This window comes from Lutra lutra, chromosome 18, assembly GCF_902655055.1.
Source record: "Lutra lutra chromosome 18, mLutLut1.2, whole genome shotgun sequence".
NCBI classification, from domain to species: domain Eukaryota; kingdom Metazoa; phylum Chordata; class Mammalia; order Carnivora; family Mustelidae; genus Lutra; species Lutra lutra.
The window spans coordinates 483,915-539,039 of NC_062295.1; the positions used below are offsets into that span (position 1 = coordinate 483,915).

Below are 55,125 nucleotides of genomic sequence, written 5' to 3' on the forward strand. Positions count from 1 at the left end.
GGCTTATAGATGGGGCCAGCAGCACTCAGGACCTGGTGGGACTAGGTTTGAAGCCCGCCCCCCACCCCCGTGCCTCAGTTTCCTCAAGTGTGAAACGGGATTACACCAGCACTCCCAGAAGAGCGGGGGAACAGGGGTCACCTCTGCTTGGCCCATAGTGGCACCATATCTCTCACAGCCCTGCACTGGGCCCAGCCTCAGGACCTCGGCTCAGAGCAGCTTAGACTGTGACCCCCTAGCCACACACCTGTCTGTCTTCTGGTCTCCTGAGCCTCCCCAACCCGCTGGCAGGCTGCCCCTCACGGCCTGCTCTGTGAGATGGACCCACCCAGAAACGCTGCTCGCTCCTGCCGGCCCTCACTGCTTGGGCAGATCCTGGTGCCTTCGGGGCTGCAGGAGGACCCCGGGATCTGCCTTGTCCCTGGACAGCCTTTTTTTTTTTTTTTAAGATTTTATTTATTTATTTGAGAGACAGAGAATACAAGCAGGCAGAGAGGCAGGCAGAGAGAGATAGAGGGAAGCAGTCTCCCCGCTGAGCAGGGAGCCCGATGCGGGGCTCGATGCAGGGCTCAATCCCAGGACCCTGCGATCACGACCTGAGCCGAAGGCAGAGGCTCAACCCACTGAGCCACCCAGGCGCCCGACGGCCTGCTTTTCATGACGGCTGGGGGTGCGCCTGTGCCCTGCGTCCTCATGATGGACCTCGAAGGACAGTCCATCTGCCACCTGCCAGGGGCCAGAGCCTTCGTGCTGCAGGATGTGGCTATGATAGCCCTGGGCTCATGGTGGTCAGCAACCTCGTCCGTGGGGCTGTCCACGCACTTCAGCACACTGCCCAAGCCCCCCAGGGCCACTGGGTCGTGGTGGGCGCCTTCCCAGCCCCCAGGGGGCTGGCTGTGGAGGCTGCCGGCCACCTTCTGGTGAAAGACTCCATGCCGGGGGCCATGCACTGTGTCCCGCTGAGCCCTGCCTTGCAGCCACGGGCCCCAGTCTCCACGTTGAGGCTGGAGGGTCCCCACTGGGTGGGCCCGGGGCCCGATAGGGGCTGCACCATGAGCAAGGAGTTCAGGGATGTGCGGCTGGTGGGCAGTGCCCGCCAGCCCCTGGGCTCCCTGGGGGCTCTGACAGGGCATGCCTTTGGCAACCCTGGAGGTGTGTGCACTGATGTGGATGGCAGTGTGACCCTGTTCCCTAAGGTCAGTGCCCATCTGCCTGGTGTCCGAGGGACTGAGGCACTGTGGTTTGTATGCCCCAGGGCCAGCTGGTGTGGGGGCATGGCGCCCTCAAGGTGTACCAGTACTGCTCGAGGCTGGCCTGACCTGTGGGCTCCCATCTGAGCCTGGTGCACCCCCCAGGGCCCCAGGGCCACTGTGGGAGAGACACTGGGGGTTGGCTGCGCCCCCAGGACTGCTGGCCACCCCTCCCTGAACTGGAGCTCCTGCTGCCCCAGGTCCCAGCTGCCTTCTGCCTTCATCCTGGAGTTGGTTCAGACATCATTGGCAGCCACCAACGAGCTGCCCCTCAGCCTCCAAAGCTGGGCCCTCTGCACACCCCAGGTTAGGGTGCCCGAGCACTCACGGCCCCCCTGTCCACTCAGGCCATGGCCCTGCTGGTCCAGGGCCCAGAAGGCCCGAGCTTTGGGCCCAGCCGCTGAAGCCTGAAGACCTTATGCTGGGCCGGCTGCCAGCATTCCCCCAGGCAGCCAGTCTGGCCAGGTGCCCCGGTCCCAGCGTCCTAATCAGGCAGAAGCAGGCAGGGCGGGGGTAGCTGGGCTGGGCTGGGCAGAAGCAGGGCAGGGCAGGGGAGCGGCCCATCACTGTCCCCCATCTTCAGAGGCACCCCAGGTGCCAAGCCTCTTGCAGCTTCTCTGGGCCTACCTGAGGTAAGGTAAGGTAGGCAATGCAGAAGAGGGGCAGCCCCAGAGGCACCCTGGGGTGGCACATGGCTGGTCTGGTAGCCTCCACACCCCTGGTCCACTTCTCCAGGGTGAGACCCTCTCTCAGGCTGAACCTGCGTTTTCTCCTCTGCAAACCAGGAGCAAAGGGCTCCCAGCTCATGGGTGGAGCATGCTGGGAAGGTTCCAGGTGGTGGTTAAGCCAGGAGAGCCTCCCTTTGAGGAGGGACTCCTGTTACTTCGGATCCATGGGCAAACGGGACCCCAAAGTGTGGGGACGTGAGGGTGGGACTCTGCGTTGGGGGCCCAGACAGGATCCTAGTTCCAGTGCGAGGTCTCAGTGAGAAGGGGACAATGCCTGGTCTGGCCTGTCACCAGGACATTGCCTCTGACAAGGTCCCCTGCATATGAACCAGCCCCTGTGGGTGGCGGTATCTCAGTGGTCAGCGTAAGGAGGCACGAACACTGCACGTTCAATGAGTGCTGTTTGTTGCTCCTGGTCACGGGGATATTGTTTCCTGGAGCAGGAGGGACTAGGGACCCCTCTGACGACCAAACCAGATGACTGCAGCCTCTGGGCTGACCCACGGGGATCCAGCCTTCCTAGCTCACTGGGCCCTGGGGGGACCTGGGGGCGTCCCTTTGCAGAGACTGTTGTTGGAGGTGGCCGGTCTGGAGCTGGGGAGGCAGCTCCTCTGGAACCCTACACAGGGCTTGAGGGTCCTTTCACCCTGGGAGGGTGGTGGCAAGGTGAGATCAGGGACCCTCAAAGCCAGGTCCACCAGGTCCCTCAGATGAGGAAATGGGGGATGGGGGAGGTTTGGCAGCTAAGAGAAGGTGGGGGACTGGAAGGCGGGAGTGTTGGGGACACTACAGGGGGACTGGAGGAGGTACAAGAGTGCTGCGGAGGACAAGGACACTGAGGAGGGCAAGGACACTGACGGTGCAGGACAAGGACAGTGCGGGGGAAGGGGGCGCTGGAAGAGACAAGGACACTGGGGGGCAAGGATGCTGGAGGGGACAGTGGGGGGCAAGGACAGTCCTGGTGGGGGACAGGGACGCTGGTGGGGCACAAGGACACAGGGGGTGGGGGACAGGGACACTGAGGGGCAAGGACCTGCTGGGCGGAGGGACAAGGACGCTGCGCGCACCGGGCAGACGCCTGAGACTGGAACGTTGCGTTCCCGGAACGCTCGGGCGGGGTCCGCGGGCTGCTCGGGCGCCTTTGGGGAACGGACCGTCGCGCGGCAACGCCGGGAGCCGGCGGAAATGGGGGTCGGGTCCCGCGGCGCGGCAGCGGCGGGGCTGGGGGCGGCTAGCGCCGCTGTCCGTCCCGGCCCGCCCGACGCGGTCCGCCACCCCGTCCCGACCCCGCCGCCCGAGGGCGCGGCCCTGGCGAGCAGCCGGTGAGCACTGCGGGGCGCGGGCCGGCGTCCGTGCGGGCGCCCTTGGGGCGCCGCCCCCGCCCCCCACCCCCGGTCCCGGAGCCTCCGTTTCCTCCTCCGGGCCCCGGGGTCGGGGTGTCGGGGTGCGGACCGCGGCTGGCCCGCGGCGGACCGGGAAGGGAGGTCAGCGGGGCACGAGCCCGGGGCGGGGAGTTCGCGCCCCCGGGGGCGGGGGGGAGCCGAAGCCGCGACCGCGCTCCCGGGTCCGCGGGACCAGCCGCAGGCGACTCGGGTGCGGGCGGGGTCGGGTGAGCGGGGCAGCGACCGGGGGGGGCCGCTCCGGGCGGGGGGGCCCGGTCTGCGGTGCCCGCGGGTCTGCGGTGCCCGCGGGTCTGCGGTGCCCGCGGAGCTCGGCCTCCCTGCCCAGCGCCTGGAGCCCCGGGGGCCCGGAGCGGGGCTGCCCGCCGCGGAGACCGTCTGGGAGGGCCCCGGCGCCCCTGACACACCCGGCCTTCCCAGCCTGCGCCGTGGCTTCGGATCGCGGCGCTCCACGCGGGCTGGTGCGCGAGCCCCGCCCCCTCCCCCTCCGTCCCCGGCTCGCTCCCTCCCGCGCGCCCCGCTCCTCCCGCCCCCCGCACCCCGCTATCGATCGCGCGCGCTTTCTTCTCTTCCTGGGCGTCGGGTCGGAGCCGCGTCGGAGCCGCCGTCTCTGTGATCCGGCTCTGGAGGCTGCGGCGGGGGCGAGCCGGATCGCCCCCCCGCCCCGCCGAGAGAGCGGCAGCTCCTGGGCTCCTCCGCCTCCGCAGGCACAGGACGGCCGCGGCCGCTTCTTCTCGGGGTGGACTTTGTAGATGAAGCGCTGGGCGCACAAAGAGAGGCGCGGCCAGGGCGGCCTGGCTCAGTGGGTTTTCCGAGGTGAACGCGCCGCGGCTCCGGCAGGTGCAGCCCCCCCCCCCGCGCGCACCTGCTCGCTCTCGGGCTGTTCTTCTTTCCCTGCCGTAGCCGGGGGCCGCTTGCCTCGGCTGCTGGGAAAGGGGCCCCAGGTGGGCTGAGCTGCTGTGTGTCCGGCTGGAGGGGCGGTGTGCCGCCCAGTCCCTCGGTGGTCCGCGAGCCCGGAGCCCCAGGTCCCTGGCAGCAGAATGGCCGGTCTGTCTCACCTTGCCCCTGCCGCGAGGGTTGCTTAGGAAAGTGGGCCCCGGTGACGGCCACAGCAGCTTGGCCCGGCGGCTGTGGGGCTCCCGGCTTGCCCTCTCCAGTCTCCTGGCGGGAGGGACGTTTCGGAGGCACCGCTTCAGCTGGAATCCCCAGCTGTGAGAGGCCTCCACCTCCCGGCCCCCCTTCTGGTCTCTCCGCAGGAAGGGAGAGCAGCTGGACCCCTGACCTCTTTTTTTTTTTTAAAGATTTTATTTATTTATTTGACAGACAGAGGTCACAAGCAGGCAGAGGCAGGCAGAGAGAGAGGAAGGGAAGCAGGCTCCCAGCTGAGCAGAGAGCCCGATGCGGGGCTGGATCCCAGGACCTTGAGATCATGGACCTGAGCCGAAGGCAGAGGCTCAACCCACTGAGCCACCCAGGCGCCCCAGACCAGTGACCTCTTAAGCCTGGGGCCTTTGTGTCTGTGTAAGGCCCCTCCCAGAGCCCCCCCCAACCGACAGGACATTAGTGACATGTCCCACCATCACAACGTGTGTGTCCCTGCAGGCCTGGGGAGCAGTGGGGCCTGGAGGTCTCAGGTACCATACAAGGCTTGCGTCTCTCCCTCAGGACCTGTGGGCTCCAGCTTGGGGGTTTTAGCTCAAGGTGGCTGCTGCATCCTTTGTGCCAACAAGGTGGGGACAGCCGTGTCTGAGAAAGCGTGCTCAGGTCTCGGCTGAAGGAGGGCTTGCTGCCCACCATCTAGAGGGGCTTGTCTTGGTGCTTGCTGAGGAACCTGCATGTGAACTGACCTCTGGGCGGGGCGGGGCGCAGGGTCCCACAGAAATCAGGGGCCGGTCTTGCTGCTGAGAGGCCACGTGAAAGTTGTGAGAGGTGGGGAAGGTTCACGGCCCTCAGCCTGAGAGAAGGCAGTGGGGAGCTTGTCGTCCTCCAGGGTCGCTGTGTTTAGACAGCTGCCCAGCTCCAGTGTGACGAGAGAAGTTGGGCCCCTGCTGGGAACCCAGCCCGGAAATGGCGCATGGGCACCGCCCAAGGCTGGGGGGTCCACGCGAGCCCCGAGACTCCTGCGGGGGCTCACCGGACGGGGGGGTGGGCATGGGGCGCAGGCACATCTCCCGGTATGTTCTGGGGCTCCTGCATAGCGTCCACGGTGACCAGCAGCGTGCTTGCGTCTGGTTTCCCTCAGCCCAGCAGTGATCCCCTTGGGCTTCGGTCGTTCCCCTCGCTAGCTTAGTAAGGAAATCGAGGTTCCGCAGACTTCACGTGCCCTGCTCTAATTGTTAACGAGACCGTGTGTGTCTCCCCGTGCTACACGTAACAAGCTCTCACCGGTTTCCTTGGAAACAAGAACAAAGCCCTCACGTTCAGCCCCACACCCCCTCCTGAGTGGTCCTGGGGGTCAGGCCTGTCTCCTCGCCCTGTTCTAGGGGGAAGTGTTGGCCAGCCTGGGGTGGGGGTAGGGGCCGTGGCCCCATGAGATGTGCCACTGGGGTCCCACCAGCCTCTGTGATCAAACCCAAGGCTGGGTGCTGGAGACTCCGTGAGGGCCCAACCCATGGGCCCCATGGCCCTGGGCCGTGGAGGCGGCGGGCAGTGCCCCTGGACCGAGCCTCTCCCCTCTCTTGCAGCCCGCCCGGCATGGTGCTCAAGGCCTTCTTCCCCACGTGCTGCGCCTCGGCCGACAGCGGCCTGCTGGTAGGACGGTGGGTCCCGGAGCAGAGCAGCGCCGTGGTCCTGGCCGTGCTGCACTTTCCCTTCATCCCCATCCAGGTGAAGGAGCTGCTGGCCCAGGGGCGGCAGGCCGGCCGCGTGGGGCTGGCCGTGCTGGGCGCCTGGTGCCACCGCCGCCAGGAGGCTGAGGAGCGCCTGGGACCCTTCCTGGACGGCCTGGGCGCCATCTTCTCCCACGAGCCCTGGCTGCAGCTGTGCCGGGAGCGGACCAGCGGGCTCTGGAGCTGCAAGGCCACCTGCCAGCAGGACCAGGTCATGCTCGTGTTCTACGACCAGCGTCAGGTGCTGCTGTCCCAGCTGCACCCGCCCGCCGCGCTGCCCGACCGCCAGGCTGGGGACGCCGCGGCCAGCGCCGAGGGCTTGGCTGCCGTCTTCGACACGGTGGCGCGCAGTGAGGCGCTCTTCCGGAGCGACCGCTTTGACGAGGGCCCCGTGCGGCTGAGCCACTGGCAGTCGGAGGGCGTGGAGGCGAGCATCCTCGCGGAGCTGGCAAAGCGGGCCTCGGGGCCCGTCTGCCGGCTGCTGGCCTGCCTGCTGTCACTCATCTCAGCCGCCAGCGCCTGCCGGTACGTGCCCCTGGGGCCGGGGCGGGAGGAGGCCGGCCGCTGAGCACGAGGCCCACCACTCAGGGTGCGGAGCGGTGGAGGCCCAGACGCGCCCTGCCGAGTCTCCTGCTTCCGTCTCCTGTTCCCTCCCCCGATATCCACGGGGACGTCTGGGGGGCGGTTGCTCCCCGGGCACAGCAGACTCCCTTGGCCGCCTCCGCGTTTACATGGGACCCACCGGGTAGCCATCCAGTGTGGACTCCAGGTGGCTCAGTCCCCTGCGGGGGAATGAGACCGTGAACCAGACCAACGGCTGGTGTCCGCGCGGCCCGGTGCCTGGGAGCGGTCCTCCTAAAGGCACACAGGTCCCTCCTGCTTCCCTGGCCCTGGTGGGCCCGTGTCCCCTGGAATACTGGCTGCAGCCCCGGCCCCGGGGGTAGCCCTTGAGGGCCCAGGGAACGCTGGGGCGGCACCGGCTGTTCCGGCCTCAGGGCCCCTCTCTCTGTGAGAAGCCGGCTCCCCAATGGTGCCCCTACTTAGGTCCTGCGGTTCCGGCTGTCCAGTTTGGGGACTGGCCTCGCCTGCTGACCCAGGGCTGCAGAGCACTCTGGCCTGTCTTGGCAGAGCCCCTGGGCAGCTATGTGTGGACGGTGCCTTGGGTTGAGGGCTGCAGGGAACCTGGACATGAACGGTGGGTTTGGGATCGTCACAATCCCCTGGAATGAGTTACAGGAAAGTGAGTGTCAGCCGAGGGGCAGTTTGGGGGCCGGTCCTTAGCTGTTACCACCTTCCAAGGACTCGAGAAAGGTGGCTCCGACCCTGATCGGCTCATCAGCTCGAGCCGTGGGGAGAGCACAGCGGCAGTCATGCGTGGCATGGCCGTTACTGTGCAGGAGAGAAGCCCCCTGGCCCTCTAGGGCAGCCCCGGGATGCTATTGGGCCCGGCTGCCCTGGGCTGCTCTGAGCCTTGGGGACCCTGCCGTGCCGGTGGAGGTTGGGGGCTCGGTGCAGACAGTGCAGGGCTGCCTTCCACTTGACTGGCGTTCGGGACGGCTGTGCGGACCGTGTCTCCTTCCTGGAGCTGGCTTGGAGCTGCTCGAAGGCTTCCTCCTTCCTCCCGAGCGTCTGAGCGCCTGGCCGGGTGGCAGCTCTGCACTGGGCCCGGGCCCTGCAGGGTCCTGCCTGCGGCAGCAAGGCTCTTGCAGGCACATGGAACTGGCAGCCAAGAGGCCTTCCTTACCTTTGCCTGCACACACCTCCTCTCAGTGCCGGGACGTGTGCAGAAGCGCCTTGGTGCTTCCTTCGCCTCGGGAGACACCAGTCCCATGGGGCAGCCCGGTCGGCCCGCAGACGCCGACGAGGGTCGCCCATCCAGCAGGGCAAGGCACCGGCTGGCGGGACAGTGTGTTCTCTCCTCTCCTGGGGCGAGGCCTTAGCTCGTGACTTCAGGGGCGCCTCGGGCCACTGCTTGCGTTGCCCCGTCCCCATGGTGTCCCTGTCCCGCTGAGCTCAGGAGCGTGGCCGTCGTGTTCGAGGCCTCCAGGGTCTTGAGGTGGGCCTGGGGAGGGGTACTGGCACCAGCTGAGGGGCCCCTGCTCCCTGGCAGGCAGGGGAACCGCTGCATGGCCCCAACGGCCACCTTTCTTGGCCCGTCGCAGGGTGTTCAAGCTGCGGCCGCTGTCCTTCATCTGGAGCAAGCTGTCTGTGTGTGGGCAGCTCGGGCACCGGCTGGAGCAGCTCGAGCTCGTCTTCAGCACCCAGAAGGCCGAGAAGCCCGCCCAGCTGATGAGGTGCAGGGCCTGCCTCCTTTTGTTGTGGCCAACGGCGCCTTCCCAACGCCCTCACACCGTGCTCACCCACGGCCCCCTCCGGCCAGGCCCCTCCGGCCAGGCCCCTCACCACCCACTCCCATCGGCCCCTTCCTTCCAGGAAGGCCAACGTGCTTGTCTCTGTGCTTCTCGATGTGGCCCTCGGCCTTGCGCTGCTGTCCTGGCTTCATGGGAAGGACCGCATCGGGCAGCTGGCGGAGGCCCTCGTCCCTGTGGCTGATGTGAGTTGTTTGGGTGGAGCCTGGTCCCGACCGGAGCACCTGTGTCCCAGGGGTGGGGGTAGGGTGGGGCCCTTCCTGGGGGCAGCAGAAGCCCCTCAGCTGGCCAGAGCTGCATGCCCCTTTCCCTCTGGTGGGCCAGAGGAGCAGCCCTCATCCCTGACCCCAGACAGGTCCTCAGGGCTGCACAGCCTTGGCTTACTGGGTGCCCGCCTGCCCCCACTGGGTCACGTCTTAGCTCCTGGCCTCTACCTTCCATTCCTGAAGGTGGTCATGTCTGGCGGGGGAGCCCACCCGCCTCCATCAGGCCCAGTGCCCCTGGCTCCTGGCTCTTCAGGGAACTGGCTCTGGGCTTGGCTGTCAGCACAGCAAGCTGCACAGAAACCTCCCATGGGTCCGGCGCTGTCCGTGCCATCAGGCTGCTCCCACTGCTGACTCTGCAGTCCCCACGCTGAGTGCCAGCAGCTCGCCTGCAGGGCTCTCCCCCCACCCCCCGGTGATCCTTCCCCTGGTTTCCAGGATTTCCAGCCTGTTGCTCTTCCCTGCCGGGGCCAAGCCTTTGGCTTCTCTGCCTCCCTTCCTCAGAGCCTTAAGGCCTGTCGCTTCAGTTGCGAGCTTGTCTTCCCACTTGGGCCAGTCCCTCTGGCCCCTGGGCCTCCCCCAGTGGCATCCTGGCCCCGGCATGCTCGAGGGGCCGAGGCCTGGCTGGGTGGTCTCACGCTTGCTGCCTCTGGCGCGGCCATCAGCATCCAACTGCAGATGTGCCCTGGTCCTGCTCGTGGACAGGACCCCTCACAGGCCGAGAGCCCCCATCCTTCTTGGGGAGACCTGGTCCAAGAGGAGGGAGGGCCTGGAGGCCAGGAAGGGGCTTAGCTGCTGTACTTTGCTAACCCACGTTCTGCCTTTTGGCCGGCTTTGTCTTCGATCTCTTTTTTGCAGAACTGTGCAGAGATATAAATATTTAATTTAAAAACGAAAGTCTTTTCCTGCTGCTCAGCTCCTATCCTTTAAATATTAGATAAGCTCTATTTATAGAGAATGTTCTGTTCCTCTCCTCACTGCCGAGGCCCGCACGGTGGGCAGTGGGGGACGGCAGGCGTCTGACTGTGGGGCAGGGCTGTCATGGCCACCGCCTCAGCATTGCTGACGAGGCTGGGGCCTCGGGGCCTGTGTGCTGGGACTGGCACAGTGCCCGGCCACCGGTCTTCATCCCTGTGTAGCCAGGATGCTGCTCATCTCCCCTGCTTGCTTTCGAGAGCCCCCGTGCCGTCTCTGGCCCTCCCTGGACGCTGCTCCTGACTCAGACCCCATCTGCGCTTCCCTCTACGAAGCCCTCCAGCTCTCCCCCTGCTCCATGGGCCCCTGATGGCTCGACACCCTCAGGGTCACCTGGGGTCACCCACCCAGCTCAGGCCCTCGGTGGTGCCATGCCAGGTGGTGGGATGTGGTCCTCAGCCGAGGGGCACTGGGTAGACCCATAAGCTCCCTCTATAAGATTCATGGTGAGCTGGGGTCTGTCCCACCTCTGGGCATGTGGGACCCAGCACGCCTGTGGGTCCAGTGGTGAGAGGATTGAGGTGGAGGAAAGGTGATGCCCTTCAGGGCCCTTGTGGCCTGAGGACCGGGGCAGACTGTCAGCCTCGTGGGCTCTGTCTCTTAGGCCCAGGTCCCAGAGCCTCCATGAAGAGAGGTTCCTTGGCCAGATGAGTGTAGGAGACTTTGTGTGCTCAGCACATTAGGAGACACCTGGGGTGGGGGGAGCCCAGACTCCCTGGGCTGGCTGTGCTGGGGCCCAGGCTGTGGGCTTCCTGTCCCTCCTGTGTCTCTGCAGCATGTGGCTGAGGCGCTCCGGCACCTGCTGCAGTGGCTGATGGGAGCACCCGCCGGGCTGAAGATGAACCGGGCGCTGGACCAGGTGCTGGGCCGCTTCTTCCTGTACCACCTGCACCTATGGATCAGTGAGTGCCGTCCGCACCGTTCCCTCCATCCTTGCTCTGCCGGCTGGCTGCTCACATTTCTGGAAGTGAGGGACTGGGGGGGGCCAGGACCTCCCCCCGCTGCTCCCTCAGGGCCAACCCTCTCCCTCCAGGCTATGTCCACCTCCTTTCCCCCTTCATCGAGCACATCCTGTGGCATGTGGGCCTCTCGGCCTGCCTGGGGCTGACGGTCGCCCTGTCTACCCTGTCCGACATCATTGCCTTGCTCACCTTCCACATCTACTGCTTCTATGTCTACGGGGCCAGGTGGGTGAGCGTGCCCCCGTGCGGCCGGTCCATGGCGGCTCCCAACCCTGAGTGCGCAGGTGGCCTCGTGCGGGCGCGGGGGGAGGTGCAGCCCCTGACGCGCCTGTGGCCCACAGGCTGTACTGCCTGAAGATCTGCGGCCTGTCCTCGCTCTGGCGCCTCTTCCGGGGGAAGAAGTGGAACGTTCTGCGCCAACGCGTGGACTCGTGCTCCTATGACCTTGACCAGGTGCGCGGCCGGAGGGCAGGGGAGATGGCACCGCAGCCCCAGGGAGCCTGTGGGACCCACGGGTGACTGTCCCCGTGCTCCTGTCCACCTGCTCCCTCTCCGTGAGCCCGGCCAGGACGGCTGCGCAGCTTGTGATGTGGCAGCTCGGCGGCCAGAGGGCTGAGCCTGGGGAGCGGGAGTGGTCTGCGGGGGGCCAGGTGCGCGTGGAGCCCTCACAGTGGAGGACCTTGCCCCAGGTGGGAGGCAGGCCCCAGTGTGAGGAGGGTGCTGGGCAGCTCCTGGCCCATGGGGTGTGGACGTGACCTATGCACGGGACCCGGCTCTGACTTTTCCCCTAGCGTGCGCAGACCCGGTCTGCGGGGTGGACCCCGCGTGCTGCCCTGGGAGGCACGCCCTTCCTGCCGGCGGGTCACGGCCCTCCCGCCTTTGGTGCACAGGCTGAACCCTGCTGGCGGTTCTGTCTCCCGAGTGTCTCCCGTGCCGGAGACAGCTGTCGTGCGCGGGTGTCCCTGAGTGTTTCGCGAAGCCCAGGGGTCTTGCTGGCAGACAGCCCGCTTCTGCCTGGTTGCAGGGGGGTGTGGTGGGGGCGGCTGTGGAGGTGTGGCCCGGCGTGGACTCCCGCCGGTGCTGACGCAGTGCCACCGTCCCTGCAGCTGTTCATCGGGACTCTGCTGTTCACCGTGCTGCTCTTCCTGCTGCCCACCACAGCCCTGTACTACCTGGTGTTCACCTTGGTGAGCCGAGAGGCGGCGCGGCGGGCATTGTGCGTGGCCCTGGCCAATCTGGCCCATGGCCCTCGGCCACAGTGCTTGGAGTGCCGGCCCAGCAGCCATGGACAGGCCACCCACCCCTACCCCAGATGGGGCGTGGCTGTTCCAGACTCTCTGGGCGCTGTGTGCTGGGCCCTAGAGCAGACGGGGGTCCTACCCTGGGGGGATGCCGCCCACTGCTCTGGGACACACAGCTGGGTGCACAGGGGACAGGACCCAAGGGGCCAGTGGCATGTTTCCCGGGGGTCAGCTTCCCCTGCCCGCTGCTCCCCTGCCCCCTCACAGCTGGGCCTCAGCGTTGGGGTGGGAGCTGTGCCCTCCCGGGATGAGCTCTGGGCCCTCCCCAGGGGATTGAGCCCCTGCTCCCCCTCCGCTGTGGCCCAGGACCCTCTGGGCTGCAGCGCTCCCGGGCGTGTGGCTGAGCGCCGTCTGTCGCTGCAGCTCCGGCTGCTGGTGGTGGCCATGCAGGGCCTGATCCATCTGCTTGTGGACCTCGTCAACTCCCTGCCGCTCTACTCGCTTGGCCTCCGGCTCTGCCGGCCCTACAGGCTCGCGGGTAGGTCTGTGTGTGGGGTGCGCGCAGGTGCCCCCGCGGGCCCTGCCTGGAAGCCGCGGTGTGCAGGGCACGGGGCCCGGGGGTGGGCAGAGACCGCCAGGTGTCCCCTGGGCCGGCTGCCTGCAGTGAGCTGGAGGGTCCAGAGGAGACAGAGGCAGCCCTTCCTGTCTCACCTGCTTCTGTGATGCGCGTGGACCTTTACCCCTGACACCTGTCTGCAGTGGTGTAGGTGGTACCTAAATGTGGCTCCAAGAAGTGTGCCTGTGAACTTGTGTGGGACTGGGTGTGTGGCTGGTGCCCCTCAGCCTTGGAGGGGACAGGCCAGCCCGGAGGGTGCTAGAGAGCAGCTTCGCACCCCCACCCCACACCACTGCACCGGGACAGCGCCCCCCATCACTGCCCCTGGCCGTCCCCCTCTGCAGGTGGCTGCCCCTGTTTTCATGCTGACACCAACCACTAAGTCGGCCAGATGCCCCTGAGGGAAGGTCATCCCCACTGCAGGGGGTGGGGGTGCTGACCTAACTGGTCCCAGCATTGTGAGTCAGTCCATCCCCGCTCAGGGGTTTTGAACACATCAGAGGATGCAGGGGTTCTTGGTACAGATCCCACCAGCAGCTGTTCTGCAGGCCCCGTACTGAGCAGCACGCCCAGCCCCCACGCCAGAGCTCCCGGCAGCTGCTTCCAGCCCTTGGAGAGCCAGGGGACTTGAACCTGCGGGTTCCGTGTGCTTTGGACCAAGTCTGCCTGCTGGTGCTCTTACATTGCCTTTGCAGGCCACCTCCCCTGCAGACCCCCAGATGGCCCATGCCAGGGACCCCAGCCTCTGTCCTCACTAGGAAATGCCAGGAGCGGGCAGGCAGAGAGCCCGGGACCCAGCCCCTCCCCCACCCAGCCCAAAGCCCACGGTCAGAGCAGAGTCGTTTCAGCTTCACGGCCGAGTCCACAGACGCTCCCGCCTCCTCCCGACTTTGCCTTGGGGGCTCTTCATGAATTGATAATTAGCTCCGGCTTCTCTCTTCAAGAACTTTCTGCCTCGGAAATTCCCAGGCTTGGGAGCCCCAGCTGCAGGCCAGGAGCACAGTCAACTCCGCTGACCCAGAGTTCGGCATTAGGATGCCAGCCGGGCAGCCGCGCCCCGCCGAGTACCCCGTCCATTCTGGGGGAAGAGCCCCGTCCCCCCTCGCAGAGCAGTGCAGCCTGCGTCCCCAAGGCCCAACCGACTCTTCCCCACCTCCCAGACACGCAGCTTCTGTCTCTGTGAAGTCTGTGGAGACTTTGATCCTGGCCCAGAGACAGCTCAGAGAGGCAGCGGGAAGTGGGGGAGGCGTGGGGGAGGCGAGCCCGGGGTGCGGCCTCCTGAGCACAGCTCGGACACCTGGCCTCTGTCGCCACAGCCCCGGTGTCCAGCCCTGCCTCTGCAGGCACACGGGGCGGGAGGCCTGGGAGGCTGTCCGCCGAGGGCCCCGTGTGCCTCACAGGCACCTTGCCGTCCTCGCAGCGGGCGTGAAGTTCCGAGTCCTGGAGCACGAGGCCGGCAGGCCCCTCCGCCTCCTGATGCAGGTGAGGCCCCTGCACGCCTCTTACCGGGGCCCACGGATGGACCCTCTCCCGGCCCCGGTGATGTTGCCTGTGTTCTGGGACAGCTAGGATCCAGTCCCTCCGTGCTGCCCTGGGGGAGGGCTACACGGGCGCGCCAGAGCTGACGGGTGGGGCCCCAAGGGGCACCCCCAAGACCTCTGGGCACCGTGACCCCTCCGGCCGGAACCTCCCTCAGCTGGACCCGGACAGGATCCTCTGTGTTGTGTCCAAAGCCTTCAGCCAGCCCGGGCTCTTGCCCTGAGCCCCACAGGCTCTCATTCCAGGAGGTAGAGCATAGGCTTGACCAAGGTCTCAGGACACACTCTTGCTCTGAGAAAGTCCTTCTGGGCTGTGGGAGTGCGAGGGCGGGTCCCTGGGTGACTCACTGGGGGCTGCTGGGGTTGGCTGGGGGACCACATCTCTGGGAGAGAGGAGATGCCAAGGCAGCTGGGGCCCTGCGTGTTTTCCTCGGGGTGCGGCGTGCTCTCGGGCTCTGCCGTGTGGCCCCTGGGTGGCTTGTCCTGCAGCCTGCCGGGAGGAGAGCACGCCAGAGCTTGGCCCCAGCGCTCCCTCTCCAACTGCTTAGCCTGCCCCTGGGGACCCACCGCAGACAGCCCAGGGACCCCCAGTGAGGGACCACTAGGACCAGCAAGCTGGAGCCTCAGGGATTTGGGGGGCGTAGCCCAGCTGACCACTGTCCTTGTGCTTCCAGATAAACCCCCTGCCCTACGGTCGTGTGGTGCAAGCCTACCGCCTGCCCAGCTGCGGCTGCCACCCCACGCACTCCTGGGGCTCCCTGTGCCGCAAGCTGTTCTTCGGGGAGCTCATCTACCCCTGGAGGCAGAGAGGGGACAAGCAGGACTGAGAGGCCCTGGTGGCCGGTGGCCGGCCTGCCCAGCACCACCATGCGGCCTCACTCCGCCCTCGTTCTCACCTGGTCTTGGCCGTCTCTGCCCCACGTTGTTCGAGGCTGTGTCTCCTCCTGCTCTGAGGTGGTGGATAGGGGCAGCTGGCCAGGCCATCTGGCCTGTAATCCGTCACTAGGGTGTCTGCCTCGGGACCCGCCTCCTGACCTCTTCTGATGCCACTGGCCACCCGGTACCCACCAGCCCCCCGAGGCCTGCCCAGCAGTCCCCCCACCCCCGATCACACCCAGAGCCCCCACTTCCGCCCACCATGCCCACTCCCAGTGGGGAGAGCTGGCGGGTCTCCCTGGTGCTCCCAGCAGCCCCACCCTGCCATGGGGTGGAGGGACCCCTCCCCGGACGCACTCAGCAGTTCCTGAGGCTAACCCCCAAGCATCTCCTTGCTTGGGGCTGTACTTCTGTGTCCCTGGCCGGAGCCAGCAGCCTCAGTGACCCAGGGCCCCCTGGGAAGCTGGCTGGGCAGCAGCGTGCCCAGCCTGGAGCACATGGGGTTTGCCTGATGCCCCCTGGGGAGACTGCTTTGCAGCGGAAGCTGCCCCCAGGGCCTTCAGGCCTCCCTGTGTGAAGCCAGGCCACATGGGGTGCCCGGAACTGCGTCACTGAAGACCGAGCACCCGTCCACCTTGCTGCCCCGCGCCCATGCAGGAAGAGGCCCCAAATCCTCCGTCTCCCTCACTGGCTTCCCGCAGAAGCAGGCAGCTCCTGGGTGGACGTGTCTGTGGCCTCCCACATGCAGAGGGGGCGTCCTAGCGTTCAGGCTGCGGCTGCCTGCTGGCCAGCGTGGAGTCCAGCTGTGGGCATGAGCCCCAGCATGCCCAGGGCAGGAGGCCTGCATGGCCAGATGGCGTCATACGTGTTGAGTCCTCTTGGAGCGGGAAATGTTTGTGCTGTAGCGTGCGCTCTCCGGCTGCGGGCTGCAGTGGGGAGCCCGTGGAGGCGGCCCGGCGTCTCATCTCGTGGGCCAGGTCCTAGCTCAGCCTTTCTCTGCAGTGACAATAAAGCCTCCCACCTGTTTGGAGTGCGCCCTCTGCCTTCCTGCCGCTGTGTGGGCGGTGGGTCTGAGGAGGCCCCACACCTCCGTCCTAACCTTGGTGGGGGTGTGTTGAAGCTCCTTTTCCTGGGGTCATGGGACAGCCGGCCCCGTTGTTCGTCTAGAGGCGTCTGCGGTGCCCTTTTCTTGTTTGCTGCTGAGCCGGGAGGGACTGGACACCCCGTCCCCTGGAGCGGGCCTCCCTGCAAGTCTGACCCCTTGAATGTGTCCCGGCATGCGTGGATGGAGCCAGGGCCGCTTGCCGTCAGGTTTTGGCCTTGCCCTGGTCGGGGGACAGGGCCGAGGGCAGGGGCATAGGTTCCCCTATGCCAGCTGCCCTGGCTCCGGTGACTCTGTCCCCCGAAACCTGTGGGCTCCATGAAGGGCAGAGGCACTGCCTGCCTGACTTCCCCCTTGTGCAGCTGCAGGGACCCTCGGGTGCCCACCTGTGCGCCTGACGTCCTGGCTTTGTAGGGAAGGGCTGGGGTCCAGAGAGGTCAGCCTCTGCTCAAGGGCCAGCAGCGGCCGGATGGGGAGCCGTGTAGTGTCCCTGTGGCTTCCAGTGCCTCTGGTGTGAGGCAGGGAGGGGAGGGGTCAGAGGGGATTCAAGGAGTGCAGGGACCCCGGCAGGGGACCAGAAGTCCCTGAGGAGAATGTGCCCAGGCCTGCCCCCAGGCCCCTGGAGCCTGCTGAGAGCGGCCTCCACTGCCTGTCTTTCTGGGGCTGCCTCCCCCGTCAGCAGATGTCACCCCTCCGCTTGGGGCTCTGCACAGCCCACGGGGCAGTAGTGGCTGTGTCCCAGGCCTTGCGTGGCAGCTGTCACCCTCCATGCTGGTCCGCCATTCCGTCTCCTGAGGGCAACACCAGTCACTCTTGCCACAAGAGACATTATCGGCACCTCCCAGGCCACTCTCAGCTTCCCAGGAATAACCTTCCTTGGTGGGCCCTCTTGTCCCCAGCCCAGGTCTCTGACTGCCTCTGCTATGCTGGCCTGGGCAGGGCCCTGAGGCTGGACCTCAGGTCGCCACAAGAAGTAGACGTTTCCTTTGCAGTTGGGGCCGCCACTTCTCACTCAGGTTCTCACGGCTGCTGGAAGAGAGCAGCCTCAAAAATGTCACAGGAGACGAGCTCAGAGAGGGATGGGGACTAGTCGAAGGCCACACAGCAGGCAGGTCTGAGCCCCACCACGCACTCCCCACCAGCCACCCCGCCCCCGTGTTTGAAAGGTTTCTACTTTGACACGTTTCAGACGCACGGGAGCCGCGCACGGCCCTGACCCACATTCCCCTTTGTTCTCATTTTGCCACATTTGCTTTTTTATATTTCTGCTCTATTTTTTCTCTAAACCGTTTGATCATTAGTTACCCCGAATTCTACCCCTCACATGCCCACTGCATCCCGCAAGGCTGAAGGACAGACCAAGCAGCCACGGCACGGTGCAGGGAACTGGGTTAGGGTGCATGGGGCCCCTTGCCGTGTGCCCCAGTGACCTCCACAGAGCCTCCCGCCAGGTGGCCCATCCTGGCCACAGCCTGGTGCCAGTGTCCCAGCCTGCCTGCCTTGCACAACGCGGATGTGGAAGATACAGCCAGTCACTCGATAGGCTGTGCCTCTGCGGAGCTCATCCGAGGACTCTCACCAGGAGATTCAGCACCTGTGCTCTTGCCATAAAGAGCACGTCAGTGCCACGATGTCCTTCCGAGGGCGTCACCCTGAGAGGCTTGAGGCGTCCTGCTGTCCATCCTGGTGACGTGCACCTGATCACCAGGTTCTCCCCTTTATTTTATTAAGATTTTGTTTATTTGACAGATCACAAGTAGGCAGAGAGGCAGGCAGAGAGGGGGGAAGCAGGCACCCCACCGAGCAGAGAGCTGGGTGTGGGGCTCGATCCCACGACCCTGGGACCATGACCCGAGCCGAAGGCAGACTCAACCCACTGAGCCACCAGGCGCCCCAGCCACTAACGCTTTCATGAGTAATTTATACAGAGGTATCTGGGACCATGTGCCTGTCTGCCCATCCCCACCCTCTGTGCACGGGCTGTGGCATCTACCACTGGTCCTTGCTGGGCGCACACAGGTTTCTGGCTCCCTCCGCCCCTGGTTGTTGGGACCGGGCCTTTCCCTGGCATCTGTCTTGAGCTTTGTCACAGAGCTTTTCGGGCCAAGTTCTGTTTGCTCCAAGGGGTAAAGCCTGGACCCTTCTTGGAGAGCAGGGCTTGGGGTCCAGCGTAGAGGGCAGTGGCTATCCTGGGGGGAGAGCAGAGACCACTTCAGACCACTTCCTTTGTTCCCCGCTCCCTGCCTGGACAGGAGCCAGGTCTGTAGGCCTAGCCCCCGTCCTTTCCCAGAGCCAACAGGTGTGGCGGATTCTTGACTAGACACTCCCTCAGTCTCCTGGGCAGGGGGCACCCAGAATTACCCTTGACGACCTGCTATGTGGGCACCTCAGCAGGGCTGACCCAGGGCTTGCCGGCAGAGGGTGCTCTGTGTTGCTTCATTGTTAGCCTGAGGTCCCTCAGAGGCGGGGAGGCTGTCCTGTCCCTTCCTCAGTCCCCAGGGCCGGGCCGGGCCGGGCACTTACTGAGTCCCGGAATGGCTTTGCAGAAGCACACACATCAATGTGGGAGGCCATCTCCTCTGCCCACAAGGCCTCCTGGAGCCCAGGGAGGGGCACCCCTCCGGCCATCCCCCATCCCACCGACTGGGGCCTGCAGCCCCAGACCCTGTGGGTTCCTGCAGTACTTCTCCGGTCTGAGCAGGGAGGGGAGAGGTCAGGGGGGATTCGAGCAGTGCATGGACCCCGCAGAGGACCAGAAGCCCCTGAGGAGAGTGCGCCCACGCCTGTCCCCAGGATCACACCCCTGCACAGCCCCCAACCTACAAAGCAGGGCTGGTCGCACCCTCTTCACAGGCTGTGTTGGGAAAGGCTCAGTCAGAAAACACACGTGCTGAGCCCGACTCCTCTCTTTGTCCTGGATGATGGGAGAGCAGGCAGCGGGGCCTAAGGCTGTTGGAGTCCCTTCAGGGGAAGCCCTGAGAGGAGTGAAGAAGATGTGTCTCATTTAAGTTCTCTGGAAAGGGGATGATAACTTCTCACCCGTCACCCCCTGCAGGCAGCCTCAGAAACCAAGAAGGAAATTACTCACCTCACAGTGCTTCTGATCCCTGGACCAGGGTCCGGGTCCTTCAGAGCAGGGAGCAAGCAATGCTGGGGCAGAGCCACAGTGATCTCCGTGGGAGAGGTCCAGCCCCATCACCGCAAGGGCCTTCCCTGACCTAACAGGTTGAGGTGCAGGGGTGGGCGGGTGGAAGCGAAGCACGGCCTGTCAGTACCCGGTCCCTGGCCCCTCTGGGGGTTTGGCCCCCTGCCTCCCAACAGGACCCTGACCGACGGCTGTTTCTGTAACATTGTGTGTTGTGGGTGGCTGTGCCCTCTCTGTAAACGCTGGAGGTTGTGTCTGCTGTGACTCAGCATCTGGGGAATGATGATTCCCCAGGAGGACGCGGCCTGAGCAAAGGTACAAGCAGGAATATCAGGGCCTCTCTGTGGATTATGCGTGAGCCAAGTGGCCCTGCCCATCCCTGGCCAGCCTCTGCCCTCCCACGTCCCGGCTCCATGCTTCCCTGGAGGACCAGGAGGACACGAGGAGAGCCCCTCTCTGAAGGCAGGTAAGCGAGGCCCAGGTGCTGCTCACCTAGCCGAGGAACCAACTCATCGGGAAGCTCCCCAGGCACCTGGCTGAAATGAACTGGCCCCGTGCATGTGGGCAGCTTCCCAGCAGAGGCTGTTTGCAGCTTGGGGGGTGGGGTCCCTCAGTGTGGTGCCTCTCGTGCTGGGGTCTGCTCTCTGAAAGCCACCTGCTGCTGGAGCCGTGGCCCAGGTTCGGTGACCCCTTGCGAAGAAAGTTCTTGCAACCTAACTTGTTCCTTACCTGCTGGGAAGACATGCCGGCTGGGCTGTCCTCAGTGCTGCACACTGGGTCTGGTGGTTGTGACACGCTGCCTCCACACAGGCCTGCTCTGTAGGGAGTCCTGCCTCTCTGTGGCCTCTTTGCCCACATAGCACTGGCACCTGGCCTGGTAAGGGCTATGCAGGGCTCAGGTTGGACACCTAATTCTTTTCACTTGTTTTTAACAGCTTTATTTTTATTTTTAAAAAGATTTAATTAATTTTTTATTTATTTGACACAGAGAGAGAGCACAAGCAAGGGTGGCAGAGGGAGAGGAAGAAGCAGTCCCCGATGGGGGCTCAACCCCAGGACCCTGGGATCATGACCTGAGCCAAAGGTAGTTGCTTAACCAACTAAGCCACCCAGGTGCCCCTATTAACAGCTTTATTGAGGCATATTTTACGTATTATAAAATTCACCCATTTTGTGTACACAGTTCAGTGATTTTTGTTTTATGGTGAAAAGAAAGTGTTTTTATCGTAGCTTGGGGACAGAACCGTGGGCAGAGCAGAGAGAGCTGCCGAGTCGATCATTTTTAGTAACTTTCCCGATCAGTATGACCGTCACCACTTCGCATCACCCCAGAAAGAAACCCGTGTCAAATACGCAGTCACTGACCATGTCCGCCTTCCCCGGGGCCCTGCAACCACTAATTTGCTTTATGGATTTGCCTGTTCTGGGGGCTTCACCCAAGTGGAACGTGGCGCGGACCAGCACGTCTTCCTTTTTGCGGGACCGCGCCCACTGTGCGTTCGCCCACCGGTCTTTGACCTCTCGCCGCGGTGAAGGGTGATGCCGGGACGACTCGGGTCAGAGAGTGTGCGGGACGAGAGCCCCGTCTCCCCCGCAGCCGAGCGCCCGCGCCGGCCGGCATTCTCACCCCGAACCCCCCCAGTCGCTCGTTACCGGGCGTCCTACGTTCGCACGTCCTCGTCGGACAGACGCGAACGGGAGAAAGTCCGCCGGTGCGTGCGGAGAGCGCCCCTCCGGACCTCTCCGACGCGCCCCGCGTTGCTCGGGACCTGAACCCCCGCGAACACGAGCGGATCCCTGCGGGAGCGTGGACACCGAGACCCGGCCCGGGCCCAGCGCGCGGCGGCGTGCGCGGCGGCTTCCCGCGTCCGTGCGAGCGCGAGCCGGCGGGTGCAGGCGCCCCGTCCCGGAGCTCGCACCCGGCGGACCAGGCTACGCGCGGGCTCCGGCAGGGCTGCTCCCCGCGGGCGGCCGGTGCTGCCAGCCGCACGGAGGAGTCGCCGTCCGGAGGGGCCGAGGGCGCCCTCGGCCGTGTGCGCGGCTCTTCACGCATCGCTGCCCGCCACGAACGACCGTCCATTCCTCCTGGGAACCACCGCGGAGCCGCCGCTCCCGGGACCCCCGCCCCGCCTGCCCTGACCAGGGGGACCACGGGCCGCTGCCACGAGCCCCTGGGGGAAGAGCCGTGCAGCCCTCCGTCCCGAGCGCCGCCGACACCGAGCACGGTGGGCCTTGGCGACCACGCGCCGCAAGCTAGGGTCCCGGGCCGGGCGGCTGCCCGCGCTCGCTCGGACTCTCGCTCCCGGGACCGCTCCGAGCATCGCGCCGGCGGCCCCGCCCCCGCCGGGAGCGGAAGTCCCGCCCCGGGCCTCTCCGAGCGCGGATTGGCCGGCCCCAGCCCGCCACGCCCGGTCCCCGCCCCACCGCGGGGAGGGCGGCTCCAGAGAGCGCAGTTCCAGGCGCCTCGCCACCCTCGCGGGGGTCTCTGCGGGAGCAGCGGCAGCTGCTTGCTAGGGGCCTTCGTCCTCCGGGACCCAGCCGCGTCACCTCCCTGGCGGGACAGTGAGGCCGGGCACAGCCACCACCCGCTCCCGCCCGCGGGAAGGGGGCGTATGCAAACAACCCGAAGTCCCAAGCTCCTGATTGGTGAGCGTGTGGGGAGAGGGGCGGGAAACACGGGGAGAGGGGCGGGCTTAGAGGGGCCATGATCGACGTGTCGGCGGACCAGTGGCTCCGGGAGGATCGGCAGCGGTGGCCAATGGCGACGGGGAGCGGGCGGGCAAGGGCCGAGCTGTTGCGGGGGTCAGAGGGCAGGGTTGCTTGTGACTCTGGGTGCCATGCGGGGAGCGCCGGGGATGGCAGAGGTGCTGGCGGACGTGCCGGCGGACCAGCGGCTCCGGGAAGCCCGGAGGCGAGTGGCCAATGGCTACGGCGACTAGGCGAGGCGGCCAAAATCTCCTCCCAACCAAAGCGGAGTGGGGCGTGGTGGGGGCGGGCAGTCGTGACGGACGGGCATACGGACCAATGGCCACGGGAAAGCGGCGGCGGGCGACCAATGGCGACGGCATGGAGGCGGGGCGACCGGGGGCTTAACGGTGGAGTGTGGGAAACGGCGAGGGGGGGGGCGGACGGTCGTGACGGACGTGTGCACGGACCAATGGGCCTGCGCGGCCGGGGGGCAGCCAATGGCGGCGTTCGGGCCGGGGGCGGGGCGGCGGGGCTGCGCGGCGCCGTGCGGGAAGCGGCGGGGCGGCGGCAGCGGTGCTGAGGTGAGGCTGGCGGCGGCGGCGGGCAGTGGCGGCGGCGGGGGCGGGCGGCGCGGGCTGGAGGGCGGCGCGGGCGGGGCCTGGCCCTCGCCGCCGGCCCGGGCCTCGCCGGCCGACCCCGCTCACGCGCGCCCCGGCCCCGCAGGTCGATCCGAGGCCTCCTCCCCGCCCTGCTCCCGCGGCCGGCGCGGCGGGCATGCGGGCGCGGCCCGCGCGCGCATGAGAGGATGGGGACGCAGGGCAGCCCGGTCAAGAGCTACGACTACCTGCTCAAGTTCCTGCTGGTGGGCGACAGCGACGTGGGCAAGGGCGAGATCCTGGAGAGCCTGCAGGACGGCGCGGCCGAGTCCCCGTACGCCTACAGCAACGGTAAGGCCGCGGCGCGGGGTCGCCGCCCTCCCTGCCGCCGGCGCGCGTCTGCGGGGCGCGTGCCCCCCAGCCGGGGTTGTCCGGCGGGGGCCGGAGCCCGGGGCGGGGCGGGGCGGCTGGGCCCCGAGCTCGCAGTCCGCGTGCCCGGGCCGGGTCAGCCGGGGGCCTTTACCGAGACGATCGGCTCCACAGTGGGCCCCGGGGTCCAGCAACGCAGCGCCGCGTGGGCACCCGCCATCCCAGCCCCGGAGGGTGCGTGAGAGTGGGGGTGTTGCGGAGCCCGGGGAGGATGTCCCCGAGGGCCAGCGTCCAGCGGTGGCGGCCCCAGCGCGGACGGCCGGCATTAGGGGCAGGCCGAGTGGAGAAGCTGGGACAGGTGTGCCAGGTGTGGCCGGGGCTTTCCCGTGACCCCGTGGTGTCTGGGCGCAGACGGGGTTCCTCCGAGCCAGGCTGTCCCTCGGGACGTGACCCGGTGCTCGGTGGAAGGAGACGCCCACCCTTCCGTTCGTGGTATCGTTAAAGCCGCAGCTAATGCAGTCCCGGCGCTCAGCTCGCCACTTTACATCTTTCCCTTAAAATAACAGCTGGGGTGCGCGGGAATCAGTGTGGTCAGTACTGCCCTGTGATGGGGCCCTGTGTCCCGCCGCGTGGAGGGTGCTTCGAGGGGGTCCAGGAAATCTGCAGAGAGCATGACAGCAGCTCAGTGTTCGCAGGGACCTTCATCTAATTTTACTTCTTCGGGCCTTTGTTCCCCACACTCTTTGTTACTTTGTTTCTTGGATTCTTGTCAGTCCTGTCTGACTGCTCCCAGCATCTGCAGTTGGCTGAGTTGTTGCTTATTAAAGGCAGCTGACTGTGTGGACGGGCTTCTCCGACCCTTTCATTTTAGGGCTGGTCCAGGTTGTTGGTCACCTGCACTGGCGAGACGCCCTTCCTGCTGGAGCAGCTTCGGCCGTAGGCAGCTGTGCTGGATTTACACGGGCCGCCTCCTGAGCCCTGAGCTCTCAGCCCCACCTTAGAGGAGACGGCAAGAAGTGGGGGGGGGCAGGATTTTTAGGGGAGGGGGAGCCTCCACTGCGTCCTCAACAGGCCCCTTCATCCGTTACTGCCACCTCAGTGGATGCTGGGCAGTGACGGTCAGAGGTGTGTATCCTGCCTCAGACAGTGAGTGATTGAGCTGCTTTTCCAGTGCTGGCATCGCTTCCTGGAGCCCTCGTCCTGGGTGGCTGGTGGCATGGGTTTAGAAGAGCCTGGGCAGGCCAGACCTTGTCTGGGGCAGCGGTGGTTTCCTGGAACGTTGCTACGCGCTTCTGAGGGTCAGGTGGGCCAGTGGGGTGCAGCGAACTCTCAGGGAACACAGAGCCCCTGGAGAGATGGGGCCGACCCCCTGTGCTTTCTCTTGGGTGGTGATGTTTGCCACGGTTCCTGTGACACATTGACTGAGCTGGGGCCGGTAGTGAGGAAAACTCACTAAGTGGTGACCTGCCTGAGGCAGCGGAGCTGTCAGTCACAGTGAGCTGGTCCAGCGCGATGGCCATCTGCCAGAGGTGGTGAGTGGAGGTGCACTCACGGGTCCCTGTCATCACCCCGGCATCGAGCGGAAAGGGCAGAGTGCCACCCTGGGTCTAGGCTCCTTGAGGTTAAGATGTGCGCGGCATGTGCGTATGGTCGGGGATGAGCTCGCTGACCCAGCGGCCAGGGCTCTCTACCGGGGGAAGCCGGCAGCTGTGTGAGCACTTGCTTCTGTCCCTCTGGAGGCTTCCTGAGGGAGAGTCTTGAGGGCTTTGGAAGCTCTGGGGCAGCTGGTTCTCAGGATTCCCCATCGCGTGAGTTGTAAATTTCTGATTCTCTGACGAAGGATATACTTACAGTTCTCCTTCCTCTTCGTTGTGACAAGCCCTCAGCACGTTTCCGGGCTTGTTTTCTGCCTGGCCTTCCAGGGGTCTCACAGGAGCAGATGACCCTCGGCAGGGAAATCCCCACTTGGGGAAGGACATGCAATCGAACTCTTCTCCTCGGGCCGGCCTGCTTACTCACCTGTGGCCGAGGCTCGTCTAGCTCGTTCTTTAGACAGGTCCGTTGGCACGCATCGTCTTCCCTGCTCTGCAAACACACGAGTCATTGAACGGCCTTTTCTCTGCCCAACACCGGAGCAGTGACAGCCGCTTGTGACAGTGTGCCCACACCCGGGGGAGCCTGCAGCAGGCCCTGGGTGTCTGGTAACACTAGTGTGCGCTGTGTTCACAGGTCTCTGTAGATCTGGAAGCCTTCCTTTTGGGAGGTTTGAGTTTTCTCTTTTCGGGATACACGGCAGTGGTTCAGAGGAGGCCCCTGCTCTCCTGGGGACCAGGACACTGTGCACGGAGGTTCCGCCTGGGCCATCCATGGGGGTGTCGGGGAGTCCTGGTTGTGAAAGCTGGCAGCAAGGAGGTGCCCGTGCTTTGTGAGGAGCTGGTACCCCGGAGGGCATCCCTAGGTCACCCGCCCTGGGGTGGTGGGCAGTGTGTCTGTGCTGGCCCCAAGGCAGCATGCTGGGTACTCCTGGATAGTCCCAGGAGCCCAGGAAGTGTCCTGCTACGGTGCACAGGCCTGTTCCCACTTTTTTGGGGGTAGTGAACATTTAAGGCAGTGACACGCTGAGCACCTTGGTTCCCACAGACCTTCACGTTGAGGAGAATATGCCGTGGTTGATAGGCCTGCGTCCCAGAAGACTCCAGAGTGAACGCGAGTCCATTTCTCCCTATCTGCTCTTCTGGGGTCCATGTGGGTGGGAGCTGCTGAGTGTACTCTGAGCCCAGCGTCTGAGGGGTGGGGAAGGTAGGAGGAGTGTGGTGTTTGTGACAGGTATGGACAAAACCAGGCGAGCAGGATGTCTCTGTGAGTGTCTGGGGCCTGCTGGCTGTTGATGTTTGTAGGACCAAACAGCGCCTGCCGTGCCCGCGTGGGACCGGTCCAGAGCGTGGCTTCAGCCCACTTCAGCAACCCGATGGCTGGGCCGTTGGTCACCATGTCCCCCCGTGGTTTTTCACGGGACGGTTCTGGCCAGCTGGAAGTTGGTTTCTATCCTCAGTGCCAACCCAAGGAGAAACTGCCTCTCTAGATGCCCCACTGAGCTGTTTTCCTGAGTCAGGACGGCGTCCGGACAGTACGCCTGTGGCGTCTCGCCTGCTTTTTTGTCCCCAGTGTTGGCGTGAGGTGTGCGCCCCCGAGGTAGTAACGGGTGTGTGTCCCAGAGGAGCGAGCAGCCTGTGTGCAGCGTCACTGTGTTGGCAGAAACCTGGTGTTGGTCGCTGGGTCACTGGACAACCCTTTGTCGTCCCTTTTCTTCCTCTGTGTGTGGTTGGTGCTTGTCTTTGGACTCTGGCCATTTTTCTGGACGATTTCCTGGGACTCTGTCTTTCTTCTGTCAGATGCCAGGTTCCAAAGAGGGATACCGGCCTAGAGTACGACGTGAGCCCGGCAGGGTCACGGTACTGGGCTCCCCCAGTGCTCTTGCCGTCCTCTAGTCCTCTGCCATTCCGTGACGGAGGCACTGTCAGTGCCGCGTTTGGCACATGAGGAGCCGAGGCTCGGATGAGCTGAGAGTGCAGCTGCTGTGGGCAGCACACGGCCCGACGCCCATCGTCTCCCCAGACACTGGTTGCAGGACCCCTTCCCCTGGGCCTTGGCAGCTGGTCACTGAGTTCCTGGTCGACGCCTCTCTCCAGGCTTTGTCCGTCAGAGTCTGGCCACTGGGCACCTGGTGCTGATTGGCAGGGGTGACCCACTTCTCACCACAGACCCTCCCCAGTCCTGGGGCTGCCTCCTCCCTCTGCTCTGGGGCCTGGGACAGTCACCGAGGCCCATTTGTTCTCCCTCCACTGAGCTGCTCCAGCCCTGCCTGGCTCCCTCCTGGCCGCGACCAGCAGAGCAGAGCCCAGACAGCTCCCAGGGTCAGCTGCTGACCCGGGCAGCCAACCCCGAGTTTCCAGAGAAGTTTTGCGAAGGCCACAGAGTGCCACGTATACAACTGTCCGCGCGGGGCTGGATTCCTAGAGCCCCATTGGCCAGGGTGTTCACCTGCTGTGTGTGTGGCGTAAAGATCGGCCTCCCCCAATCTGACCGGGAGGCAGGCGGGGAGATGCAGACTTCTATGCCTGCTTCAGATGAAGCTCCTTAGGCTGGTTGGCTGTTTGAGGTGGCATGGCCCTGCCCAAGTTGTCCTAGAGTAGGCGGTTACAGCGTCTGAAGCTTGAGCAGGCTCCATAAGCTCGGGCGGGCAGAGAACAGAGGCCTCAGTGGCCGGCATAGGGCCGCGCCAAGTGGCCTCTCTAACAGGGCTGTGCTGTGTCACGGTCCCATTCGCAAGAGTGTGGCTCGCTGGATGAAGTAAACAGAAGTGTGTTTCAGGAAGGAGACCCCAGCAGGGGCCCAAGGAAGTAGGTGGGCAGGGGGCATCGCGTACTTCACCTCCCGTTGTATCTGACCTGTCCCTGGTCTGGGGCCTGCGGCCAGTGAGGAGGGGGAGGAGAAGGCAGAGGATGGAGTTGGAGCAGGCCTAGGCAGTGGGCGGCACTGGTGGGGGTGTCACGGGGTCTGGGGCCACACGGCTCAGGGTATTGCCGTCTGCCATTTGGAGAAAGTCGGGTAAGGTGTCTGTGTCCAGCGCCCAGGCTTGGAGCAAGGTGGCCCACGGGCTGGGTTTGGTGCCCTGGGCATGCAGGGCAAGGAGACTGGGAGTGGGAGACTGGGAAGACTGGGTGTATGGGGTCACCCTTTGGATGGGGGGACATGGGACCCTTAAATCCTTTGGGAATGAGAGTAAATACAAGGGAGCATGAGGTGTAAGGAGGTTTGCTTCTCATGGTTGTGCTCCTGTAGGCCCAGCAATGACCGGCTGTCTCACATCATGCCAAGACTGGAGTGTCGAGTGCCTTGTTGACTCTGGGCGTGCGTCCTCTGGAGGGTGGGGGAGGGCCGGGGGCAGAGGTGGCCAGGTAAACCTGGCAGCAGTGGGTGTGGCAGGGACCCAAGGACACCAGACGAGCTTTGGCCCTTCAAGGTGCTGGGTGTTTGTGGAGCAGAGGGGTCTGGCCCTTTGGCTGGAATTCGTAGGGCACTGGGATCTGTGCGGGTTGGGTGGGCACTGCTCAGACAGGCAGGGCTGCAGGATGGCGAAGAGGGAGGGAAGGTCGAGAGGGGTCTCACCAAGAAAGGGTGCGGAGAGTGTCGGAGGCTGGCGTCTCGGAGCAAGAACAGAGAGCCCTGGGAGCAGGTAGGGACTGGACGGATTTTGAGAAGTGTCACGGTGCAGACGTCCAGCTGCCAGATTTCTGGGCAGGTGAGTCCACGTGGCCCCTGGAAGAGATCCTGGCCGGTGATACACACGTCTGTGAGCCCAGGACGCCGTGTGGGCGGGGCTGAGCAGAGTGCTGCGGTTCCCAGATGGGCAGCGGTGCTGTGATCGAGATGGGCCTGCACTCCATCTAGTAGTTTCTGGGGTCGTGAGCTGAGTCTTTGCCCGTCTGCCCCTTCCCGGGCAGCTGAGGTCAGGTGAGTGCCTAGTAAGCAGGTCTGTGAGGATGGCTAGTGGGCTAAGTGACGTTGTCCAGACTTGCAACACTGTGCATGGCCTTGAGTGGCTGCAGGGACATGGGGACCTCTCATGGGGTGGTCTGGTCATTTTTGGGTTGATGTTGGCAGGAAGATGTCAGGAGCTGCGTCTGGTTTTCTTATGGATATGGCTTGGACAAGGAGGACGTATGTCCCCGAGCACAGGTGCCAGGTCCTGGGTCAGCTGCAAAGGCTGCTGCGTGGTCTGAGCTGGGTGTCCTGTGGGAGCCAGAGGTCCTGGGGACCGTCACACTCGCAGCTATCTTGGTCAGTGGGGCTGGCCATGATTTGATTTGGGTCCAGCAGTGACCAGATTCCTGGGTAAGTGAGGACACCTTGGTGGTTGTAGCCTTTTTAGGAGGATTTTCCTCGTTTGAAGACAGTTGGGCACACAGAGTCCTCCGAGGGGGGGGTTCTCCTGAAAAGTAGACGGAAAGACATTGAACTCGGGGGATGAAGGGTCACCTGTCAGTGCGTGACAGAGTAAATTTGGTGGCGCACGGCATGGAGAGTGTGCCCGGAGTGGGCAGTGCTGCGGCAGGTCTGCCAGCTGTGCTCTCCTGAGCCTTCGAGAGTCGGTAGTTGTCTTTCCTGCAGAAGGACAGGGGACACCGCTAAAAACAATCAAGGTGCTTTTTCTTTTTTTTCTTTTCTTTTCTTTTATAAGCATAGAAATGAAAAGTCTGAAATCCTCAAGGGTCCAGAGAGGAAATATGGTATATCCACATATAGAGCTTTTAAAGGTGGTGGTTTGGGAATAGTGAGTATCCGAGGGCATGAGGAGAGCTCTGATGCCTTGTTAGGCCGCCAGAGTCTAATGACATCATGTACGTGTGTGTGTGAAACGAGAGAACCGGGAGCCACACGAAAACAGTAACGGTGACTATCTCTGACTTTTGGGGTTATGGGTAATTTTTGAGTGTTCGTTTGTTTTTTAATGTTAAGTGTTCTGAATTGCACCAAGTTTTGTTCGCAGAGTATGCTTGCTCTTCATGAAGGCTTCTGCCCTGGTCCGGTCTGGTCTGGTTTATTAGGAAACCCGTCCACAAACTGCCCTAGAGCTTCTGAAACCCAGCGTGGAGTGTATGTAGAAAGGCATTTTGAAATTCATTAGGTAACTTCTGCTTCCTTTTCCGTCCTTCATCAGGCGCCCCCCCCTCCTTTCCCAGCGACAGACATATGTGGGCTGTGGGGGCAGCCTGGGGCCTGGAGGAGGACGGGAGCTCATGGCGTGTCCCAGTTCCCACCACGTCTGTGTTCTCCGCATGCTAGGGGACGGGTGTTCGTGAACAGCTCCTGTCTGTGCAGAACCCCGTGGTCAGAAGACCTATTGACCTAAACTCCGTGCAGGTCGATGTCCTGCGGGTTTCCTTTTTTAAAATAAGTTTTATTGAGATACAATTTACATGCAATGAAGCGGCCCCATCTTGAGTACAGAGTTCAGGGAGCTCTAACAGGCACGTACCTGTATATCCATTGCCTTAATCAGGGTATGGACTGTTTCCAGTTGCCCCTGACAGTTCTCTCGTGGCTCCTGGAAGTGTAGCCCCCAGCCCCAGCCCCCGGCCTGCTTCGGGTCCCTGTAAGGTTGCTTTTGCCTCTCCAGAACCTCCTGTAAATTGAGTCGTGAGCGCTGTTGGTTTGTGTCACTCTCTGGGATGGTGCGAGACTCACTCACGTGGGGCACACACGTAGCCGTCTGTCCTGCTCCCGAGAAGCGTTCCCTTGCACTCCTGTACCCCTGTCCGCATGGTTCTGGTCCCTTGTCCTTCCCTGATTTGGGCTGCTATGAAGAACGCTGGTATGAACGTTCTTGTACAGATCTGTACAGTTTGTTTCGTTTTTGTTTTTACAATTTTATTTATTTGACAGAGAGAGACACAGTGAGAGAGGGAACACACGCAGGGGGAGTGGGAGAGGGAGAAGCAGGCTTCCCTCTGAGCATGGAGCCCGATGCGGGGCTCGATCCCAGGACCCCAGGATCATGACCTGAGCTGAAGGCAGATGCTTAATGACTGAGCCACCCAGATGCCTGAAATCTGTATAGTTTTTAAAAATTTTTATTTTTGTGGGGGCCCCTGGCCGGCTCATTCCGAGGTACGTGTGACTCTTGATCTCTGGATCATGAGTTTGTGCCCCAAACTCATTGGGTGTGGAAATGACTTAAATAAATAAAACTTGAAAAAGTTTAGTGTGGTGGTGAATATGTTAACTGTGCTGACATAAGTGTGTGATTTAGTGGCATGAAACCCATTGCTAATTCACAAGTGTGTGCGTGCTTAGTTCACGGGAAGTTGGCCAGCTGTGCGCTGCTGTCCACCGTCACTCTGGACGCCCACCAGCAACATGCGTGCGGTCCAGTTGCTTTAGGTCTCGGCCAGGGTTTGATGTTGTCAGCCTTTTTTGTTTTTTAAAAAAGATTCATTATTTGAAAGAGAGAAGGCACTAGCAGGGGGAGGGGCAAAGGGAAAGGGAGAAGCATGCTTCCTGCTCAGTGCAGAGACCGATGCGGGGCTCTATCCCAGGACCCTGAGATCATGACCTCAGCTGAAGGCAGGTGCTTCACGGCCGACCCCCGACAGGCGCCCCTGCCTTGGGTTATTTTTAGTCAGCCCTCATGGTGTAATTTGTGTGCCCAGGCCCTGGTCCAGTTCACACTTGCTGTTCTGAGAGTTTGGATGGGTGTGCATACCTGAGAAAGCATCACCACCCTCTGGCCCCGTGCTCCCTGCAGACCAGCCTGTGTGCTCCCAGACTGGCAGCCGCCCATGTTTCTGTTCCAGACCAGTTGGTGTTTCTCCGTGTTCCTGGAAGTGGAGTCACACATGCTCCGTTTTCCGTGAGACACAGCAGTGTGGTGGTGAGCTTGTCGCTGCGTCCTGCGCGCCCTCTGTGCGGACTGCGGTGTACTTACTGTTCTTCTGCACAGAGACTTTTGGGACATTTTCCTGTTTGGGTTTTTTCTGAATAACGTTCCTATGAAAATTCTCATACTTGTTTCTGTTGCCTGTGTGTGTGCGTTTCTCAGGGACACCCTGAGGAGTGGGGCTGCCGAGGTGCAGGGTCTGGCCAGCTTTAGTGGTCACCACTGGACGGTTTATGGACTGTCCCAAGGCCAGGGCGGGAGAGAGTTGTTCACTCTGCTCTTATGCTGTTTCTTTAGGACAGCGCCCGTTGCTCTGCCGTCCCCAGTGGGCGGGCTTTACCTTGTGCCCCGTCTGCTAACAGCAGATGCCCTCCCGCGGCTCTCCTACAGCCCCTCCGTGCCTGTTCCTGCCGTAACACATCACCGTACGGCCTGCGCTCTGGCGGCCGGCGCTCCTTTCGGCAGGCTCTCAGGGAGGTCTGTTTCCTTGCTCATGGCCTTGGCGGTCCATCCCCACCCCCATGTCTGTGCTGGCTGTGGACCAGGGCTGCCCCACATGCCCACCCACATGCCTCACTCACCTTCCCTTTTCTCTGTCTTCAAAGCCAGGTCAGGCCCTTTTGGGCTTTGAGTCTCTTCTCTTCCCGCCTCCTCTCTGACTCAGCTAGCAAAGAGTCCCCATCTTTTTTTTTTTATTTTTTTAAAAATTTTGTTTATTTCTTTGACAGAGACAGATCACAAGTAGGCAGAGAGGCAGGCAGAGAGGAGGAAGCAGGCTCCCCGCTGAGCAGAGAGCCCGATGCGGGACTCAATCCCAGGACCCTGAGATCATGACCTGAGCCGAAGGCAGAGGCTTTAACCACTGAGCCACCCAGGCGCCCCAAGAGTCCCCATCTTTAAGGACTGCTGATGACCTCGGGCCCGCCCGGATAACCCAGGACCCTTTCCGTCTCAAGGCGCATCCCCCAGTCACACCTGCAAGGTCCCTTCCCCTTGCAGGATACGTTGCCACAGGTTCCAGGGATTAGAGGGAGGACATCTGCAGGACATTCTGCCCAGCACACCGTCCTGGGAAGCTGTCCGTGTTGTTCTGGTTTGGGTAGATTTTGGGTAGCTGGTCAGAGGAGTGCGTGTTTGCGCTTCTGGTAGACCCCGCCGGTCTTTGTTCTTGCTTTGGACTGAGTGTTGGTGTCCGCCAGGGTTCCTGTCTTCACACCTAACTCCCCCAGGTGATGGTCAGGGGTGGGGCCTTTGGGAAGGGACTGAGTCACAAGGGTGGGGCCTTGGGAATGGGGTCAGTGCCCTCGTCAGAGAGACCCAGAGAGCCCCTGGCCCCTCCTCCTGTTGGTGACCCAGGACGGAGGCCCTCCCTGGATGCGGGCTCTCCTGGCGCCTTGTCTCCAGCTTCCAGCCCCTGGAGCATGAGAAGTCCGTCTCTGTTGTGTGTAAACCACCCGGATGATGGCACTCTGGCACAGGGCCCCAAGCCGACTAAGAAATTACCGCAAGATGAGGGGCTTAAAGCAGCACCCACTTCCCAGCAGTTTCTGTGGGTCAGAAACCCATCACAGCTCAGCTGGGTCCTCTTGAGGTCTCTCTTGGGCTGCAGTCAGGGATCAGCTGGAACAGAAAGAATCCTTTTTTTTTTTTTTTTTTAGATTTTATTTATTTGAGGGATGCCTGGGTGGCTCAGTCATTGGGCATCTGCCTTTGGCTCAGGTCATGGTCCCAGCATCCTGGATCGAGCCCTGTGTCGGGCTCTCCGCTTGGCGGGGAGCCTGCTACTCCCTCTCCTGCTCCCCCCGCTTCTGTTCCCTTTCTTGCTGTCTCTCTCTGTCATAAATAAATGAGATCTTTAAGGGAAAAAAAAACCAAAAGATTTTATTTATTTGAGAAAGAGGGAGAGTGTGCATGGGGGGACTTTATGAAGTGCCCTGTACGTGTTTGTGTGGATCTGGGGGTGGGGATGAGGGGCAGGGTGGGCATGAGGGTATCTGACATTTTGGTGCCCCCGTGAACCTGTCCGCTTGGGGCTCTCCGCCCTGTCAGGGCTCTCGGCCCGCGGCTGGGCCCCGCTGTCCGCTGTCCTCAGTCCCCTTGCACGGGCAGCTTAGCCGTCCATGGGGGCCGCTCCTCGCAGGGCTTGGGGGGTATGGCGCCCTGCCACGTCCGAGGGTAGGGCAGACCCGATCTGCAGACCCCGAGGCGAGCTCCTCGCCATCTGAAATTAGGGCAAGTGTGAGGCGGAAGCTCAGGCTTTTGCCTCTGGTTTTTGTGTCTAGGATGGCCACAGAATGTAGGGGAGGCCTCGTGGGGCCATGGAAGATTCTCCCTCTTTGGAGGTTTTGCACAGCTCTAAATAGCGCGCAGTGTGTTCCCGCTGCCGTGGGACCACGACCACTGTCCGTCCACAGGGCTTTTCCATTTTCCCAAACCAAAGCTTGTGCCTAGGAACTGCCGACGCCCCACCAGCCCCCGCCCCTGGTGGAGGGGATCTGACTGCGGGAGGGGCCTGGGCAAGGGGAAGACCGCCAAGTTTGTCTCCCTGCGACAGGCTTGTCTGACTGCCCTCGAGGGTGCCCCCACCCCCCGTGGAGCCTGCGCTGGCGGGTCCACCCCGTTCAGGCTGATAGTCCAGTGCACAGACAGACCCCACTGACCCTTGGTCTGCTGATGCACACACGAGCTGTTCCCACCTTTCAGCGGTTGTGAGCGGTGCTGCGGGCAGTGCGGCTGTGGACCCGCAGCTCTGTGCCCCAGCAACCTGGGGCCACCGGGCCGTTTTCCATGTGGCTGCCCCCTTCCCCACCAGCACCTGTGATTTTCTGTTTGTTTTTCTTATAATAACTAAACGGTGCTCGGTGGCCTCTCACCAGGGCGGTCCCCAATATGAGTGGGGTTGAGCACCTTTCCACGTGCGAATTGGCCGTGTGTGTATCCTCTTTGGAGAAATGTCTGTTCAGGTCTTCTGCCCATTTCTTAATTGGGTGGTTTTTGTTGCTGAGTTGTGGCATTTCTTTCTGTGTCACAGACAGCAGTCCTTTATCGGATGCGCTTTCTCCCGCTCTGTCGGTTCCGTTCTCACGCCGTCAGTGTCCTCTCGCGCGCGGGAGCCGGGTTTTCACGCGCAGCTGGCTGTTGGCAGAAGGACAGCGAGGGGGTGCTGGGGGCGCACAACGCACCTGCATTGAAAATGCCCATTTCGGGGCGCCTGGGTGGCTCAGTGGGTTGGGCCGCTGCTTTCGGCTCGGGTCATGATCCCGGGTCCTGGGTTCGAGCCCCGCGTCGGGCTCTCTGCTCAGCAGGGAGCCTGCTTCCTCCTCTCTCTCTCTCTCTCTCTCTCTCTCTGCCTGCCTCTCTGCCTACTTGTGATTTCTCTCTGTCAAATAAATAAATAAAATCTTTAAAAAAAAAAGAAAAAGAAAAAGAAAATGCCCATTTCGAGGGCGCCTGGCTGGTTCGGTCAGGGGAGAACGTGACTCTGGATCTCAGGGCTGACTGTGGGACAGAGCCCTGCGGCAGGCTCTCTGCTCGGCAGGCGTCTACGTCTCCCTCTCCCTGCGCTGCTGCTTCTGCTTTGGCCCTCAGATGCATGCAGACATACGTAACGTTTTTTAAGAAGCACACAAAAAACCACGGGTGCCTGGATGGCCCCATCAGGTGAGTGTCTGACTCTTGGCTCCGGCTCAGGTCCTGATCTCAGGGTCATGAGATCGAGCCCTGCGTCGGGCTCCACGTCAGTGCAGAGCCTGCTTGGGATTCTGTCTCCCTCTGCCTGTCCTTCCCTCTGCTGACGCTCTCACTCTCTCAAATACATAAAATCTTAAAATAAAAAAGAAACCTAAAACAAAAGCCCATTCTCAAGCCCTCCTGGGGCAAGTGTTACAAAAAGCCAGGAAGCTGATGATCTTCTCCAAGGCTTAGGAGTAGGGAAGGGAAGACACAGCTTGTGGGAAGTCTCTGGGTGGCCCACAGACCACTTGAAGATGTTGCACGTCGGCGAAGCGTCCCTACTCCTACCATCTTCTCGTGGACTGACCTCATCCCGTAAAGGAGTAAAAAAAATAAAACCTGGAGCTAGGGTAGGTGTGGCTTCTGCAGAGAGCGCTCCCGAGACGGCATTTAGAGATTACTTGGCCCTTCCTCGTGCTCCCGGCTCGCTCCAGTTGTCAGTACCCGGGGGCTGTGGTGAACCCAAGAACCCAGACACGCTGAGCTTCTGGGAAGTTGGTGTCAGGACCGGCACGATGTAGGTCAGCACGGAGATGAACCTCCCTCCCTCTGCACCACGTCTGTCAGCACCCAGCACAGGCTCTTGGGGCCACACCGGGTTGGCCCGCTTGGGTTGCTGGGCTGAAGCCACAGGAAGGGTCGGGGTGGGGGGGTGGACACGGTCCTCGGCCCTGGACAGGCTCATGGGCCTGTCCCCACGCGTTGCCTGCAGCTGCCTTCTGCTTCCTTCCAGGAATAGACTACAAGACTACCACCATCCTGCTGGACGGACGGCGGGTGAAGCTGGAGCTCTGGTGAGTCAGGCCCTGCGGGGTGAGGTGCCGGGGCAGGGACCGCAGCGTCCCAGGGTCCCTGCATGATGCCCAAGGCGAGTCAGGAGTCCTGTTGATGGGAGCAGCCGTTTGCACAGACCCTGGGTCCCCGTGGAACGGACTCTGATGCAGAAACCAGGAGTCTGGGCTGCATAGTCTGACTCTGGCCCATAAACGTCATCTCCACCATGACCACGGCCCTCTACCCTTGCCCTTCACTGGGTTCCAGAGCAAGCGCTTTCCGGAACCTCCGCGGGAGGCGGGAATTCTCGCAGGGTAGGGTTGCCCAGCCCCACAGGGCAAGTTTCTGAGACACACAGACCCACGGAGGTCCGCCAGGGTGCGCTGTGGAAGGGCTGGGGGGTGGGTGCCTCGCAGGGAGGACACTGGACATGCTGGGGTCCCACGGGCCGCGTCCCCCAACCCCTCTGTGTTTCAGGGACACTTCCGGCCAAGGCAGGTTCTGCACCATCTTCAGGTCCTACTCGAGGGGTGCACAGGTAAGCCTAGCGACCGTGTGGTGCCGTGACCTGGGGTGACCCCCTGCAGCCGTGCTGTCAGACCCTACTGGAAGTCTAAGCCTGGGTACCCTGTGTGGCCATCGGCTCCTGTGGCTCCTGCTGCAGGAGGCACCAGAGAATGGGTGCCAAGACCCTCGGACATGCCGCTCAGTCACCCGGTTCCATGGGAAGAAGAGGTGACTTCTCTGAGTCCCAGGACTGGGATGTGCTGATGGAGGGGCTGCCTGGTGGCTCCAGGGTGGGCCGGCCTGGACCACGGACTAGGATGGCAGGGCTTGAGCCTTGGAGCCACCGTGGAAGGGGCTGCCGCGGGTCCTCAGTGGGGCAGGGCTGGGCAGTGTGCACAGGCATGGACACCCCCCACCTTTCTGTGTCCTCTGGGCTCCCTCCAGCATGCTCACATGCCGGCTGGATGTGTGTGGTTCGAGGCTAGGAAGAGAAAGGAAGGTGGCTGTGTGCTCACATCTCTAGGTGCTCACTGCCGTGTCATTTTTGAGTGGTGTGGATGCAGGAGCAGTCTTCTTTATGCTGCAGGGCAGGCCGTGACCCCCCCCAGGGTTTGGAATTGTCAAGGAGACCCCTGACGTCAGACCTGCTGTGCACGGCAGGCCGGGGCCCCTGGCCATATGGGGTGCGGGCTGCAGGGCACTGCCTGGTACCCCGCACACACTCTGGCTGGGGCTGGGAGGGGAGCCCCATGGGGATCTGTTTTGCTTTGTGAGCAGTGATTAATGTCCAGCGCGCCCCCACCCCCCCCGCCCCGTGCCACTCTTTCTGCTCTATGGGACCTGGGAAGCCAGAGGGACACTTGGTCCGAGTCTGAGTAGGTGTTGACAGGAGCAGACGACCCATCCCTTTCTCCAGGGGGAGTCTCTCCAGCGTGCAGAGCGGGTGGAAGAGCCCCAGGCTGGGCTTGCGGGCTCCTGTCCTGGGAGCTGGCCCAGAAGTGTGAGCTGTACCGCTGGCTTGGTGATGTCCCCTGTCCAAAGTCTCCCCCGCCAGTGTCGGGGGCGCCCTGCAGGGCAGGTGTGTCACTGGCAGTTCCCCCGGGAGCAGCCGCTCCTCTGTGACGGAGCACAGTAGGACCTCGGGGTCAGGGGTGCAGCTTGGGGTGCCTGTCAGTGTGCCCAATGGCACCGGGGCTGAGGTAAAGTAGCAGGAACAGCCCTTCAGGCGAGTGTGGGGAGAGCTGAGGCACACAGAAGCACAGTGCCCGGCCCATCCTCCTTAAGGAGAGGACTGCACGTGTGGTTTTGTACACATGAGACGAGATGTGAACAGTGGCGGTCCTTGTCGTGCACCTGCGACTTCTGGGAGCTCGGCTGTGCTCCTCTCGCATTTGAATATTTGTTGGTTTTACTGTAATAAACACATTACTTTTGTCATCGGAAGGAAAGTGAAGAGCTGGGGCCAGCCCCCTCAGGTGTGGTACTGCGCCCCTGGCCTCAGCTGAGTGTCAGCCTGGGGCTGACCACAGACTCGCACTTCTGAGCGTCGCAGGAGGAAGCAGGAGCCGGCACGGTTGCCAGATCGTGCGTTACCACATCTGTTCTCTCTAGAGTATCAGCCCGGGTCCTGCTTTGGCTCTGCTGGTTCTGGGGGTTCTCATGGTTCTGGGGCCGGAGGAGCCCACGGCAGATCTCTGGCCCAGAGGTGGGTGGTGGCCGTGAGCGCCTGTTGTACTCTCGTCCCACTGGGTTCTGGCAGTGAACAGGGGCCGGGGTCTGCAGGGGGCCCCTACCTGGGTGTGCAGTGGACGGTACCCAGAGAGCTGGGGCCTCTCCTTGAGCTTCTTTTCACTCTCCTACCCTCACTGAAGACCAGAGAGAGGCCTTGGAGGTCCCCGAGGGCCCTGGCCAGCTCCTGACTGCTGTCACCTGCCCTGCAACGGCTATCTTGGGGCCCTTGCCATGGGTGCTTTCTTCCGTGGCCCATGTTTGCTGTTGCTGGGGTCTGAGGTGGCCACTCATGGCCCTGGGAGGCTGGCACTGCCCACTGGGGTACCCTGGGCTCAGTGCAAGGAGGGAGCTGGGGGAGGGGGAGGTTCTGTTTCGGCGAGGCTTTGGGCTGAGCTGGATCAGCACTGGTCTGGTTAGAGAAGGTTCAGTTCATTTCCATGAAAAGGGGTTTCCTGTGGAAAATGGTCCAGGGCTCACAGGTACTGTGAACGGAGTGCTGCTGGGGGCACGGGCTTGCCACCTGTCCCTTCCCAGGTAGGTTGGCACGTGGGTGCTGTTTGATAGCTGCTCCCACTGTCAGTGCTTCTTGTGGAGTGTAGAAGAGGCTGTCCCTCACGGCTGTTCCCTGGAGCTGGACCAGACAAAGTGTGTTACACGTTGCCGGCAGTTACGTTCCTGGAGATGCCTTCTGCACCTGGGTCGGGGTGCCGCTGGCACAGGTACGTTCATTTGTCCAAACTCACCAGACTGTTCGTACTCCGGATCCGCGCCTCCTCTGAGGGACAGGCTGTGGCTCAGAAGGAACGACCTGGGGGTGCCTGGGGGGCTCAGTCAGTTCTGTGTCAGACTCTTGGTTTCAGCTCAGGTCATGAGCTCAGGGTTGTGAGATCAAGCCCCACATTGGGCTCCATAGTCAGTGGGGAGTCTGCTGGAGATTCTCCCTCTGCCCCCCGACACACGTGTGTGCTCTCCTAAGTCAGTGGAAATAACTTGCATAGAACAAGGGCACCAACCCCTGGGCCTGCAGTCCTACTTGTAGGGATTTTTACCAGACCAAGGCCTGGGGGGCACTTTTTCGTGGGAGAAATGACCTGAGCCAGCAGTGGTCCTGCCGCATGAGCCTGGCGTGGGGTGCTGGCCGCTGCGGGGCAGGGGCGCCGGGCGGGGGCCAGGCAGGGTGCACTGGGACCCTGTCCGTGTCAGGAATGAGACGGGAACTGGTCATTCCTGGACGGGTGGGGAGGAATTCTGTTGATGTCCTGGGGTACCCACTCATTTAGAAAGTCTGGGCACGTGTGGAGTTTCACTGATGACAAGGACAGAAACTAGTGGCAGTTTACTTGCCCCTCCTCCCTCGGGCCGCCCACGGCCGACGCTGGAACCCCGCGGGGTATCCTGGTCACCGGGAACCCTGCCTGTGCCTGACCCCACCTCCTCCTGTCCTTCCCTGCTGCATCCGTGATCTTTTTTGGTCCCTGCTGCCTACGGTGTGACCCGCTGTGTGTCCTTCCTCCCCATGACGGGTGTGCACGGGTATCGCCTCTGTCAGACCCCAAGCTGTCAGACTGGGGCCGCCCCAGAAGGGGGCGGTCGTTGAAGGTTGGTGCCAGCTGGGAGGGGCAGCCAGGGATTCTCCGGGGCCGAGGGGTATGGCGGACACCTGGGCCCGAGGGAGGAGCTTCTGTCTGCTTGCGGGAGCCTTTCAGCCTCACACAGGGGAGCAGGAGCCAGAACAGACACTGCCCGGCCCTTCCAGCGTGTGGTTGTGCACGGAAGCTTTCCTCGTGCATCGTCGTGTGTTGGTGTCTCTCAGGGTCTGCGGGGGTCATCGCTGTGCCCTGTCTGTAGCTCGACTTCCTTTGCAGTCTGGGATGTGAGGCACCAGTTTTGTTTTGTTTTTTTTTAATTTAAATATTTATTTATTTGACAGAGAGATGGCGGAGAGGGGAACACAAGCAGGGGCAGTGGGAGAGGGAGAGGCAGGCGCCTGCTGACGAGGGAGCCGACGTGGGGCTCCATCCCCGGGACTCTGGGATCAGACCCGAGCCGAAGGCAGAGGCTTTAACCCACTGAGCCACCCAGGCGGCCGCGGAGGTGCCGTTCTGATGGGAACCTCCTCGGGTTATTTCTAGAAGGGCTGGGTCCAGGTTGGAGGGTCAGAGGCGCGCCCTCAATGCCCTCCAGCAGAGGCTTTGTTCCCTGCGCCCCAGACGGCCGGGTTCACACCCAGCTGCTCTCGGGACCTGTCCAGTCTCGACTCCAGTGCCCCCGAGATGTGTGTCTTAGCCCTTGGCTTTATGTGGGTTGTGGCCGTCAGCCCTGAAGGCTCTCCCCTCCCAGCGAGTGTCCCTCCCCGGTCGTCCCTCCTGGTGGGCAGGTGGCTCTGTGCCGCCCTGCTAGAGGGCTCTCCAGCCAGAGAGTGGGATTTTGACCTCTGTGCTTACAAGACCTCAGAGCTATACTTGTCTTCCAGAACTGGGAGGACAGATTTGAGAGGAAAGGCTCATTTGAGGTGGAGGGGTACCTTGTTTCTTTGATCTCAGCGGCACTGTCTTGTGTGGGATGGGGGCACAGGCTGAACAGAGCCTTGCTGGGGCGGGACGGGGTGGGTTCCTGGGCCCGCTTGGGCATGGCGCCCCGAGGGCAGAGACAGGCAGGGGCTGGCAGCTGCCCTCGCTCAGTGCTGTTGCCATTCCGAGGCTTGTGATAGGTCCCTGAGACATCTAGGGCAGGCATGCCGGGCGAGCCATGCAGGTGCCCACAGCCCAGAACCTGAGCTCCGGCTGATGGGTCTCTGAGGGATGTGACAGGACAATCCGTGTAGCAAATCACCGGCCTCAGCTGGTGGGGGCCTGCTGCAGTGAACTGGCGTCCTGCTCCACAAGCTTGGGTTGGAGCACAGAGCCCCCTCTGCTCAGCGCCCCCCCCCCCCCCCCCGGTGCCCCAGCCAGAGCCAGCCACACAGTGGGATAGCGTGTCGGGGACCCAGCTGCCGTCTGCCTGCCGCAACCTGTAGACCTGCGTGGACTGCCTGTCCCACTTGAGTGATTTCTAAATGATCACAGGCTGATGCTTACAGTGTGTCTGAACAGAAAAGTTGAAAAAAATGCCCTTTTGTCCCCAGCCAAGTGCCCAAGATGGGGGGGGGGCAGCACTGAGCCCCGGAACTCCGCTTTGCCACGGCCCCACATGCAGGCTGTCCGTGCCCACAGCCTGGCCTCAGTGAGGAGACGGGTGCAGAGCGGGCCAGACTCTGCGTGCAGAGCTCATACCAGCTGTGCCTCGGAACGTGGCGGATCTCACGGCAAGATTTCCCTCAAGTGACCCACACGGTCGGCTTGAAAGCCGGTGGCTGGAACAAGTGTCACGGTGCTGGAGTGGCGCTTGGCTGTACTGGGCCCACGCTGTGCCTGGAGGCAGGACCTCTTCCATCCAGGACAGCCCCTGCCTCTTGACGCCTGCGTCTCCCTTGCAGGGACATCCTCCTAGTGTAGACATCACCAAACCGCTGGTCCTTTGACGGCATAGAACGGTGGATCAAGGATATCGATGAGGTAGGCGTGTATGCCCACACAGGGCCTTCAGGGTCGCCCTTCCCAGGTGTACGCGCTACCCTCCCCAGCAGGAAGCTTGGAGGGCCCAGCTCTGTGTCCCCATAGCACTGGATGGCCACAGAACAGACAGTGAGGGCCCTGCCCACTTTGGGGCCTGGGAGACAGGGCCAAACGGGGGGTATCCTGTGTCGTGCCTCTGCTGAGTCCTGTCCCCCCCCCCAAGCATGCGCCTGGGTTCCCCGGATCCTGGTTGGGAACCGGCTGCACCTGGCCTTCAAGCGGCAAGTGCCAACGGAGCAGGCGCGCGCCTACGCAGAGAAGAATGGCATGACCTTCTTTGAGGTCAGTCCCCTGTGCAATTTCAATGTCATCGAGTCCTTCACCGAGCTGTCCCGCATCGTGCTCATGAGGCATGGCATGAGAAGATCTGGAGGCCCAACCGAGGGTAAGGGGCTGTCAGGGCTGCGGGCCAGAAAGTGGAACCAGACTGGGCCTCCAGCTGCCTGCTCAGGGGCCGCCTCCTGGGTCGCAGGGGACGCCAGGTCTCCTATGCGGCTTTCCCAGTGCCTGGGCGGCTGAGCCAGCTCTGTGTGGGTTCCTGGTGTTCCAGGAGGGGACTGTGCAGGATGCCCTATCTGCACATGGGGCTTGGGAGGCCGTGCCGTGGGCCCTGTCCCAGAGTGAAAAGAGTGTGTCTTCGGAGCCTGCCCCCTAGAGCCGACCCCTACGGTCGTGGCGGTGTGCTTCCCTGTCCCTCAGCCTGAGCCCCGTCCCACCTGAGCTGCCGGAAGGGCCAGGGTGGTCAGAAGCCTCCGTCTCCTGCCAGGGCACTGGCGACTAGGGTGGCATGCTGGGCGTCCAGGGTGCAGGGCAGGGGAACCCCGAGGGCTTGGCAGACCTCTGCACTCCCTGCCGTCTGACCTCCCTTCTCCCCACCACGGTCTGACCCCCAGGTAGTGTTCAGCCTGCAGGACTCTGCTGTCGGGCCATTGTGTCCTGTACCCACGTGCACCTCATCGACAAGCTTCCACTGCCGGTCACCATCAAGAGCCACCTCAAGTCCTCTCCATGGCCAATGGCATGAACGCCGTCATGATGCACGGCCGCTCCTACTCACTGGCCGCGGGGCAGGACGGCAGCAGCAAGGGGCAACAGCCTCAAGAGGTTCCAAGTCCATCCGCCCGCCCCAGAGCCCGCCCCAGAACTGCTCCAGGAGCAACTGCAAGATCTCGTAGCGGGCAGGCTGGGTGCCGCCGTCCGGTGCGCTCTGCGAGGGCTCGCGCTTGGTGAACGCGTCTGGCGGGCGCCATGTCAGGGAGGGCTGTGGCCACGCCGCCTCCCGGGGAGCGTGGGGTGTGCGCAGTGCAGCCGGTCGTCGCAGCCAGACAGGTTCCACGGGGCCCCACGGTGCGGTGTGGCTGGAGGCATCCCGGGGGCGGCCCTGCCCGGCCCCAGCCTCAGGGGGCTGCCTGAGGACCCGGGAGCCTGGCGCCCGTCCTTCCTTCTTTATACGGAAGATGTTCACCTTTTGTACATTTGTAACACGCAGGCAGGGCGGCCTCCACTCGGCTGCATGGGGAGCCCTGTCGGCGGTGGGGTCGGGGCAGGCTTTGGGACATGTGGAGAGGGAGGGGGTTTGAGGCAGAGGTAGAGAGGAGTCCTGGTCAGGGCTCCAACCTTGGACATCACAAGACACTTCACGTGGGGTGTGTGGGCTGGGCGGGGGGGTGGGCGGGGGGTGCACATGGAAGCTCAGGCTGTGTGCTCGGGCCCATGGCTGCCTCCGCCAGCCTTTGAGCGCATGGGGGCTGGGGTGCACCCCAGCATGGCTGGTGGCGGCTATGGCCCCAGTGGTTGGCTAGGTATGGCTGCAGCTTCCTGGGCTCCCGCCAGCCCCCCTAGACACCGTCCTGCGCGTCGTGGACGGGCTCAGGGCTGGGTGAGGGCTTGGTTTCCCAGTAGGACTGCTGGTGTTTCTCAGAGGGGGTGGGAGGGGCTCTGCACCCCCATTCCCGTGACACTCCTGTCCCTTGGAGGAGAAGACGCAGAAGACAGTGGGGCCTGCGGGGTGCTGTGCTCGTGTACGCCAGCCCCGCCTGCTCGTCACCCTGGGGCACCCGGACTCTGCTCTTGCCAGTGCCTCGGCCAGCCCTTGGGTGTGCGCCCACAGCTGCTCCTTGCCTGGCGTCACACGTCACTAAAACCCGTCTGACACATCTCTTCATATGCTGCCAGGATGATCCCGGCATGTGGACCCCGAGCCGCTCCTGGAGACCCCACCAGCCAGCCCTGAGCAGGAGGCCTGGCTCCCTCCTGCCACCCGCTTGGCGACATGGCCACCGGTCACACTGGTGCTCAGCTCTACCTCGTCCTCACAGCCCGCCCGGGCTCTGGGAATCTTCTGTGCTGCGTGTCCGGGAGGCAGGATGGGGGCGCGGCCTGTGCGCTGGGGGTCCCCAGTGAGGCCTGGCTTTAGTGGGTCAGGCAGGGAGGCCCATACCTATCTTGTCTCGCCTGTGTGGGGGGCACCCCTTTCTTTGGACTTTGAACCCAGCCACACAGACTTTGTTTTGAGGACGTGGACAGTCCTTTGTTCACTTTATCAACACTACCCTTTGCTGCTGTCTGACACACCATTCTTGGGCTCGTTTGGACGGTTTTCCTTTCTTTGTACAGTAAACGTAATTCAGCTCGGCCTGCAGGTTGCGTTTTCTGTCGTGAGCGCCCTGGATTTAACTGGCCCAAGTGGCAGGTGGAGGTGACGCGGGGACCCCTGCCTCCGGGGCCTGGCCTCACCGGCTGCTCCCAGTCTGGGCTGTGCAGGCAAGCCCGGGCTGCATAGCTCTTGGGGAGCCCGACAGGCAGTCCTCTGCACTCTGGAGGGGCACCTGGGACGCCCGAGCCCCCCCCCCCCCAGATTGTGGAGGTGGGGCCTAATTGCGAAGTTGGTTCTGCTGCCACAGGGTGGTGGGCCCAGAGGACTTGGGGGGTTGCCGCCTGCCGGACCCAGACCTGGGCCTGGGTGGGAAAAGCCGCCCGCTGACGGGGTGTGCGAGGCTCCGTCCTTGGGGTGTGGCGGGTGCTGTGAGGTGGGGAACCCCCTTCTGAAGGAGCCTCTCCACCCCACGCCCGCCCACACTCCGGAGCCAGGCCTCTGGGCAGCTTTGAGGGACTGTCCTGGATCTGGAACCCACCGCGCCCCGGCCCCCTTGGTATGCGTCCTCCGTATCCGGGACATCTCTTGTCCCACTCTGGCCACACTCGGCTTTACTACCCTGCTTCCCAGGTCAGAAGGTTCAGATGCAGGACCCTGGGACGTGCTGGTCGCCGAGCAGATGCTCTCCAGCCCCAGGCACCTGGGAAGGGTGTGGTAAGGGCAGATCCCGGGGCTCAGTCCTGCTGCTGCCTAGATTTCCTGCCTGCCCATGCCAAGGGGGGCTTCCATCCCCACCCCCGCCCAGGGAGGGCTCCTCCCAGGGCTTGCCCAGGGTGCTGTTTAGATGACCTTGGTCTCAGCGCTGTGTGGCGTGGGCCTTCAGCTTACCGAAATTCAGTCGGGCCGAGTAAACCACAGGTCCTTGGTCCCACCAGCCCCATCTCCGGTGTTTGCTGCCTGTGCGATGGGCGGCCTGTCCCGGCCAGTGCGGTTTCCTCCCTGCTGAGCGCCCTGGGACTTCACATCTTTGGGACATGCCTGGACCGGGAGCCGTGCAGGGTGCCGCCCTGGAAACGCAGAGAGTCCTGCCTTGTGTAGGCCCCCCCCAACCCTCATGTTCCCCCATCAGCCGGGGTCACCCGAGGCCCTCCCCACTAGCAGAAAGGGTTTCATTGTGACCCCAAGACCTGCTGGCAGGTCGTAACCCTGAGAAGGGCCCGGAGAAGGTTGTGAGATTTTTCTTGAGGAACAATGTCTGCTGCTTATGGCTGCGGGGCCGACGCCCACCAGCCTCCGTCTTGCCGGACACGATGAATCTCAGGCTGGTCTGGACCTGCTTTGGGGGAGATCCAGCCCCAGGACGGCTGGGGCAGGTTGGGGAGCCAGCAGGGGTCGGCCGGCCCAGCCCCCTCCTCTGACCTGGACTGGGCAGGTCTGAGAGGAGCTTTGATCCCCCCGCCCTTCCATCCCCAGCCCAGGGCCTAGAGGGAGGAGGGGCTCCAATTACAGAGGCCCCTCCCCTCCCCTTCCCTCCCCTCCCCCGCTGAGCCGGCCCTTCTCTGGCCCTTCTCCGCCCCTCCGTGACCCTCGTGGCCAGTGTCTTCCGTGCTCCCGGGCCTCGGCCCCTCCCCAGCCCTCCTCCCCTCCCCACCCCCTGCCCTGTGCTGACCACAGAGGGGCCAGGCAGGGGAGGGGCCGGCGCCACACACACAGACTCGGAGCTGGGAGAGGCCGCGAACCTACCCAGCCCCTACCCAGCCCCTCACACTGGGAGACGAAGCCTCTGCTGTGGGCTCGGACCCTGGAGGCCAAGGGGGGAACCCTGGGGACCAGGCGGGGGCCCCAGGGCAGGGGCAGCGACCACAGGCCCAGAGAGGTAGATGCCTTCATTCGGGAGGCTAGGCAGCGCCTGAGGAGGGACTGGTGGTCACATCCCCCACCCCCTGGCCCGCGGTCCCCATGCTGGCGCCGAGGCCACTCCTACTGCTGCTCCTCATGGTCGGGCTGACCCTGGGGGCCAGCCTGCCGCCGGCACCCCGAAGCCATCCAGGCGTGTGCCCCAACCAGCTCAGCCCCAGCCTGTGGGTGGACGCCCGAGCACCTGTGAGCGTGAGTGCGTCGGGGACCAGGTAAGCACAGGCACCGTGCTCAGCAGCCCTGCAGGAGCATCAGACACCATGGGGGACTCGGGGCACCTCGGAGGCTTCATGAGTCTAGGGGAACCCCAGGCCTTGCCCGCAGGGGGACCCCAGCAGCTGCCCTGTGCCCCCATTTCTGGGAGTCGGCTGCCTCCTCAGGCCCCCCATAGTCCCGCAGCTGGGGTTTTAGGCTGTTCCGCATATGTGGGTCCCAGGGAACACCCCCAGTCTTTGCCTTCATGTGTCGCTCCCCAAACCTGCCTACCCCCACTCTGGGAACGGCTGTTCTCAAGGCCAGCAAGGTTGAAAGGTGGGAGCCCCACGTGGACATCTGCCCTGCAGCGCCCCCTTGCAGCAGTGGCCTTGAACACGTTGTCCATGTGCCGCCGCCCCCCCCCAACACCCGGGGCCTTGGTCTCCTTGGGTGCCATGACACCCGCTCCGGGGGGTGAGGACCCGAGGATCCGGCGGGCTTCGATGACGCGACACAGCGGACAGTCTGAGGGTGCAGAGCACGGGAAGGACGCGTCGGCCGTGTGCCGAGCTTTCCGCGGGGTGGGCGGCTGGCTGGGGAGTGGCGGCGGCAGCTCAGCTCCCCTGCACGGCCAAGGGGCGGAGTGGGGACACCCGCTGAGCTGCTCCCCACCCCCCAGGACTGTGCGGCCCACGAGAAGTGCTGCGCCAACGTGTGCGGGCTGCAGAGCTGCGTGGCTGCGCGCTTCCCCGCCGCCGGCCCGGCCGCGCCCCCGCCGCCCGCCTCGTGCGAGGGCTTCCCCTGCCCTCAGCAGGGCTCCGCCTGCCACCTATGGGACGGGCAGCCGGCGTGCCGCTGCCGCGACCGCTGCGAGAGGGAGCCCAGCTTCACCTGCGCCTCGGACGGCCTCACCTACTACAACCGCTGCTACATGGACGCCGAGGCCTGCCGGCGCGGGCTGCGGCTGCACGTGGTGCCCTGCAAGCGCACGCGAGGCTGGCCACCTGCCAGCCGGGGCCGCCGGACCCCACGGCCCGCCCCACGCCCGGCCACGCGCCCATGCCGCCCGCGCTCTACAGCAGCCCCGCGCCGCAGGCCGTGTTCGTGGGTGGCACCGCCAGCCTGCACTGCGATGTCGGCGGCCGCCCGCCGCCCGCGGTGACCTGGGAGAAGCAGAGTGACCAGCGGGAGACCCTGATCATGCGGCCGGACCAGATGTACGGCAATGTGGTGGTCACTAGCATCGGGCAGCTGGTGCTTTACAACGCGCGGCTGGAGGACGCGGGCCTCTACACCTGCACCGCCCGCAACGCCGCTGGCCTGCTACGCGCCGACTTCCCGCTGTCTGTGCTCCGGCGGGGCTCGGCTGGGGACGGGGACGAGGCGCGTGCCCCCGCCGGCCCCGCCGAGTGCCTGCCTGACCCACAGGCCTGCGGCAGCGCACCCTCCAGCCTCGTGCTCTGGCACTTCGACCCCCAGCGGGGTGGCTGCATGACCTTCCCCGCCTGCAGCTGCGAGGGCGGCAGCCGGGGCTTCGAGAGCTACGAGGCGTGCCAGCAGGCCTGCGCCAAGGGCCCCGGCGACGCGTGTGTGCTGCCAGCCGTGCAGGGGCGTTGCCAGGGCTGGGAGCCGCGCTGGGCCTACAGCCCGCTGCTGCAGCAGTGCCACCCCTTCCTGTATGGCGGCTGCGAGGGCAACGGCAACAACTTCGAGAGCCGCGCCAGCTGCGAGGACGCCTGCCCCGTGCCACGCACGCCGCCCTGCCGGGCCTGCCGCCTGCGGAGCAAGCTGGTGCTGAGCCTGTGCCGCAGTGACTTTGCCATCGTGGGGCGGCTCACCGAGCTGCTGGAGGAGCCCGAGGCTGGGGGCGGCAGCATTGCCCGCGTCGCCCTGGACGAGGTACTCAAGGACGACAAGATGGGCCTCCGGTTCCTGGGCACCAGGTACCTGGAGGTGACACTGAGCGGCATGGACTGGGCCTGCCCCTGCCCTAACGTGACGGCTGGCGACGGCCCGCTGGTCATCATGGGGGAGGTGCGAGACGGTGTGGCCGTGCTGGACGCCGGCAGCTATGTCCGGGCCGCAAGCGAGAAGCGCGTCAAGAAGATCTCGGAGCTGCTGGAGAAGAATGCCTGCGAGCTGCTGAACCGCTTCCAGGACTGACCCCACCCACACTGCCCCCCCTCACCCCGGTCTGCCCACCCTGCCTTCCTGCCCCATGGAATAAAAGCCAGCGTTTCCCCAAAGCTTGTGGACTACAGAGGCTGGACCTCCTGGGGGACCCTTAGCTGGTATCCCGCTACCCCCACTGGAGCGTGGGCTGCGCTGCAAGCGTGCTCCTTGCAGCCTCCCATTTCCCTGCAGGGGCACGAGCTGTGACCAGCCTGAGATGGGCACTTGCTCCTGTCGCGGGGAAACTCAGCAGCCAGCTCAACCCACAGGGCCCCGAGTTCTCCCTCCCTCCCCTGTGCCCTCAGCAGAGCAGCACAGTCCAGGAGGCCCCCAAGCCTTGACCCCACAGGCCAGACCCTTCTGTCACTAGTGCAGACCCCTTCAAGACACCGCCCGCCCACTGAGCGCCCCCCAGAGTGGTCCCACGAGGCCTGGGTGACACCAGCAGTGAGCAGCAGAAAACACTTTATTCCCAGGTTCTAAGCAGCCTTGTGGCCATCAGCCAAGAGCCTCCAGAGTGGGCAAGGCCAGTCCTCATGGCCCAGCCCTGGGAGGCAGGGGCTGGCATCTGGGTTTGGTCCAGAAGGGGTCTTGGTGGAGACACAAACATGCGAGAACAGGAGAGAGTTACTCTTTCCGGAATATCAGGCACTTGTTGTTGGCCGGCATGTCCACCTAGGGGAGAGGGGTTGGCTGGAGCGCTGACCTGGCCCCCGGGGAAGTCCCATGTCCCCAGCCCTTCCCACGTACCATCCTCTCCAGCAGCAGGCCACTGGCTTGGCCCAGGTCCTCCAGGAGGGCTGTGTCCCGCAGCCCCCACTCAGGGTTCCTGCAGTGAGGAGGAAGTGGACAAGAAGGTAGAGTTGTGGCTGGGGTGGTCGCCCAGCCCCCCTGTCCCCCCAGCCAGCCGCCCTCTCCCGATCCAGCTCTGACCTGCATCTAAGAGTTAGATCAAAATCCACGTTACTCTGCGGAGTGATCTTCCCATTGATGGCATAAGGCTGCGGAGAGGGGGACACGGCTCTGCCCGCCACCCACAGACGGGGTCAGCCATGCCTCCGTCGACGCACAGGCAGTCTTGCACGCTGGCACCCAGAGAATGAAAAGGACGCACCCCTCCCTGCCCCCAAGATGGGGGACAGCTGAGGACCAGCTGGTGAGCTGGGCGGGGGTGGGGGGGGGGTTGCAGGGAGACTGGCAGGTGACCAGGAGCGTGTTCAAGAAGGAAGACTCTGGGTGCCGTTTAATGATGGTGGGTTGTCAGGGGACAAGGCAACTAAAAATACTGACACCAAGAGAAGGGAGTGCGGAAAATAGGACACAGCCAGCACTGGCTGGGAACAGGGCCGCCCTGCCAGGGGAGGCCGTGGCCCCCGACGGAAGCACTCACCCCATAGGTGATGAGCAGCGCCTTGGGTTTGAGCAGGTGTCCGGCTGCTCTGAAGAGCCCCTGGGGAGTGAGGATGCGGGGGTCAGTGAGGGGCTTTCTCAGCCCGGCCCCGCAGGAGCCCGGGGCTAGAGGCCCCAGTGCCCCCGCTGGGCTGTGGGGCAGACCTGCCGCCCCGCGATGCCCCGCACCGAGAGGGGGGCCCCGCGGCGCCGGTGGGCGGCTCGCCCGCGCGCCCACAGACCTCCGTGCAGCTCAGGGGGCTGATGTGGATCATGTTGATGCACAGCAGCAGGTCCAGCGACTGCGGCAGGATCCCGCCCCAGTGCTCCCAGTCCCAGGTGACGTCCAGGTACAGCGGGGCCTTCACGTTCGACAGCCCCTGCGCCTGCGTGGTGGCCGAGATGCTGTAGGAGGGCAGCGCACGGTCGCGGGGAGCCTGGCAGCGGGACGGGCCCCGCTCCGCCGGCCCCCGCTCCGCCCCCTCAGCGGCCGGGGTCCCGCCTTCCCCGCGCCCCGCCGCACCTGTCCAGGCAGCGCTGGTCCACGTCGGACGGCTGCCACTCGGCGTGGGGGAAGGCCCGCGCGAAGTGAGCCGTGTGCTGGCCCGAGCCCGAGGCCACCTCGAGCACGCGGACGCCGCGCTGGGCCGGGTCCATGTACTGCCGCAGCACGCGCAGGATGGGCTCCTTGTTCCGCTCGGCCGCCGCCGCCACCAGCATCGCAGCAGCTCAGCCGGCCCGCCGGTAGCCGCAGTCCGCAGCCGCCAGACCCACCGGGCGCCGTAGCCCGACGCCGCGCGGCCCGCCGGGAGTTGTAGTCCGGCGCCGCGCGGCCCGCCGGGAGTGGTAGTCCGGCTCCGCGAGACCGGCTGGGACTTTAAGGGCCCGCAGCTGCAGGAGGCGCCCCGCACCGGGAGCGGCAAACGCGGCGGGGGCACCTGTCGCTTGAGTTGGGGGTCGCCGGCTTACAGGTGACCGGCAACTCAGTAGCCAGGGGCCCGCGGCCGCTCCGGCATTTTCATTTTCCCAGCGCTTGTCACTCTAGAGTTCTCTGAAATTGCCTCGTCCGGGTTGCTGCGCAGCGGGTGTTCCCTCGCTTCCGGTTTTCTTTCCTGTCGGAAGCGCTGCGTTAGCGAGCGGGGGAAGAAAAGGGGAAGACAGAGCTGCGCCGCCCGGGAATCGAACCCGGGTCGCAAGAATGGGAATCTTGCATGATACCACTACACCAGCGGCGCCGCCGGCTCGGAGCGCGTCCGCCAGCCTTAGGAGTTTGTGACGCAGCGTCTGCGCTCAGAGCGGGACTCGCGCAGCGGAGAGGCCGGCCCCGGCGCCTCCCAGCCGGCAGGCGCTGTGCTGCGAGCGCTCGGACCGAGGGGTCCGCGGGAAGTGGGGCGCGGGAGGCTCCGATGTCGCTTCGTTCTCCCCCCAGCGCGAGAGCGAACGGAGCGGGACTAAGGGACGCGGGCGGGGGCCGCGATTGACGCCGGCGCCGCTCAGGGCTTTCCCGTGTCGCCGAGACGACCAGCGCCCGCCCCGGGGGCGCGGACGCCGTGAGGGGGTGGGTGACCCCCGAATCCAGCCGGAGCCTTCCCAGTGCCGTCCGGGCGCGCTTCCCCGGCTGCTTCCCCGGGCCGCGTCCGCAGCGGGCCCGCTTCTTTCCGTGGCCCGCGCGGGTTTGCACGAGAGCGACCCCCACCGCAACGTCCCTCCGGCCAGGGCTCGGGAGGTGACCCCAACCCCGGCTTTAGCCTGGCGTTGTCGTGGAGGGGCCGGGCTGTGGGTCGGTCCGGCGGGGAGCGCGGGCTCGCCGCCCAGGGTGGGGAGTGGTGTCGCGCCGTCGGGGCTGGACAGGCCCTGGGGCGGGGGCTCACTCGGGCCGGCAGCCCCAGGGCATCCTGCTCGCGACCACCCTTCCTTCCCTCGACGATCCAGCTCCCAGCCCAGGGCCTCCGCCGCCCGGTTTGTGGGCTGCGCCGGGCGTTCTGTCCCCTTTCATGGTGGGCCGAGAGGAGCAGCCGCGGGGGCCCCTGACCAGCCCCGGCGCGCCTCACCCGGCTTCACACACCCAGGGGACCCGAGCAGCTTGGGGGCTGGTGGCCGAGGGCCCGACGTGTGATTAGAAGGCTGGAGACCGGGCCCATCACCCACGAGCGACGAGCCCATCGGCCCCGAGCCCCCTAAGAATCCGAAATGAAGGGGTGCGGGAGCCTCCGGGCACACGGGGGTGCCGGCTGCAGGGGACAGGGCCAGGAAGCTCCGTGCTCCTTCCACACACCCGCCCGCCCTGTGGGTGTCTTCCTTCGGCTGTTCCCCAGGCCTGTCCTTACGATGAACCAGTAACCGGGAGTGAGGTGTTTCCCTGAGTTCTGTGAGCCGTTCTAGCAAATTATGGCTGGACAAGGGGGTCTGGAACCCTGACTTGCAGCTGGTGACAGCCTGGACGTGGGGGCGGTCTCGTGGGACCCAGCTGGCAGCCTGGGGAGGGGGTCTGCACTCATACCCAGCAGCTAGGTCAGAATTGAGTTAAGCTGTAGGACACTTTGGCATTTTCCTTTACACCAGGTGTTCTGTAAGAGGCAAGAAACCAGACTGACCAGTCTCCCTCCTTCTTCCAGGTCGTATGGCCCAGCTTCAGAAGCAGCCCGAATGCCCAGCCATGTCTTCCATTTAACAGCACTTGACCTTAGGTTGCTATCTGACGTAGGAAAGACGTTAGGGTTCGAAGCCAACAGCCAAGAAAGAATCCTGAGACATCTTTGGTGAAAAAATGTTTTATTAAAGCACAGGAACAGGGGACCCATGGACAGAAAGATCCGCACCGGGGTCATGATGAGTGGCCCATTGTATACTTTTTTTTTTTTTTTTTTTTTAAGCTTTATTTGGCAGACGGAGAGAGAGAGCACAAGTCGGGGGGAATAGCAGGCAGAAGGAGGGAGAAGCAGGCTCCCCGCCAGGCAGGCCCGATGCCGGGCTCGATCCCAGGACCCCAGGGCCATGACCTGAGCTGAAGGCAAGGACTTAACCCACTGAGCCCCCCTATTACATACTTTCATGTTGGAAGGGGGTTACGGAGAGCATATGAAAGCAAGCTTTCCAGGACCTTGAGGGTGCTAGCTCTTGTCAGGAAAGGGTCATTTATTACCGTCTAATAAAACCTGAGTCATGAGACTCTTCAGGTGTGTGTCGCAGTGGGCCACATGCTTGGGGCCCACTGTATCTCAGGGGTAGAGATAAAGGGAGTTTCTATCCAAGTACTAACCAGGCCCGACCCCGCTTAGCTTCCGAGATGAGACAAGATGAGGGGGTTTCAAGGTGGTAGGGCCGCAGACTAAAGGGAGTTTCCAAAGGAATTTTTATATGTTAAAGTAGACTTACGGGATCCTGGCAGTGGGGAGGGCGGTTCAGCTAGGACTGCCTTTTGTCCTTAGCAAAGTGTCAACATCGTGGGCAGTTGGGGCCCTAGAGGAAGGTCACTGCCTGCTTCAAGGACTTGTCAATGGGCTGCAGGTAGTTAAGGAAATGTAATCATTTCTATGCTGCCTTTGCACCTGCCACATTTGTCCCCCTGGGATGGACGCTGTGCGAGATACCCCCTTGTACTCCGTGGCCTATGCTGCAGTGTGTGTGAGTGTGAGTATGTGCACACATGTGTGAATGCCTGTGTATACACGTTTGAACACACATTTTCTGGAAAGTCATGGTTGTGTGTCAGACTCCGGGAGAGTCCCGGACCCGCAGTGAATGCTGAAGAGTGGACCCCTGGATATGTCTGTCCCCGTCCATGGCCTATGCCTGGTGGGGCCTCCTAGGATTTTGTCTCCTGAGGTGGAGTCCAGCTCCTGGGCAGCCCTCTTGAGCTTGCCACCCGCTGTGTGACGCCAGCACGGGCCACCTTTCGCGGTGAGCGTTTACATGCACGATGCAATCTCTATTGCGTAGGAAGCCACGAGCAGATAGACAGGAGGCCCTGATGGGGGTGCAGGCTTTCTCCCCAGCCCTTCACCAGGCCCCGGGCACGTCCCTTCCCATCCCTTCAGACAGCACCACTTGCCCTGATACACGGGCTTCCTAGAGCGGCTGTAACAAATGACCCCCAACTCCGAGGCTTCAAACAACAGATGTTTATCCTCCCATCCTTCTGGAGGCCAGAAGTCTGAGATAAAGATGGTCTGCCCCTCCAGAGGCCCTCCGGGAAGATGGTTTCTCACCGTTTCCAGCTGCCGGGGGCTGCGGCCACTCTCCCCCCACCTTCACCTAATCTCTCCCTGGTGTCTACACGCTCCTCTCCTTCCTCCCAAAGAGACACGTGACTGGATTTAGGGCCCATCCTGATCCAGGATGGCCTTGTCTTGAAACCTTGGCGAACTTCTATCTGCAAAGACCTTTATTCCAATAAGGTCACATTCTGAGGTTCCCAGGAGACGCAGCTTTTGGGGGACACCACTCAACCCCCTGCACTTAGGTCTGGGAATGGCCAAGCAATCCCCAACACGGGGCAGTGGACACAGGAGCGCCCACAGTGCCTTTCTGGGGGGCTGCCCATCGTCCACTCTGCATTGGAGAGGGCGGAGGTTTCTGATGGAGAAAGTTTCTGAGAATGACTGAAAACCTCCTTCTCTTTCAGATAAAGTTTTTTTTTTTTTTAAAGATTTTATTTATTTATTTGACAGAGATCACAAGTAGACGGAGAGGCAGGCAGAGAGAGAGAGAGAGAGGGAAGCAGGCTCCCTGCTGAGCAGAGAGCCCGATGCGGGACTCGATCCAGGACCCTGAGATCATGACCCGAGCCGAAGGCAGCGGCTTAACCCACTGAGCCACCCAGGCGCCCCCAGATAAAGTTTTAGTATTGTATTTAGAATCTTTGAAAGAAAACTATTTGCTTTTCTTACCACAAGTGGGATCTGTGAGGTAAAGGCCTTGTCTTACCCTGATAGCCAACTTTTATCTGTGAGTGGATGAGGCCCCTTCGTCCCGCACCACTGGCTTAGGGGACAGGTTCCCAACCTCCCCAATCACGGGGAAGGTGACCGCCCCTCCCTGCAGAGGCCTCCCAGCCGACCCGCCTTCCAGGCAAGGTCAGTGAGGCTGGGACCAGAACTCTGAGCTCCCCAG

At 63.5% G+C, this 55,125-nt stretch overlaps 5 protein-coding genes, 1 long non-coding RNA gene and 1 other non-coding gene across 12 annotated transcripts; 3 read left to right on the forward strand and 4 right to left on the reverse strand.

Moving 5' to 3' along the window:
- The first annotated feature begins 1,737 nt into the window (after window positions 1–1,737).
- PIGQ (phosphatidylinositol glycan anchor biosynthesis class Q) lies at window positions 1,738–16,072 on the forward strand. Of its 6 annotated transcripts, XM_047712957.1 has the most exons (13): window positions 3,162–3,300; window positions 5,664–5,832; window positions 6,063–6,731; window positions 8,369–8,500; window positions 8,640–8,760; window positions 10,589–10,715; window positions 10,847–11,000; window positions 11,117–11,228; window positions 11,882–11,962; window positions 12,440–12,554; window positions 14,053–14,114; window positions 14,845–15,050; window positions 15,082–16,072. In XM_047712957.1, the coding sequence occupies exons 3-12, from the start codon at window positions 6,073–6,075 to the stop codon at window positions 14,995–14,997; spliced, it is 1,716 nt and encodes a 571-aa protein (XP_047568913.1). In that variant the 5' UTR covers window positions 3,162–3,300; window positions 5,664–5,832; window positions 6,063–6,072; the 3' UTR covers window positions 14,998–15,050; window positions 15,082–16,072. The 6 variants fall into 6 exon arrangements, with proteins under 6 accessions (XP_047568915.1, XP_047568911.1, XP_047568910.1 ...); XM_047712959.1 differs by lacking the exons at window positions 3,162–3,300; window positions 5,664–5,832 and adding an exon at window positions 1,738–1,882; XM_047712954.1 differs by lacking the exon at window positions 5,664–5,832 and having other exon boundaries at window positions 2,985–3,300.
- Window positions 16,073–17,944: 1,872 nt separating this feature from the next.
- LOC125090356 (uncharacterized) lies at window positions 17,945–20,308 on the reverse strand. Its single transcript, XR_007124306.1, has 3 exons — window positions 19,314–20,308; window positions 18,510–19,236; window positions 17,945–18,337 (listed from the first exon to the last, which is right to left on the reverse strand). It is a non-coding gene; the product is annotated as an uncharacterized LOC125090356 (long non-coding RNA).
- A 156-nt stretch (window positions 20,309–20,464) lies between these two features.
- Window positions 20,465–22,309, reverse strand: LOC125091103 (translation initiation factor IF-2-like). Its single transcript, XM_047714542.1, has 3 exons — window positions 22,260–22,309; window positions 21,223–21,932; window positions 20,465–21,178 (listed from the first exon to the last, which is right to left on the reverse strand). Exons 1-3 carry the CDS (start codon window positions 22,307–22,309, stop codon window positions 20,955–20,957), a joined length of 984 nt encoding a protein of 327 aa, XP_047570498.1. The 3' UTR covers window positions 20,465–20,954.
- On the forward strand, window positions 22,223–44,382 carry RAB40C (RAB40C, member RAS oncogene family). Its single transcript, XM_053447820.1, is given in 12 exon segments — window positions 22,223–22,463; window positions 22,466–22,562; window positions 22,705–22,928; window positions 35,852–35,912; window positions 36,370–36,447; window positions 41,606–41,684; window positions 41,908–41,917; window positions 41,920–42,099; window positions 42,102–42,129; window positions 42,642–42,745; window positions 42,748–42,833; window positions 42,836–44,382. Coding segments are annotated over 12 exon segments (1,146 nt in total). The 5' UTR covers window positions 22,223–22,348; the 3' UTR covers window positions 42,920–44,382.
- Window positions 44,383–44,524: 142 nt separating this feature from the next.
- On the forward strand, window positions 44,525–48,692 carry WFIKKN1 (WAP, follistatin/kazal, immunoglobulin, kunitz and netrin domain containing 1). Its single transcript, XM_047713841.1, is given in 4 exon segments — window positions 44,525–46,432; window positions 46,435–46,469; window positions 47,132–47,459; window positions 47,462–48,692. Coding segments are annotated over 4 exon segments (1,650 nt in total). The 5' UTR covers window positions 44,525–46,299; the 3' UTR covers window positions 48,616–48,692.
- Window positions 48,693–49,072: 380 nt separating this feature from the next.
- Window positions 49,073–50,832, reverse strand: METTL26 (methyltransferase like 26). Its single transcript, XM_047714059.1, has 6 exons — window positions 50,537–50,832; window positions 50,256–50,418; window positions 50,015–50,074; window positions 49,558–49,625; window positions 49,375–49,453; window positions 49,073–49,299 (listed from the first exon to the last, which is right to left on the reverse strand). Exons 1-6 carry the CDS (start codon window positions 50,731–50,733, stop codon window positions 49,252–49,254), a joined length of 615 nt encoding a protein of 204 aa, XP_047570015.1. The 5' UTR covers window positions 50,734–50,832; the 3' UTR covers window positions 49,073–49,251.
- A 345-nt stretch (window positions 50,833–51,177) lies between these two features.
- Window positions 51,178–51,248, reverse strand: TRNAG-CCC (transfer RNA glycine (anticodon CCC)). The gene has a single exon. It is a non-coding gene; the product is annotated as a tRNA-Gly (tRNA).
- Window positions 51,249–55,125: the final 3,877 nt, after the last annotated feature.

Excerpts from the sequence above, each read along its gene's own strand:
- PIGQ (XM_047712954.1), top strand. The coding sequence starts at position 3,164 with ATGGGGGTCGGGTCCCGCGGCGCGGCAGCGGCGGGGCTGGGGGCGGCT. Across the intron at positions 6,732-8,368 it reads TCAGCCGCCAGCGCCTGCCG|GGTGTTCAAGCTGCGGCCGC; the intron begins GTACGTGCCCCT and ends GGCCCGTCGCAG. Across the intron at positions 8,501-8,639 it reads AAGCCCGCCCAGCTGATGAG|GAAGGCCAACGTGCTTGTCT; the intron begins GTGCAGGGCCTG and ends CCTTCCTTCCAG.
- METTL26 (XM_047714059.1), bottom strand. The coding sequence starts at position 50,733 with ATGCTGGTGGCGGCGGCGGCCGAGCGGAACAAGGAGCCCATCCTGCGC. Across the intron at positions 50,419-50,536 it reads GACCAGCGCTGCCTGGACAG|CATCTCGGCCACCACGCAGG; the intron begins GTGCGGCGGGGC and ends GCCCTCCTACAG. Across the intron at positions 49,454-49,557 it reads GATCTAACTCTTAGATGCAG|GAACCCTGAGTGGGGGCTGC; the intron begins GTCAGAGCTGGA and ends TCCTCACTGCAG.
- LOC125091103 (XM_047714542.1), bottom strand. The coding sequence starts at position 22,309 with ATGCCCGTCCGTCACGACTGCCCGCCCCCACCACGCCCCACTCCGCTT. Across the intron at positions 21,933-22,259 it reads CCACGCCCCACTCCGCTTTG|GAGCTTGGGACTTCGGGTTG; the intron begins GTTGGGAGGAGA and ends CTCACCAATCAG. Across the intron at positions 21,179-21,222 it reads CCGGAGCCCGCGCGTAGCCT|GGCTCGCGCTCGCACGGACG; the intron begins GGTCCGCCGGGT and ends CCTGCACCCGCC.